This window comes from Bufo bufo, chromosome 9, assembly GCF_905171765.1.
Source record: "Bufo bufo chromosome 9, aBufBuf1.1, whole genome shotgun sequence".
Lineage (NCBI taxonomy): Eukaryota > Metazoa > Chordata > Amphibia > Anura > Bufonidae > Bufo > Bufo bufo.
The window spans coordinates 143,839,586-143,911,674 of record NC_053397.1 but is presented as its reverse complement, the minus strand read 5'-3'; the positions used below and the strand labels follow the sequence as shown (position 1 = coordinate 143,911,674).

The following is a 72,089-nucleotide window of genomic DNA, read 5'->3' as shown; positions in this document are numbered from 1 at the left end:
ATTTTTTCCCAATTCTACCCCATTTGGAATTTTTTTCCTGCTTCCTACTACATGGTATGCAATCGTAAATGGTGCCATTAGAAAGTACAACTTGCCCCGCAAAAATAAGCCCTAAGGCTATGTGAATGGAAAAATAAAAAAGTTAGGACTATGGAAAGGCGGGGAGTGAAAAACGAAAACGCAAAAATGGAAAATTCCAGGGTCCTTAAAGGGTTAAAATCTAGACGTGTCAGGCAAATTCCGAGTTCATATTTGGAATCAGTGCGCTCATTTTAGCATAAATCACATGTTTTTCTCTCAGTAGCAAAATCATTGTTTTGTGGTGATTAGATTTAATGGTGAAGTGAGAAAACTGTAGACTTTTAGGATCTTTTTTTTTTTTAAAGCGTACTTGAGTTTTCAAAGAATTTGCAGAATGCCTGTGCTTCTTTACACAATCATAACTGCGAAGTAACAGTTATGTTTGGGCTTCCCTACAGTCTCTTTCAGTCATAGCTGCACAGCTAGATGCATTTCTCTTGCAAGCAGTAGGTGTCTGCCTTCTGCCAGTACTCTATGCAGTGACCTGACTTGCCACTATGTTTGTTTTCTTCTAGGAAATCAAAAAGCTGATGTTTAGAAGCAACTCTGACACATCCCCACTTTCTTTCAGCCGCTTTCTGAGTCTCTGTTACCAGGGATGGATCTTGCCTGACAACAGGCAGTGGACTGAAACTAAGGGTACTTTCACACTTGCGTTGCTGGATTCCGGCAGGCAGTTCCACCGATCTGTATGCAAACAGAAACCATTTGTAGACGGATCCGGATGCGGTTCTGTCTCACAAATGCATTGCAATACCGGATCCGTCTCTCCGGTCTAATCCGGAAAAATGCATGCGCAGACCTTTTCGGCAAGTGTTCACGATTTTTGGCCGGAGAGAAAAATGCAGCATGCTGCGTTCTTTTCTCCGTCCAAATACCGTAAAAGGACTGAACTGAAGACATCCTGATGCATCCTGAACGGATTGCTTTCCATTCTGAATGAATTAGGATCAAACGGATCATTTTTTCCGGTATTGAGCCCCTAGGACGGAACTCAATACCGGAAAACTTTGACACAAGTGTGAAAGTACCCTTAAGTGTAAGAAAATCCCTAGTGGCCATGACTTTACAACTTGTTTTTTAGGTTGATGCAGGCATATTTTTTAATGAAGTAACATAGTTTATAAGGCTGAAAAAAAACATATGTCCATCCAGTTCAGCGTGTTATCCCCTGGAATTTGATCCAGAGAAAGGCAAAAAAAAAACATGAGGTAGAAGCCAATTTTCCTCATTTTAGGGGAAAAAATCCTCCCCGACTCCAATCTGGCAATCAGAATCACCTCTGGAGTGAAACTCCGGCATGGCTGTTCCAGCAGACCAGTGGAGAATCAGCCGGATATAAATTGCAGCATGCGTACAGATCCTTAATGGGTCAGCGGACATTCCGCCTGCCTCTGGCAGTGCCGGATCCGAAGAATTCCGGCAGGCTGGAAGTGTGGAAGTGGCCTTATTAGCTCTCCCCTCAGTCATCTTTTTACTAAACTGAATAACCCTAATTTTGATAATCTTTCTGGGTACTGAAGTCCACCCATTCCAGTTATTACTTTAATTGCCGTTCTCTGAACCCTCTCCAGCTCTGCTATGTCTGCCTTGTTCACGGGTGGATTGGGAACTTAAAGTGGCCCTGGAAAAAACCTAAACGTGGCCTCATGTTGTAGGAGTGTCTAAATTGACCGGAGGCTTGGCAACATAAGTAGGAGGGGTCAGCAATACCACAGTGCAGCACAATATATTGCATCAAAAACTTTCCCTCTGTGTTGGTCATCAGTAGCTGACATTTTCTGTTTGCCTCCTCCTCCAGTTGTCTTTGATTAAGATATGGAGCAGGGGGCTTAGGAGGTGAGACGCGGGCCATAGTTGAATTCAGGAGGACATGTGTGGTCACTGGCTGGGTACATGCTTGATTCTCACAGTATTAATTACTGCTGAGAGCTCATTAGGTACCTGACCAGCGGCAGAGAGTGGGGCTTGGGTGGCCCCTGGGCATCGGCCCACTGGGAAATTTCCCTGTAAGATCTATGGCCAATCCGCCCTTGGCCTTGTTCACAGAAGCCCAGAATTGTACACAATACTCCATGTGTGGTCTGACTAGAGATTTGTGCCCCTTTTGATGCAACCCATTATCTTATTGGCCTTGGCAGCAACTGCCTGACACTGGTTTCTGCAGCTTGGTTTGCTGTCCACTAAAATTCCTAAGTTCTTTTCCATGTCAGTGTTACCCAGTGTTTTACAACCTCAATCCCCATAAATCGCACTCCTGATTAGTCTCCCCCATGCACAAACTCAATATGTTTTGCCAGGGGGGTATTTCTCTTGTGACGCATGTCACCCAGGTGCTCTCCAATAAGTCTCGGGAGCTCCTGAGTAGTCTTCCCCACATACTCTAAACCGCACGCACAATTTGCCTTATAGATAAGCCCCTTAGAGCGACAGTTAATGAAGCCTCTAATAGGATATCTCTTTTGTGTCACATTGCTCATGAATGTGAAGCCCTGATTAACATACGTACAGGCTAAACAGCCACTACAGCGATAGCACCCACACACTGTGCGGAGCCAACCACCCATCTCCTTGGGAGCCCCACTGTAGTGGCTGTGAACCAACCGGTCTCGTAAGTTTTGTCCCCTACGGTATGTAATCTGTGGGGACACTACTATCTCACTTCTAATGTCTGGTTCTAGTTATAGAATTCCCCAGTGTTTAGAGGTGATATTTCTGATTTCGTCTGCCGCCCCATCATAGGTAGCTACCAGACGAATACAATCCTTTCCCATCTGATCCTTCTTAGGGTGCAAAAGTTTGGTACGATCACTTCTGAGCGCTCTTTGATATGCTCTCCTTAGGATATACTCTGGGTAACCTTTTTCAAGGAAGCGATCACGAAGATCCTCTGCCTGTCGTTTGAAATCTCCAAGGGAAGAGCAATTTCTTCTTATCCTCAGGTATTGACCTACCGGGATCCCACATTTCAAAGGTCTCGGATGATGACTCTCCCAATTCAATAAAGAATTGGTCGCTGTGGGTTTTCTGAAGGTCTTTGTTCGAATCTCCCCCTTGGGGCCCCTTTCAATCTGTATATCTAGAAACGGAAGTGAAGTCTTATTAATTTCAGAGGTAAACCTCAAACCAATGTCGTTCCTGTTAAGGGCTGACAATAGGTCTTTAAACCCATCGGTCGTCCCCCGCCAGATAACAAAGATGTTGTCAATAAATCTTGCCCACATCACAACGTCCGTTGTGTGCAAGTGGGGGGGAATCAGCAAAGACAATACTCTTCTCCAACTAGCCCAGGAACAGATTTGCATACGATGGGGCACATGGACTCCCCATCGCAGTGCCCCTGAGCTGGTGGTAAAAGGTGCCATTAAAAAGAAAATAATTGCAAGTCAAGGTGAATTTCAATAAATTCTAAATCAACAGGTTATGTGCCTGAAATTGACAACCTCTTGTCATCAAAAATGTCTCCAATGCTTTAATCCCAAGATGATGAGGGATCGAAGAATAAAGGGCCTTCACATCAATTGACCCAAGCAGTGAATCTTCATCTAGATAAACACCTTCTAATCACCAGTATCCCTGATGTAGGAGGGTAATGTTTTGACAAACGGCACCAAGATGGTGTCAATGTAGATCCCAATATTCTGATTGAGGCTATTAACTCCTGACACTATAGGATGCTCCTTCAAGGGCGTAACCCCTTTATGGATTTTAGGTAGGCTATAAAATGTAGCCACTGTGGGGTATTTACAGTACAGGAAGTCATATTCCTCATCAGAAATCAAGCTGTTCGATTTGGCTTCCCGCAAAATCTTTACCAAATGGATTTGATATGACTCCGTGGGATCAGATTTAAGTTTTTTTATAGGTTTCTTTATCTTGTAAGAGGTCCAGGCACATTGTTTTATATTGTGTTGTATCCATTATAACAATATTGCCTCCTTTGTCTGAGGGCTTAATTGTTATTTCCCAGTCCTGTTCCAAATTTAACAAGGCCTTATATTCTGCTTTTGTACAGTTAAATCTCTTCTTGGTTAATGTGAGGTTCTCTAATTCATGGGAAACTTGATTTACAAACACATCTATACAAGATGGATCTCCTAAAGGTGGCATTTTAGAACTTTTATTTTTTAATGGTTGTAAAGGGGCCCCTACCTTCCTGGGGGGCACTCTCCTCCAAACTATATAAAAGTCGTACCTCCTGCAGTTTGTCTAATGAAATGCCTAGTTCCCTAGTTTCACGCTTATTTACCAGTTGAAAGTGTTTGTACCATCTCAACTTTCTTGCAAAAAGATTAATATCTTTAACCCAATTGAAGAGGTTAAATGTCTGAGTTGGTACGAAGGAGAGTCCTCTGCTTAAAATTCCCATTTCAGTTGGCTGCAGAGTTTTAGTAGATAAAACTGTGGGGGAAAGTTAATGGTGAAACTGAGACTGAACCCATACACGATGGAATTAAGATTTCAGATTTACTTATAAGCTAAGTCCTCTTTTGAGCTAATACGTTTGCTGCGAATCCCCTGATGAGTTGGCCCCAGGCCAACTAAACGCGTTGGGAGAGTTATTTGGGAAAGTCAATTAGTTAGCATTAGGGTCCCTCTTTTGCCACCCGCCCCTGACCAAGCGGGGCAGTCAATTGGCGCTCTGTAGGGACTAAGAGGGACACCTAGGTAGACAGGAGTGATACAGTGGGGTCGCCCTCTTTAGGGTGAGCATTTTGCCCCATGTTTTGAAATTTAGACCAGGCAGAGTAGTGATTTATAGGGGAAGAGACCCAGCACTTGGATCCCCACCTCCCCCTATGTATATCCTGAGTATCAATTACTCACTGACTATATCGCTCCTTTTTTAAGTTTGAAGTCATATGTGTCTACGCAATGTTGTGCATCACTGTTTGTCAATTTTTTTATTACAATGGGCTACTATTTTAATAGACTAATAAAAGTTAAGTATTATTTAAGGTCACCCATCATTTTCTGTTTATACTTGTCTGAGGAACTGGTTCCCATTTGTGTGAAACAGTACTAACCATTTAACCCATGGTTGTGTGATTATTTTTGTTTCCATAAGTCCCATAACTGGAAGTTTAGTTGCATGTGTATGTAGCCAGTTGATCACAGCCTATTATCGCTTCTCATGAACAGTCTTCCAGTGACACACAATTTTTTATTTTACTGTCCTTCATTTGTAAAGGGGGAGGGTGATTGATATATGCCATCCTAGTGTTACATTTATGAAGAGGGGTGTCTTTTCCACTAGAGGTAAGGCATAAAAAGATGAGTTAACCACCCCTGGATCTAATCAGAACTTAAACAGGTTTTCTGAGATTTTAACACAACCTATACTGAACTGAACCAATAGCCCCCCAAAAATATAGTACGACAAATAAGTATACAATATACAAAGTTTATTAGTACAAAATATCAAAAATAATAATATAAATAATGGTGAAGACATAAGCTGGAACTCCTAACAGAAAGGAGACACCAACAAAAAAAAAACCTGTGTATCAGAGACCAACCAGGTAAGTCACCGGATGACATGCCTAGCATGGAGTTGCATAACCATGAATACCATATAGAGTGTCTGTCCTCAGGGCAGTATACTATCAGCTGTGCAAGTGCGGGTCACGTGGGACCGCGCGGCACGCCATGATGATGCGGCCACTCTCATCATGCGACCATAATAGTCCACAGGTGTTTTCCAAAATATACAGGGAGTGCAGAATTATTAGGCAAGTTGTATTTTTGAGGATTAATTTTATTATTGAACAACAACCATGTTCTCAATGAACCCAAAAAACTCATTAATATCAAAGCTGAATATTTTTGGAAGTAGTTTTTAGTTTGTTTTTAGTTTTAGCTATTTTAGGGGGATATCTGTGTGTGCAGGTGACTATTACTGTGCATAATTATTAGGCAACTTAACAAAAAACAAATATATACCCATTTCAATTATTTATTTTTACCAGTGAAACCAATATAACATCTCAACATTCACAAATATACATTTCTGACATTCAAAAACAAAACAAAAACAAATCAGTGACCAATTTAGCCACCTTTCTTTGCAAGGACACTCAAAAGCCTGCCATCCATGGATTCTGTCAGTGTTTTGATCTGTTCACTATCAACATTGCGTGCAGCAGCAACCACAGCCTCCCAGACACTGTTCAGAGAGGTGTACTGTTTTCCCTCCTTGTAAATCTCACATTTGATGATGGACCACAGGTCCTCAATGGGGTTCAGATCAGGTGAGCAAGGAGGCCATGTCATTAGATTTTCTTCTTTTATACCCTTTCTTGCCAGCCACGCTGTGGAGTACTTGGACGCGTGTGATGGAGCATTGTCCTGCATGAAAATCATGTTTTTCTTGAAGGATGCAGACTTCTTCCTGTACCACTGCTTGAAGAAGGTGTCTTCCAGAAACTGGCAGTAGGACTGGGAGTTGAGCTTGACTCCATCCTCAACCCGAAAAGGCCCCACAAGCTCATCTTTGATGATACCAGCCCAAACCAGTACTCCACCTCCACCTTGCTGGCGTCTGAGTCAGACTGGAGCTCTCTGCCCTTTACCAATCCAGCCACGGGCCCATCCATCTGGCCCATCAAGACTCACTCTCATTTCATCAGTCCATAAAACCTTAGAAAAATCAGTCTTGAGATATTTCTTGGCCCAGTCTTGACGTTTCAGCTTGTGTGTCTTGTTCAGTGGTGGTCGTCTTTCAGCCTTTCTTACCTTGGCCATGTCTCTGAGTATTGCACACCTTGTGCTTTTGGGCACTCCAGTGATGTTGCAGCTCTGAAATATGGCCAAACTGGTGGCAAGTGGCATCTTGGCAGCTGCACGCTTGACTTTTCTCAGTTCATGGGCAGTTATTTTGCGCCTTGGTTTTTCCACACGCTTCTTGCGACCCTGTTGACTATTTTGAATGAAACGCTTGATTGTTCGATGATCACGCTTCAGAAGCTTTGCAATTTTAAGAGTGCTGCATCCCTCTGCAAGATATCTCACTATTTTTGACTTTTCTGAGCCTGTCAAGTTCTTCTTTTGACCCATTTTGCCAAAGGAAAGGAAGTTGCCTAATAATTATGCACACTTGATATAGGGTGTTGATGTCATTAGACCACACCCCTTCTCATTACAGAGATGCACATCACCTAATATGTTTAATTCGTAGTAGGCTTTCGAGCCTATACAGCTTGGAGTAAGACAACATGCATAAAGAGGATGATGTGGTCAAAATACTCATTTGCCTAATAATTCTGCACGCAGTGTATATATGCCCCAGTTACTATGTGATTCAGCCTACTAGCGAAGCCAGTGGGTGTGGCGAAACATGCGTCGATGTAGCGTTCTGCGCCTGTAGCACCGGGTCACTTGCCTACCATGGCTAATTATCACTAGTTTTAATATTGGTCTTGTGTTTTCCTTATGGGCTTCCCTATCGGGGCCTTGGGTATTGTATTTGGCTTTTATTATACCCTGTATTAGTAATGTAACTTGCACAGCTGATAGTATACTGCCCTGAGGACAGACACTCTATATGGTATTCATGGTTATGCAACTCCATGCTAGGCATGTCATCCGGTGACTTACCTGGTTGGTCTCTGATACACAGGTTTTTTTTTTTTGGTGTCTCCTTTCTGTTAGGAATATCAGCTTATGTCTTCACCATTATTTATATTATTATTTTTGATATTTTGTACTAATAAACTTTGTATATTGTATACTTATTTGTCGTACTATATTTTTGGGGGGCTATTGGTTCAGTTCAGTATAAAAGACACCCCGTCTTTTCCACTAGAGGTAAGGCATAAAAAGATGAGTTAACCACCCCTGGATCTAATCAGAACTTAAACAGGTTTTCTGAGATTTTAACACAACCTATACTGAACTGAACCAATAGCCCCCCAAAAATATAGTACGACAAATAAGTATACAATATACAAAGTTTATTAGTACAAATTATCAAAAATAATAATATAAATAATGGTGAAGACATAGGAGACACCAAAAAAAAAAAACTGTGTATCAGAGACCAACCAGGTAAGTCACCGGATGACATGCCTAGCATGGAGTTGCATAACCATGAATACCATATAGAGTGTCTGTCCTCAGGGCAGTATACTTTCAGCTGTGCAAGTTACATTACTAATAGAGGGCATAATAAAAGCCAAATACAATACCCAAGGCCCCGATAGGGAAGCCCATAAGGAAAACACAAAACCAATATTAAAACTAGTGATAATTAGCCGTGACCCGGTGCTACAGGAGCAGAACGCTACCTCGACACATGTTTCGCCACACCCACTGGCTTCGCTAGGAGGCTGAATCACATAGTAACTGGGGCATATATATATTTTGGAAAACACCTGTGGACTATTATAGTCGCATGATGAGAGTGGTCGCATCATCATGGCGTGCCGCCCGGTCCCACGTGACCCGTGCCAGGCGCGTCATTACGCTGTGCGCTAAAGCACAATACGTGAGGAAAGACGCAAAGTATCAGTCTCATAGGTGCTATAAAGAAAATAGGAATAAAAGGAGTATACGTTAGACACAATAAAAACATAAATACCCCCAAAAAAAGAGACAATAAAAGAGTGCCTTCATAAAAAAGGACCCGAAACTAACCGCATCATTTAAACCCTGAGGGATCTCGGTTTTCAAAACAGTGATCCATCTGGTCTCCCTTTGTAGGAGTGATTTTTTTTATTCCAAACCCCAGACTGTAGAATATTGTCAAGCTCTATTTTGAATCGGATGGTAGGATTGCACTCCAATCTCTTGTAGCAATCACTGATTAAGCTGCCTAAATGCTTCCTTTTCAACAGAAAGGAAACACCTACAAAGAAACCTCTGTGTATCAGAGAACAACCAGGTAAGTCACCGGATGACATGCCTAGCATGGAGTTGCATACCCATAAATACCATCTAGAGAGTGTCTGGCCTCAGGGCAGTATACTATCAGCTGTGCAAGTTACATTACTAATAGAGGGCACAATAAAAGCCAAATCCAATATCCAAGGCCCCGATAGGGAAGCCCATAAGGAAAACACAAGATCAATATTAAAACTAGTGATAATTAGCCATGGTAGGCAAGTGATTCGTTGCTACCGGCGCAGCACAGCGCGGCACGCCATGATGATGCGGCCACTCTCATCATGCGAGGTATGCGACCATAATAGTCCACAGGTGTTTTCCAAAATATATATATGCCCCAGTTACTATGTGATTCAGCCTCCTAACAAAGCCAGTGGGTGTGGCGAAACGCGCGTCGAGGTAGCGTTCTGCGCTGGTAGCATCGGGTAACTTGCCTACCATGGGTAATTATCACTAGTTTTAATATTGGTCTTGTGTTTTCCTTATGGGCTTCCCTATCGGGGCCTTGGGTATTGTATTTGGCTTTTATTATACCCTGTATTAGTAATGTAACTTGCACAGCTGATAGTATACTGCCCTGAGGACAGACACTCTATATGGTATTCATGGTTATGCAACTCCATGCTAGGCATGTAATCCGGTGACTTACCTGGTTGGTCTCTGATACACAGGGGTTTCTTTGTTGGTGTCTCCTTTCTATTGGGAGTTCCACCTTATGTCTTCACCATTATTTCTATTATTATTTTTGATATTTTGTACTAATAAACTTTGTATATTTTATACTTATTAGTCGTACTATATTTTTTTGGCTATTGGTTCAGTTCAGTATAGGTTGTGTTTAATGCAGTACTAGGCCCATATGTAATTGTTTGTAATATTCCCGGAGGTACGGGTTGGTTTACATATGTGTTCTGTTTTGTAGAGAAATCCTCGGACTACATGGATTATAAAAAACGAGATGTGACATGGATCTTAAAATTGGGTACTATTTTTGGTGAAAGCACCCCATTTTTTGCAGATGACAGATTTGGATAAGGATTTGATCCAGTTCATCATTGATCTGTTGACCTTTGTATTAACACATAATTTTTTTGTGTTTAAGGACCGCCTCTTCCAACAGCTCTGGGGGAGACTTGTGCACCCTCATACGCCAATCTGTTCCTGGGGCTGTGGGAGAGGGAAATTGTCCATAATCTGCCTGGCTATAGCTCTGTGATCTCGTGATCAAGATATATTGACGATATTTTGTTTATTTGGCAGGGCTCGACATCCAACCTAGATGTCTTTCTCCAGTGGCTTAATACCAATAATCAAAATATTAGATTAACATGGAAATACAGCAGTACACATGTTGAGTTTCTGGACATCCTGTTGATCAGGGATGATGATGGTGGGGTCTTTACAGACCTCTATAGAAAACCCACCTCCACTAATGCTCTCTTACATGCCAGCTCCTCTCATTACCCACAGACCATCAGGGCTATCCCTACTGGACAGTTCCTGAGGCTTCGACGGATCTGCTCCGGTGAGGAGTGCTTTGAGACCCGATCAGAAGATCTTTTAAACAGATTCCGTAGCAGAGGATACAATCGATGTGACATTAGAAGGGGCTACCTGAGAGCGAAATCATCCTCACGTGATTTTCTTTTGGTGAGTAAACCGAAAATCAATGATAATAAACCCCGTTTTACTAGCCTTTTTAACACTCAATGGGGTAAAATTTGTGAGATTATGACGAAATATTGGCCTATCTGATAGTGATTTAAAGGAAGCTCTTTTGGATTAGCCCCTTATCACATGGAAAAAAGGCGAAAAATGTGGGTGACATTCTAACTAGAAGTCACTATATTCCATCGAATACACAGTACATCTTTGGGAACAAAGGCCCAAGTTGGGGTTCTTTTTCGTATGGTAATTGTCAGGCCTGTAGATATGTTATGAGAACCACAACCTTTCAGGACTCAGATGGGGTTAAACAATATCAGATCGTTCATCACATCACTTGCAGATCTACGGCAGTTATCTACATTGCGACATGTCCTTGTGGTTTGTGCTACGTTGGCATGACGACTAGGGAGCTCCGGATACGGATTTTGGAGCATGCCAGTAAAATTAGATTGGCAAGTAAGATGAAGGCTTAAGATCTGGCTAAATTACAACCTATAGCCTTACACTTTAAGGAACATCATGACTGTGACCCAAGAGGCCTGAGAGTGAGGGGCATTGACACGATCATTTTGGGTAACCGATGAGGGGATATAAAAAAAAATCACTCCTACAAAGGGAGACCAGATGGATCACCGTTTTGAAAACCGAGATCCCTCAGGGTTTAAATGATGCGGTTAGTTTCGGGTCCTTTTTATGAAGGCACTCTTTTATGGTCTCTTTTTTGGGGGGTATTTATGTTTTTATTGTGTCTAACATATACTCCTTTTATTCCTATTTTCTTTATAGCACCTATGAGACTGATACTTTGAGTCTTTACTCACGTATTGTGCTTCAGCGCACAGCGTAATGACGCGCCTGACACGGGTCACGTGGGACCAGGCGGCACGCCATGATGATGCGGCCACTCTCATCATGCGACCATAATAGTCCACAGGTGTTTTCCAAAATATATATACACTGCTCAAAAAAATAAAGGGAACACTTAAACAACACAATGTAACTCCAAGTTAATCACACTTCTGTGAAATCAAACTGTCCACTTAGGAAGCAACACTGAGTGACAATCAATTTCACATGCTGTTGTGCAAATGGGATAGACAACAGGTGGAAATTATAGGCAATTAGCAAGACACCCCCAATAAAGGAGTGGTTCTGCAGGTGGTAACCACAGACCACTTCTCAGTTCCTATGCTTCCTGGCTGATGATTTGGTCACTTTTGAATGCTGCCGGTGCTTTCACTCTAGTGGTAGCATGAGACGGAGTCTATAACCCACACAAGTGGCTCAGGTAGTGCAGCTTATCCAGGATGGCACATCAATGCGAGCTGTGGCAAGAAGGTTTGCTGTGTCTGTCAGCGTAGTGTCCAGAGCATGGAGGCGCTACCAGGAGACAGGCCAGTACATCAGGAGACGTGGAGGTGGCCGTAGGAGGGCAACAACCCAGCAGCAGGACCGCTACCTCCGCCTTTGTGCAAGGAGGAACAGGAGGAGCACTGCCAGAGCCCTGCAAAATGACCTCCAGCAGGCCACAAATGTGCATGTGTCTGCTCAAACGGTCAGAAACAGACTCCATGAGGGTGATATGAGGGCCCGACATCCACAGGTGGGGGTTGTGCTTACAGCCCAACACCGTGCAGGACGTTTGGCATTTGCCAGAGAACACAAAGATTGGCAAATTCGCCACTGGCGCCCTGTGCTCTTCACAGATGAAAGCAGGTTCACACTGAGCACATGTGACAGACGTGACAGAGTCTTGAGACGCCGTGGAGAACGTTCTGCTTCCTGCAACATCCTCCAGCATGACCGGTTTGGCATTGGGTCAGTAATGGTGTGGAGTGGCATTTCTTTGGAGGGCCGCACAGCCCTCCATGTGCTCGCCAGAGGTAGCCTGACTGCCATTAGGTACCGAGATGAGATCCTCAGACCCCTTGTGAGACCATATACTGGTGCGGTTGGCCCTGGGTTCCTCCTAATGCAAGACAATGCTAGACCTCATGTGGCTGGAGTGTGTTAGCAGTTCCTGCAAGACGAAGGCATTGATGCTATTGACTGGCCCGCCCGTTCCCCAGACCTAAATCCAATTGAGCACATCTGGGACATCATGTCTCGCTCTATCCACCAACGTCACGTTGCACCACAGACTGTCCAGGAGTTGGCAGATGCTTTAGTCCAGGTCTGGGAGGAGATCCCTCAGGAGACAGTCCGCCACCTCATCAGGAGCATGCACAGGCGTTGTAGGGAGGTCATACAGGCATGTCAAGGCCACACACACTACTGAGCCTCATTTTGACTTGTTTTAAGGACATTACATCAAAGTTGGATTAGCCTGTAGTGTGTTTTTCCACTTTAATTTTGAGTGTGACTCCAAATCCAGACCTCCATGGGTTGAAAAATTTGATTTCCATTTTTTTATTTTTGTGTGTTGTTGTCAGCACATTCAACTATGTAAAGAACAAAGTATTTCAGAAGAATATTTAATTAATTCAGATCGAGGATGAGTTATTTTTGTGTTCCCTTTATTTTTTTGAGCAGTGTATATGCCCCAGTTACTATGTGATTCAGCCTCCTAGCGAAGCCAGTGGGTGTGGCGAAACGTGCGTCGAGGTAGCGTTCTGCGCCTGTAGCATCGGGTAACTTGCCTACCATGGGTAATTATCACTAGTTTTAATATTGGTCTTGTGTTTTCCTTATGGGCTTCCCTATCGGGGCCTTGGGTATTGTATTTGGCTTTTATTATGCCCTCTATTAGTAATGTAACTTGCACAGCTGAAAGTATACTGCCCTGAGGACAGACACTCTATATGGTATTCATGGTTAGGCAACTCCATGCTAGGCATGTCATCCGGTGACTTACCTGGTTGGTCTCTGATACACAGGGGTTTCTTTGTTGGTGTCTCCTTTCTGTTGGGAGTTCCACCTTATGTCTTCACCATTATTTCTAATTATTTTTGATATTTTGTACTAATAAACTTTGTATATTTTATACTTATTAGTCGTACTATATTTTTTGGGGGCTATTGGTTCAGTTCAGTATAGGTTGTGTTTATTGCAGTACTAGGCCCATATGTAATTGTTTGTAATATTCCCAGAGGTACGGGTGAGTTTACATATTTCTGAGATTTTAATACTGATGCTACATCATCAGTATCTGATGGGTGGGGGTCTAACACCCGGCACCCATGCGGATCAGCTGTTTGAGAAGGCAGCAGCACTCCTGTGAGCGCCACGGCCTTCTTGCAGCTTTTCTTAGGCTACACACGTTCGTCGGTAACGTGGCCTAGACACAGCTCAGCCCCATAGAAATGAATGGGGATGAGCTGCGATACCAAGCACAACTGCTATACAATCTACAGCACTGTGCTTGGTGAGCTCAGAGAAAGCGACAGCACTCACAGGAGCGCTGGTACTTTCTTCAACACCAGCGGAAGCCCCCCCCCCACTGACCAGATACTGATGATCTATCCAATGCATAGATCAGTATTAAAATCTCAGCAAACCCTTTTAAATGTTTACTGGCATTTAGATTGCAGACATTTTTGGTCTACTTAGTTCTGGTGAATATATGCAGATCTGTGCATGTAGACATAAGTAAGCTGTCACATCACTGCTTTTATTTGTTAGCCATTAGTGCTAGACTCTAATTTTGTTTCCCTTTAGCAAAGCATTAAAAAAAATTCTCTACTGGTTAATACAATATCAGACTTTTTTTTTTTTCCTGTAGACTTATTCCCACCTACTGTCTCTTTCCTCCTTCACTGTAGACTGTAAATCTTCACAGTCAGGGCTCTCTCATTCTTTGTACCAATCTGTTGCTCCATTAGTTCATGTTTAGTGTGCCCGATTTTTTTAAGGGTTTACCTAAACATGTACAGCACCCTCGATTTAAGGGAGTTTTCAGATACTTTAATATTGATGGCCTATCCTCAGGATAGTTTATCAATATCATATTGATTGGGGGCCAACCAATCAGCTGTTTCAGGCAGCCAAAAGAAACTGCAGGTGCCTCAACAAATTAGATTATCAAAAAGTTTATTTATTTCAGTAATTGAATAAAAAAAAGTTAATCTTATATATTAGATTGATTCACGATTATGGCTTACCGCTCTTACCGCTGAATGAAAACCCAAAAGTCAGTGTCTCAGAAAATTAGAATATTGTTAAATATTGTAGAATCATAGTGTCACATTGTAATTATATAATCACACAACACACTTGCAAAGGTTCCCTAATCCTTTAAATTGTGCCTCAGTCTAGTTCAATAGGCTACATAATCATGGGGAAGACTGCCGACTTGACAGTTGTCATTGACACTCTCCACAAGGAGGGTAAGCCACAAAAAGTCATTGCTAAAGAAACCAGCTGTTCAGAGGGTGCTGTATCCAAGCATCTCAATAGCTCCAAAAATTTGAATATTGTGAAAAAGTTCAGTCTTTCAGACTCATGGCAGCGTTTTGGTGTCCGCCTCCAGAGCGGAATGGTGACTGAACGGAGGAAAACTGATGCATTCTGAGCGGATCCTTTTCCATTCAGAATGCATTAGGGCAAAACTGATCTGTTTTGGACTTCTTGTGAGAGCCCATGACGGAAAGCCAAAACGCTAGTGTGAAAGTAGCCTTACCTGGGCTAAGGAGAAAAAGGACTGCACTGTTGCTCAGTGGCCCAAAGTCCTGTTCTCAGATGAAAGTAAATTTTGTTACCAATGTGTTGGTGAGATGATTATATGGCACTTGCTAATATAGCCTTTGTTGAAATTCTGCACCACTTTATATGGCATGTCTCCTTGTACACAAAATATTTTATGCTATCCACATAGATGTCCTGTCCATAAAATGGCTGCTGATGGAGAGTCAAACGACTAGGCAAATCACATTCATGTGACACCTCCTTCATTCAAACATACTACACCTGCTTTGAAATCCGAACAGAACCACTGCAGGAGGCAGGTGCAGTGTTTTTAAATGGATGAGCAATCGAATGGAGGCCACTTGCCTGATCACATGATAGTCAACAGTGTCGCACTGCGACGACTGGGACTTGACAGAAGCACAAAAATGCATGCTCCAATGCTCATATCAGGAGGCCGGAGGGGTGAAAACGGGGGTATGTCTGGGTTCAGCTCTGAACCCAACAACCCCTTTAAGGGCTCAACATTTGTCACACAAGGATAGTCAATGGAGTCACACTGCAACATGCTATGCCACAACAATTCTCCAAAAAATCCATGCAAGTTGAATTTTTGTGCACCTGTCATGTCACAGTCATTGCAGTACTATCATTACGACATGTCACAGTGTAGCTGTACTCATTTTGAAACTCGACAATTGTTGTGTAGCCAAACCCTTATAGAGATGCTAATTTAATTTTCCAGCAGGACTTGGCACCTTGGTTTAATAACCATGGTATCACTGTGCTGGATTGGCCAGCAAACTCGCCTGACCTAAACCCCAACCTGGGCTTCCATAACATCTCAGCCGTGCCACAGGCTGATCACTTCCGCGCCACAGCACACTGATGCAGTAATTCATGCAGAAGGAGCCCCAACCAGGTATTGAGTGCATATACTGTACAACTTTTCAGGAGGCCAACATTTCTGTATTAAAATTTTTTTTTTTTATTGGTCTTATATAATATTCTAATTTTCTGAGATCCTGACTTGGGTTTTCATTAGCTGTAAGCCATAATCTTCAACATTAAAATAAATGTTTGAAATAGATCACTCGGTGTAATGAATCTATATAATACGAGTTTCACTTTTTGAATTACGGAAATAAATTTACTTTTCGATAATATGAAATGTATTCAGATGCACCTGTACACCACGGACTGAACTAGAGGCAGCAGGTTCTGTGGTGCTGCAGTGCAGCTCCCATTCAAGTGAATGTCAGGTGAGCTGCAAGATGTTAGCGCCCAAAACTACACCGTGGACAGAGACTTCCACTGCACAGTCCCCATGGCTGGTGGCAGCCGGAAACTCCTGTTCATGTGAATAAACGTGGAATTTGTGGTCACCATCTGGAGTGCTGCAATCCTTTCATTCAACTTTGGTGCCAGAGTATATGTCCCAAGGGAAGCAACCAATACAATTCAGAGTAAATTCTAATTTGGAGCAAGTCACAAAAAAAAGCTATTATGTAGATACATAGGAATAGTACAATCACCAAAAACCACTCACAACAGATCATGAAAAAATATATAAAGTAAATTTAAGATGGATATACTTTTTAAAGAGTAAGACCATCCAAATGAGTTTGTGGAGAAAAAGAAGAAGAAAGTTTCAGTATAGACATTTAGGCATGATTCAGACAGGCATATTTTCCGTCTGTGTGTAACAGACTACACATGGACCCATTAAAGTCAATGGTTTGTTTCACACATCAGACTGTTGGTCTGTACAAAAACTCACAATGTGCATTATTCCTCGGTTTTCAGAGACTCATTATTTCAAGCACATAGGTATGCAAAAAAAAAAAAAAGACATATGACGTCCATATGGATTGAACTCGTGTCATGCCAACTTCAATATCAAATCCTCTTGTAGCAATCTAAATAGATAACAATAACTACAAAACATCAACAGATTTCCTTTTAAGAAGTAAAAACAGATTGAAGAATTTCAAACAAGTTATGCAGCTTACTGTACATTTAGTTTCCCATAACAGAAACAGTAGAACCAGAATCGTGCTGTATCAGAATACTAGGACAAAGGGAAAACTGAAATTTTTTATGCAACTGCCCCCACAGACTGTACTACAATACTGGGAAGAGGAATGATTGTCCAATTTCTACCAGAATCCTTCCAACAATAACTACCTGCTGGTGATCAGCGCTAAACAAAACCTCAGGAAGCAAAATAAAGTCTTTGTTCTACAATCTCTGGGCACATCCAAGAACTGGTCAGAGTATTCTCTGAAATGTCTGCCATTACGGTTTCCAATATGCATTGGTTTCAGAGCTTAATCTTGAATGCAGTTGGCTGGACAATTGCTGTTGACCCTGAGGATTTGAAGAGTGCTTTTAGGATAGTATCAGGGTCAACTTCAGCTGAAGGATTAGAAGCAGCACTGGAGGACGATGTGGCATTTCTTCTAGATTCCCCTTCCTTCTTTGTTGTTGAGGGTGTGTCACTTAATCTTCTAAAAAGAAAAGGCAATGTTATTTTTTTCCCATAAGGGGGTGTTTGAGGAAACATTCAATATTCAGTTACAATTACTACAGTAACTATGCCTCAGATTGGAAACAAAACAATGGACAAGACAGCACTTGTATCTTCCCCCTACTTCATTGTACCTCATCCGTACAATGCAATGCATTCATTGAGCTGAACCAGGGATGATGCAGTCACTATACAGTGTCTTGAAAAAGTACCCCTTGAACTTTTCACCTTTTTTTTACCTTACACCGACAAAACTTCAATGTATTTTATTGGGATTTTATGTGGTGGACGAACACAAAGTAGCAAGTATGTGTGAAGAGAAAAGAAAATGATACATGGTTTTCAAATTTTAATAAATAAAAATCTGAAAAGAATGACGTACATTTGTATTCAGCCCCTTGTGTGTAATTTATCATCAGTATAACTTCAGCTGCTCTGTAAAGGCCTCAGAGGTTTGTTAGAGAAAATAAGTGATCAAACAGCATCACGAAAAGGAGATTTTTTGCGAAACTCACCTGTAAAATCTTTTTCTCGTCTTTTCCATTGGGGGACACAGACCATGGGTATAGCTTAGGCCATTACTAGGAGGAGACACTATGCAAATAAAAAACAGGCCGTCCTCCACGCTCCAACAGGAGGACCTCAGTGCGTGCAAAAGCAGTAGGAGAAGGAGATCAGAGACCAAATATTAACAAAGAAAAGCAGAACCAAGGAACACCGCCATTGGGCCGTTAACCATAAGGTCCCACTAGAATAGAACCAACCCCTCCTGCAACAGACAAGAATGGGTGGGAGCTGTGTCCCCCAATGGAAAAGACGAGAAAGATTTTACAGGTGAGTTTCACAAAAAAAATCTCCTTTTCTCGCCCATTCCATTGGGGGACACAGACCATGGGACATCCTAGAGCAGTCCATGGGGTGGGAGACCAGCACCTCCAGAGGTAAAACATCCAACGGTTAAACAGGAACCACAGCCTGCAATACCTTGCGCCCTAGGGCAGCATCAGCCGACGCCAAAGAGTGCAGCTGGTAGAATTTTGTAAAGGTATGTAAGGACGACCAGGTGGCCGCCTTACAAAGTTGTGATGTAGAAGCTCGATTGCGCCTGGCCCAGGAGGCCCCCACCGCCCTGGTGGAGTGCGTAGTAACCCCCGCTGGGGGAACCCTACCCCGGGATCGATAGGCCATGGCAATAGTCGACCGAATCTACCAAGCCACAGAGACTTTGGAGGCCGCCAGACCCTTACGAGGCCCCTCAGGAACCACAAAAAAGGAGTCCGAGTGGCGAAATGGGGCAGTAATCGACAGGTACACTCGTAAAGCACGGACAACATCCAAAGAATGGAGAGCACGCTCCTTGGGGTTCGCCGGAGCGGGGCAAAAGGATGGCAGCACTATGTCCTCATTAAGGTGGAAGGCGGAGACCACCTTGGGCAAAAAGGAAGGGACAGGGCGCATTACCACCTTGTCCTTGTGGAAGGCCAAAAAGGGCTCCTTAGAGGAAAGGGCAGCCAGCTCAGATACCCTCCTGATAGAGGTGATGGCCACCAAAAAGACCACCTTCCAGGTGAGAAAACTCAAGGAAATGTCCCTCAGGGGCTCAAAAGGAGCCGCCTGGAGAGAAGACAGAACCAGGTTCAAATCCCAGGGGGGTAGGGCAGAGGAGGGACATACGGAGGGACCGAATGCGCCACCCCCTGCAGGAAGGTCCTCACCGGACCTAGCAGAGCCAGAGAGCGCTGAAAGAAAATGGCCAGAGCGGAGACCTGACCCTTCAGAGAGCTCAGAGACATTCCCATCTCAAGACCCGACTGGAGAAAGGAGAGGACCACCGAAACGGAGAAATGAAGGTGAAAAAAGCCCATCTTCTCACAAAAGGCAAGAAAGGCCTTCCAGGTACGATAGTATATCCGGGAGGAAGCTGGTTTCCTGGCTTTGATCATGGTCTTCATGATAGAGTCCGAGAAGCCCCTCTTCTTCAAGATGGTGGTCTCAACAGCCACGCCGTTAAATGAAGTGGTTGTAAATTCTGGTGGAAGAGAGGTCCTTGAGACAGTAGGTACTCCCTGAGAGGAAGAGGCCACGGAACGTCCGCCAGCATCCGAGTGACCTCCGAGAACCAGGCGCGGCGAGGCCAATCGGGGGCGATGAGGATGGTCGGGATTCCTCCTGCCACGACCCTGCGAAGAACCTTTGGGAGTAGAGGCAATGGTGGGAAGACAGAGGAGTGCGAAGTCTTGCCACGGAGACACCAGAGCGTCCACCCCGTACGCCTTCGGATCCCGAGCTCGGGCCAGGAACATGGGAACCTTGTTGTTGAGCCAGGACGCCATCAAGTCCACGTCCGGGCGGCCCCAACGAGGACAGAGGTCCTCGAATACGTCCGGATGCAGAGACCACTCACCCGGATCCACCCTGTTGCGGCTGAGAAAATCCGCTGTCCAGTTTTCGACCCCTGGGATGTATACTGCAGACAATATTGGAACGTGAGCCTCCGCCCACTGGAGGATCCTCTTCACCTCCTGCATCACCGGCCGGCTGCGGGTTCCGCCCTGATGATTGATGTAGGCCTCGGCTGTGGCATTGTCCGACTGGATCCTTACCGGGAGACCCGTTAGGAGGGGGGTCCAATGAGACAGAGAGAGGAAAATTGCTCTGAGCTCCAATATGTTGATTGGAAGACGGGCTTCCACTTTTGACCACACCCCCTGAACCGTTCGAGCCTGGAGAACGCCGCCCCAACCCAGGAGACTGGCATCGGTGGTGACTACTGTCCACGAGATTGGGAGGAAGGATTTCCCCGAAGTCAGATTCTGAGGGGACAGCCACCACGGGAGTTCCATGCGAACCCGAGGAGGAAGGCGGATCCCAGAGTCCGAGTGTGAAACTGGGCAAAGGGGACTGCCTCGAAGGAGGCCACCATAAGCCCCAGAACCTGCATGCACTCCCGGATGGAGAGACACTGGGAATGTTGAAGGCGAGACACCGACTCCCGGATCCGTGAGAACTTGCAATGCGGGAGGAATACCCGGGCTGCAGTAGTATCCATAATCATCCCCAGGTAGGTCACCCTCTGGGCAGGTTGGAGAGAGGACTTCGGGAAGATGATCAGCCAGCCGAACTGTTGCAGAGTCTGAACAGTGATCCTGACGCTGTCTTCGGCCTGGGGACGAGAGGGAGCCTTTATCAGAATGTGGTCCAGGTAGGGCAGCAGAGATATGCCCCTGGTACGGAGAAGCCCCATGATCGGCGCCAAGATCTTTGTGAATACCCGCGGGGCTGTCGCCAGCCCAAAGGGAAGGGCAACGAACTGATAATGACGGTCGCCAATGGCGAATCGCAGGAAGCTGTAGTGAGATTCTGCAATAGGGACATGCAGATAGGCGTCCCGGATGTCCACCGACGCGAGGAACTCCCCTGGAAGAAGAGAAGCAATAACGGAGCGGAGGGATTCCATCCGGAACCTCCGCACACGCAGGGACTTTTTTTTTTTAACAGCTTCAGGTCTAGGACCGGATGCACTGATCCCTCCTTCTTTGGCACTACAAAAAGAGATTTGAATAGAAACCTGCCCCCTGTTCCCCCAGCGGAACTGGGACAACTACTCCCCTGACCAGAAGGGAAGAAACTGCTTGTAAAAGGGCCGAGACTCGAGCCGGATCCCCCGGAACACGAGACTGAAAGAAACGTTCTGGAGGTCTGGAAACGAATTCTATCTTGTAACCGGAAGTTACAATTTCCAGGGCCCAGGCATCTTGAACGTGAGCTCTCCAGACATGCTTAAAGGAGAGCAGACGGCCCCCCCACCGCAAGCGATGGGGCGCCCCTTCAGGCGGAGGACTGCTTGGGAACCGCGGGGCGGTCAGAACTCCCTTGGAACTGTGCCCGCGGGCGCCAGGAAGGTGGAGGCTCAAAGGAAGGCTTCTTGCGGGAGTCTTGAGAGCCGCCGGAGGAGGGGGCTGTCGCAAACCTGGAGGATGAGAAGCGCCGAAAGGACTGGTTTCTAGAGCCAGAGGGGCGAGCTCTGAAGGCTCGCTTGGATCTAGATTGGGGCAGGGGTGTACTCTTGACCCCCGTAGCGTCAGAGATAATCTCATCCAGTTTAGCACCGAAGAGCCTGGAGCCCCCAAAGGGGAGGTTAGTGAGGGAGCGCTTGAAGGAAGCGTCGGCGTCCCAGACCTTCAACCAGACCTCCCTGCGCTGCGTGACCGAGAGGGCCGAAATCCACGCAAAGAGAGTGCTGACGTCCAATGAGGCCTCACAGAGGAATGTTGTCACCTGGGACATCTGGAGGATGAAGTTTAGGGTGTCCGCAGACATCCTACTCCGCGATGTCCTGATGATGGCGCTGCAACTACACCGAAAGCGCCCTGGCTACCCAGGCCGAGGCGAATGCGGGCCGCAGACCTGTGCCCACCAAAGAGAAGATGGCTTTGGAAAGAGTCCAAACGCCTGTCAACGGTGTACTGTAGGGAGGACCCGTCCAGGACTGGTATTGCCGTATTCTTAGCCAATCTGGCCACCGGCAGGTCGACCTTAGGAGGAGAAGACCACTGCTGCACGTTATCTGCCGGGAAAGGATAAAGAGTATCCATGCGCCTTGTAGCAGAAAAACGGTGATTAGGGCGTTCCCAAGCCTTAGAAATGACCTTGCCGAATTCGCCCATGAATGGGAAATGTGACAGCCTTCGGTTTTCTGGAGTGGAAGAGGGGGAATTCATGGCTACTAGTAGAAGGAGGTTCCCCCTGGATGTCAAAGGTGTCACATACCGCCGTGACCAAGTCTGCCACCATGGTGGAGAGCTTAGGTGAGGGTTACGGCTCCGTGTCCTCGTCCGAGCCGGACCTTTCCCCTTCAGACCTGTAATCCCTGCGAGAGGGAGAGGCTGAACACACCTCCAGGCGAGGGGGGGGGAAGCAGAGTCATCCGAGGAGGGATGCTGCTGCGTACGCTGCCCCTTAGCGGTCGAGCGTCCTCTGTGGGGGGCACCAGGAGGTGGAGCGGTGCTAACCACAGGCACCGCAGGTGGAGGATCAGTGGCCGCCATGCGTTCCATAAAGGCCACGGCCGCACGCGAGACTTGGGCCAAGTCCGCGGTCGCCCTATCTATGGCAGAGGCCCAGGAGGGCTCCGCTGGCTCCAAAGGGGCAGAGGAGGGACTGGGCTGGTTTGGTGGAGGGGGAGGAGGCGGTGGATGATCCTGTCCCGAGGTAAGGCAAGAGTCACAGGAGCCTGTAACCGATAGTGGCAAGCAGCAGACCTTACAGGATCCCAGTGGGACCTGAAGTGTCGCCTTAGATTTTTCAGTCCTACCGTGACCTGTGAGGAGCTGGAGTAGCAGTCAAGCGTGGATAGGCGCTGATGCAAAGTGGAAGCGTCGGAGCTGACGTGATAGGCTCCGCTCCCAAGCCGAGTCACAGAAATCGTGGGGAAAAAATAGCGGAAAAAATTTGCGGGGAAAAATAGCAAAAAAAAAAATTAAAAAAAAAAAAAAAAAAAAAAAAAAAAAAAAAAAAAATCGCTCAAAAAATTTGCGTGTGCAAAAAAAAAATGTGCGCGGGAATATGAAAAAAGACAGACCTCGGCTCTGAAAATGGCGCCCACCGCCAGGATACAGGGGACAAGAAGGAATCCCTCCTCCCTCTCAAAGGTAAGCCCTAAACAACCATGTCACAGTGTGAACATGGGGGGAGGGGGAGCTGCAAGAGAGCCGATGTACTTATCCGAGTCCTGCAGTCTTCACCCTCTGAAGAGGTGACCCCATGCTGGTCCGGAACAGTCATCTGGCACAAGGAGTGGCAGTGCACTGGATAGAGGGCAGGACTAGGTGACCCCGGATCTGGTAGGCCACCGGAGCTGCAGGTCGAGCCCGGTTCCACTCCATCTTCTGGGGGGGAAAGGGAGGTAGCCGGGGATGGCCATTCGACCCCGGCGCTCGCTCCACTGAGACCAGGGATGCACCATGCGACCCTGCGTCCTCTGTTTAGAAAAAAATAAACAGGAGAAGAAAAAAACTACAGGGACAACCCTGCAGCAGCAGGACTGTCACCTCCTTATCCGACACTAAGCTAAAACTGAGGTCCTCCTTTTGGAGCATGGGGGTATAGCCAGTGGAGGAGGAGCTGTTTTTTATTATTTGCATAGTGTCTCCTCCTAGTAATGGCCTAAGCTATACCCATGGTCTGTGTCCCCCAATGGAATGGGCGAGAAAACCAAGTAACACACCATGCAGGTCAGGGATCAAGTTGTGGAGAAGTGTAAAACAGGGTTAGGTTATAAAAAATATTCAAAGCTCTGAACATCTCCCATAGCACTGTTCAATCCATCATCCAAAAATGGAAGGAGTATGGCACAACTGCAAACCTACCAAGACATGGCTGTCCACCTAAACTGACAGCCCAGGTAAGGAGAACACTAATTAGTGAAGCAGCCAAGAAGCCCAATGTCACTCTAGAGGCGCTGCAGAGATCCACAGATCGGTTACCATGGCAGCCAGGACGCTACTGAAGTCCTGGCTGCCATGGTCAGCTCCCTGCGGCTGTGTGCACTATGCACAGGGCAGCAGGGAGAGTGTGAAGTCCTATTTACCCTAATTGAGCTCTATTAGGATGAATAGGACAAGTGTTCTAGCCCCTAAGGAGGCTAATAGTTATTAAATAAAAAGTAAAAAAAAGAGTTTAGGTGATTGACTTGGCCATTGCATAACATTCCACTTCTTTCCCTTAAAAAACTCTTTGGTTGCTTTTGTAGTATGCTTTGGGTCATTGTCCATCTGCACTGTGAAGCTCCGTCCAATGACGTCTGATGCATTTGGCCGAATATGAGCAGATAATATTGCCTGAAACACTTCAGAATTCATCCTGCTGCTTTTGTCAGCAGTCGCATCATCAATAAATACTTGGGTCATCCACCACAGTTGTTTTCTGTGGTCTTCCGGGTCTTTTGGTGTTTCTGAGCTCACCGGTGCGTTCCTTCTTTTTAAGAATGTTCCAAACAGTTGTTTTGGCCACGCCTAATGTTTTTGCTATCTCTCATGGGGTTGTTTTGTTTTTTCAGCCTAATGATGGCTTGCTTCACTGATAGTGACAGCTCTTTGGATCTCATCTTGAGAGTTGACAGCAGCAGATTCCAAATGCAAATAGCACACTTGAAATGAACTCTGGACCTTTTATCTGCTCATTGTAATTGGGATAATGAGGGAATAACACACACCTTGCCATGGAACAGCTGAGAAGCCAATTGTCCCATTACTTTTGGTCCCTTAACAAGTGGGAAGCACATATGCAAACTGTTGTAATTCCTACACCGTTTACCTGATTTGGATAAATACCCTTAAATTAAAGCTGACAGTCTGCAGTTAAAGCACATCTTGTTTCATTTCAAATCCATTGTGGTAGTGTATAGAGCCAAAAATGTTAGAATTGTGTCAATGTCCCAATATTTATGGACCTGACTGTATATAGCAATAATAGTTGATTTGAAATGCCCTATTTATTGTATAATGGTTTTTCTTTTAAAGGGGGTTATCCCACTCAAAGTATCTTACCCATAGCAAGCAATCACAGTGCAGCTTACTTCGTGACATTGAGGAATGAAGGCTGTGCTGTGGTTGGTTGCTACAGGATAGCCATTTGGAGATTTTAAAATTGCATTCATCCACAATGCTCACCTGGTCTTTGTGATAACAAAAGATACTATGTGTCATATTAAGGCTTACAAACTTAAAGGCACTCTACCATATGAGATACATAAGGGTTTTCATAAACAAAATGAATAATAAAAACGAGCTAGTACAATAAACACGAGGTGATTCAGTGACAGATGGTGACGGTAGTGCAGTGAAGCAGACTACCCACTTTCTTGAAGAGGTGGGTTTTCAGGATCAGATAAAAATTGTACATAAGGGCTCATGTACACAACCGTAAATGGCCCGGAAAACACGGTCCATGTGTCTGCCAGATCTCGTGGGCCAACAGCAGCTCCCCTGAACTGACTATCTTAGGGTTTTATAACACAGTAACTTCTCATTGTGGATCTCTTGTACTGAACTCACATGTACTATGTGTGATGACAAATTTCCTCTATTACACAAGAAACATTTAATTGAAGATTTTCTCCTTTGCAACCATAAGAAAGTCAACACTTACAAAAGGATGGGCTGGTCTGATGTAATCACATTGCCATTCAAATGAAGATTGCATTTCATTGGTTGTCCTGAAATTTCAAGTATATAGAATTGGTTAGATGTCAATAAAAATGAATGTCAGAAAAATGTAACAATAGTTTAGCCGCATGTACCTATAGTAGGCAACTTTCACATCTGCGCTTTGTATTCCCGGCAGAGGAACTCAAAACCGGAGCAAAACGCTTCAGTTTTTTCCCCATGGGGACAAAACAGATCAGACTGCATTCCGTTCTGGTTTGTTCTGTATTGTGACCGGACACAAAACCACTGCAAGCTACGGTTTTGTGACCAGTCTGTGAAACGGAACTGAATAGATTAGCAGTATCTAATCAGTGGCGGTCCTACACCCGGGACCCTTGCCAATCAGCTGTTGGAGGATAGGTAATCAGTATTAAAATCTTGGAAAAACCCTTTAAAGTTGGTTGCTAATTTCACAACAAAATTCAAGTCATTTCAATATATGTAGTTTTGAGCCCCCCCCCCCCACCCCACCCCTGGAGCACCTCCATTAGCCAGACAGCGAATGACCGACCAGCGCTCAGGACCCTCTCTCTCCTGGCAGTCCTGTGAGGATTTACTCTGCTTTTTACTCCGAAATCCTGCATCACATCATAAACTACCGGGAAAAAAAAAAATTTAACTGGAAAACTTAAAGGGGTTGACTCATCATAGACAATGGGGGCATATCGCTAGGATATGCCCCCATTGTCTTACAGGTGTGGGTCCCAACGCCGAGACCTGCACCTTTATCGGGAACGGAGCCCCGCAAGGTGGTGACTGGAGGACTCCGGTCCGGCCACCAGCAAGCCATGCGGACCCGTGCATGACCGGCCACCGCTCCCATTCACTTCTATGGGCTCTACGGAAAAAGCCAAGCCAGCGCTCAGCTATTTTCGCTGGCCCCACAGAAAATGAATGGCCGGCGGCTTCGCATGCGCCCTCCTTCACTTTCGGGGCTACGTTCTCTATATAGGTTGGAACACCTATAAGACAATGGGGGCATATCCTAGCAATATGCCCCCATTGTCTATGATGAGACAACCCCTTTAATGCAATTGAGTTGCAAAGTATAAACTACTAATGTCCTCTGGGTAGGTCATCAATATTAGATTGGTGAGGCCCAAGATCTGACACCCCCACAGATCAGCTGTTTGATGAGGCCACAGCACTCCGGAGAGCACCACACATCTGTGCAGCTTACCAAGCGTAACACCATCCACTGGATACTGGTTGTGCTTGCTGTTGCAGCTCAGCCCCACTCTTTTGGCTTAGACCAGGGATGCTCAACCTGTGGCACTCCAGCTGTTGCAAGACTACAACTCCCAGCATGCCCTAATAGCTGTAGGCTGTCCAGGCATGGTGGGAGTTGTAGTTTTGCAAAAGCTGGAGGGCTGTATGTTTGGAATCCCTAGGCCATGGGACCGATGATGACGTCACTGACCTAGGAAGGGGGTGTGGTGCTCACCCCCGATCTGATATTGATAGGGTATCACTATGAAAATCTTGGAAAACCCCTTTAAAGGTACGCCAGCTGAGGAATATGTAATTGTTACTTATTTTTGAATAAAAGGGGCAGCATGATGGCTTAGTCGTTAGCATTGGTGTCTTGCAGCACCGGGGTTCTATATCTGCATGGAATTTGTATGTTATCACCATGTTTGCATGAGTTTCCTTGAGGTACTCCGGTTTTCTCCCTCACTCCAAACACATACTGATAAGGAATGTAGATTTTGAGCCCCACTGGGGACAGCAAGTGATAATGTCTGAAAAGCACTGCAGAATGTTTGCTCTATGTAAGCAAAGTCACATAAAATAAGTGATTATGTCCCTAGGGTAGGAATCAGCAACCTCCGGCACTTTCAGAACAGCTGGAGTTCCAGAGGTTGCCAATTCCTGTCCTACACCGATCCAGTATATCAGTCACAAGGGCCATGTGAAAGCAGAATTGTGTTCACAAATAAAGTAAAAAATAAAAATCTAGTGCTCATTCCTGGATAAAGTCGTCAAAAAGTATGCTGCTTTATCTCAAAATGAAAATCTACAGAAGTAACAAAAGAATCACTGGTGCCCTCTGCACACTCAACGTACCATCTAGGTATCGGTTGTTATATTTTTTGTAGGCACCGACTGCATCTTCCTTTCTCACAAACACAACTTCTGCAACTCCTGGGCTCAGCAAGCGGGCACGTTTCAAGGCTCCACATACACAGAAAAGCTCCTGGAAAAAAAAAAAAAAGTTATTTTGTCTACATTATAATGGCTGCGGCAGACACCTTTAGAGGCATGTTTTTTTATTAATGCATTGTACTTATTTTGACCCAAAAATAATTTTTTCAATTAGTCTTTATAAAAAAAATGTCAGCCCCTTTCCCTGTACAGCGTTGAGTTTCTGTATTAGCAGGCTCTATGTTCACAGTGTGTGCCATCAGGGAGCTCATGTGAAATATCTGAACTGACAGTTCACACACACATTGTAGCATGGCCGAGCCCAAAAAAGGCCTGACTGTCCAGGCAACTTTGTGTGATGTTGTGCACATGGTGGTTTAGACCTTAGCTTTTTTTTATTTGTTTGACTACCAAAATAATGTTTGCGATTTTTTTTACTTGACACTTAGGACTTTTTATTACAATTATTTTTGCTTTTTTTTTTTGTTTAATTTGAAGGAAAACCGCTAATTATTATTATAAAGTACTTTTTTTTTTTAATTATAGCTTTTTATTTCTTAAATACTAAAACTGACAAATACTAATAATGCAATGGGTTCGCTATTTTGTGACGTCGTTTTCATATATAACATGTATATGTTTGAAAGAATGGGGCGACTATGGTGACGGTTTCTGTTAGCGACTGAATTTGAAAAATATTTTTTTTTGCCACATATGTCCCCCAGGACATCCACAGGAAAACAGTCCCCTGTGGGGGTATTACACACAGGCAGAGCCGGATCAGAGTGTCCTTAGACCCTGCAGCTCTGCTCCCGGACCCAGACACTTCCAGCAGTCACATGACCGCCAGGACTAACAGAGGAAGCGGCTCTGCCTTTTCTTGCTCTTCCCCCTGCACTTGTGCAGCGCTATCCTCCCGACACAGGAAAAGGCAGAAGCAGTAATAAACCGCTCCTGTCTTCTCCTCAAGGTCCCCGCTGTGTCCGTCAGTCAGGACCCGACCTGCTCCTGCTAGATTGCAGGAGCTTTAATCCCAGCACTGATCAGAGTAATCTCATTAGAAGAGGGGCGACATTCACAGGAAAATTGTACTTTACTAAAAACATGCCTTTCAGGAAGCTGGAGCGTTCAGACGATACTTACCACAATATCTTCCTCTGAGACTCTTGGGTGCAAATTATTAACGGTCATTTTGGTGCCTTCTAAAGGGCTGAAAACAGACTGAAAAGACGACGAATTGTTAAATGCAATAAAAAAGGAATAAACTGAATTGCTCAGAACAGTTAGCTCATTCGGAGTGTAGCACTCCAACATTATAAAGTACAATTCGGAGAGTGTTTATCTGCTAGGTAACACAAGGGTAGAGGATGCATGTAATTCTCACCTCTGTTGAAGTTGGCTGTACTGAAGAATTAGCCTCCTTTGTGACAAGTATACGAGACACATTGGTTAGCGTCTTAGTGTGCAGTAAAGGTGCTGCAGAGGCGGACTGTGCAGCCATCGGAGCTGTGTATGCATCATTCTGTACCACTTTAGTGAGAGGTAATGTTTGCCCAAGTGAGAATGAGTTTCCAGATATTCCTGGCTACAACAGAAATAAAAACCAAATGCATAATAAAATAACACCTTACTATTCGTATTTCACAGTTTTCAGACTACAAAGCACTAAGGAGGGTCATTTATCAAACTGGTGTAAAGTAGAACTGGCTTAGTTGCCCATAGCAACCAGATTCCCTCTTTTATTTTTCAAAGGAGCTGTCCAAAATGAAAGGTGGAATCCGATTGGCTGCTATGGGTAACTAAGTCAGTTCTACCTTAAACCAGTTTGATAAAAGAACCCCTAATTTTTTTAGCCATATGTATACTGGTGATCGTAGAGTAGAATAACCAGCCATATTACAAATTCTAAACATGGCACCCACAGAATACTACTGGCAGGACTCGGAGCTGCCATAGACTTCTGTCTTCATTTGCACCTGGAAACTGGCGCAAATAAAAATAAATGTGTTGGATCCGCTGGTCCGGCTCCTTCCCCCGATGGCGAGGGTGGTGTTTAAAAAGTCACAAACACAGTGCTTGCGACTTATCACCAAAAAACTGACGCAGGGAGATTTAAATCTCTCCATAAATCTTTCAAAAATTATACTAATCTAAATGCAGTGATTGCATAAACTACCTACTGAAGCCACACAACTGAGCAGAACTTACCTGGTAGGCAATAGTTGGCACATGCATTATTACATTATCATTACAGGCTTTAGCAACAGCCTTGTAAAGCATAGTGGAGGACATATGGACTGATGGTATTATAGTAAAGAAAACCGCTTGCGAAACATACAGTGCAAGGATTTTGTGTAAATTTGTCATTTTGTCCTGGATTTCTACTTAAAGCAACAGAATGTAAAAATATGCAATAAATAAATAAAAATCCAAGCAATTCTTTTGTTAATGTATTTTCTTTTAATCCTGTCTAGTCTCTTATTACAATCAAAACTGCACAAAATCCATAGAGAAATATGTACGTGCCAGCCGTTCACCCCTGCTCTCAAATCCATCTCTGGTGTCAGGCAACAGTATACAGCACCGCTCTGTCTCCAACAGGCACATCATCTGTCAACCACACAGGTTCAGCAGAAAAACTAAACCCTTACATTTTCTGTAACATTTCAACAAGACTATCAGGAGATGCAGAAAATCCTACAGACTGATCATTCTGGGCAAGTGGAGTTATTACCCTTTTCTGCACAGGGCTGGCAGCTGTGATCTTCATCTGTTTTGTGGGGACGTGGGAAAGTTCCAGCTCATCATCCATACCATCATCATCTACATCTTGTGGAGAGGAGACCTGTCGATAAACAGAAAGGTGACCTGGGTGACAATGGGCCATCAATATGAGCTGATTTCTAAGGCCTCTTGAACATGACCATACTTTAGGTCTGCGTCCAATCCACATTTTTTGCAGATCGCACATGCACCCATTCATTCCTATGGGCAGCTATAATGCACTGACTGCTTCCGTGTGGCCGATCTGCAAATTACAGAACATGTTCTAGTCTGATCAGTTCTGCGGACAATAGATATTTCTACCAAGATGATGCTGCATGCACACAATGACCAAAAACAGCAATTTTGCAATTTTTTACATTGTTCGCAGTACAAGGAAAAAATTAATAAAAAATAAATAAATATCGGATCAATTTATTGTACGTGTAATTACAGACATGAATATTATCCAATTATAGATTTATATATTAACGTATATATTTGAATATATAAATAGTAATAGTCAGGCACTCACCAACTGGCAAGACACATATGTAAAAACGTGTTTATTCATATCAATATAGGCAGTATAAAAAGGGGGGGGGGTATAAAAAGGGATACATTGGTAAAAAGAATATATATTGATAATTCACAGTGGTGTTAAAACGTAGTATATCAATAATGCTGTCTGCTAGCAAGAATATATATATATATATATATATATATATATATATATATAATAAATGTCAGTGTGCAGCCAGTATCCTGGTCAATGGCACGGCCTCTTCCTCTTTTAATCTGCAGAGAGGTACGAGGCAGGGTTGCCCTCTCTCCCCCCTATTGTTTGCAATTGCCATTGAACACCTGGCTTTACGAATCCGCCAAGACTTGACATTTAGAGGGGTGGTGCTAGGGGAGAGAGAGGACAGAGTAGGCCTATATGCAGACGACCTCATATTGTATATGAGTGAGATGGACATTTCTCTGCCACAAGCGATCACTATCATAGAACAATTTGGGCACTTCTCGAGGCTGCATATTAATTGGGCTAAGTCGGCCTTGATGCCGCTGTGGCGCTCCGATTGGCCCGAGGTCTATCATAACCTCAGAGTAGTGGACCACTTTAAATATCTAGGGATTTTCATCACCAGAGAGCCGAAAGACTCATACTCTAAAAACGTCGCCCCTTTAGAATCCATCTTCACTGACAAATTTAAGGTGTGGAAAACCCTTCCTCTGTCCATTATGGGCAGGATCAATTTAATAAAAATGATCCTATTACCCAAAGGGCTGTATATACTGGAACACGCTTGCACCCCAATATCCCGGAGTTTCTTTGACCGCCTCCACTCTCTAATGGTTCAATTTATCTGGGGAAAGGCCAGGCACAAGTTCGCTCTGAACACGCTGCAGAGATCCAAGGTGCAGGGTGGAGCGTTGTTGCCAAACTTTCATTTGTATTTTCTTGAAGGACAACTGAGGTTCCTAGCTAATTGGGTCAATGGGGAACCCCTACAGAATATGGAGTATTATTTACAGCAGTACCTGGGTCTATCCAACCTATGGCCTGTACTAGAGAAGGCCGGATCCCTATCGGTACAATTGTTGCAAGTACACAGGTTAGCGCAGCAGGTCTGGAGAGATGCCAAACTACGACAATATCAGGATTGGGCCGACACCATACCTCTGAGGATAACCCGTTATTCCCCCACTTACAAGGAATAGAGGGAACACATACCTGGAAAGCATCCGGGACTGCTGTACTGCGAGATCTATATAATGATGGAATCTTACGCTTCTTCTCACAAATTCAAGAGCAATTTGGGATAGTACGCACCCAGTTTTTTTTAGATACCTACAGATCAGACATGCCCTTCAGGAACAATTTAGGGATGGAAACAGGGCCCTTTCCTCTTACCCTTTAATTGGGGGTCATCAAATCACAGGGGCCTAGAGGCATAATATCTGTACTCTACACTTACCTTCTAGAGAATCCTATGTCAGCACAACCCATACTAGCCGAAACCAGGTGGAAAGGGAACATTCCACATCTCTCAGAGGATTGGACAGAGGCGTTGGAGGCTGTCACTAACGTGTCTCCCTCGATTAATAACAGATTAATCCAGTTATTTATGCTGCACCGCAGTTACCTAACCCCCACTAGGTTACACAAGATGGGGAGAATGCCCCAACCCAGCTGCTTAAGATGCTCTCATAATAGTGCTGATTTCTGGCACATGATGTGGGAATGTATACACATTAAATCATATTGGCAGGCAGTGTTTGGGATACTTTCATCATTGGGTTTAGGTCCAATACAGTTATGCCCCAAGATATGCTTATTGGGTATTCTGGATAATGACGGTTGGTCCCACTACAATAAGATATTTCTAAGCGAAACTCTGTTCCTAGCCCGCAAGGTAATCGCTCTTAAGTGGATGGCGGAAGATCTACCAACATTAGGGATCTGGAAAAGGCTAGTGAACCAGGTAATTCCTTCTGAAAATGTGATATATATGAATAGAAAATGTCTTGATAAATTCCAGAAAGTATGGGGTCTATGGTGCGAATCACATTTAACAACTTCAGCTGGATCCGCGGTCACCACTGGTCCTTAAGCAGGTCAGAACACTCAAAATCTCACACGATATTTTTGTTTGACTCAATCAATTGTATTTTCACTGTATATGCAAAGAAACTGTTATGCCCTTGTATCGAATTGCCTAAGCACAGATGATATTCTTGTACTGTATGATTCGGTATGATGTATAATACTGTATCATATTTATATGAATGTACCACAAACATGCCTTGTTACTCTTTTTCAATAAAACGAGTTAAAAAAAAATATGTCAGTGTGCAAGTAAGGAAAGAAAAAATGCAATCCTGAGTTTGGTAACTGTCTCTTTATGCCGAGAAAATGTGATATCTTTAGATAAAAGATAGTAAATAGTCTCCCGCTACACAATGGTTGAGTGGTGGCAGATGGTGTATGCCACAAATGTTCTGGCTCGTAAAAAGTAAATTCACTTGTAGCAAAAGTTAGTGATAAGACAGCGACAAGTAAAAGCGGTGGTTGTTGCCGTGAATATTCTGGCTTGCAATGAATAAATTTGTTTATTTGTGCCAAGAGTTGCTTGCAGTTTTTCCACTAGATAATGGAGAGTAGTTGTGCCGTGGATGTTCTGACACAAATATGTGCGTTTATAAATTAAGTCTCTAGGATTACTTACAGTTTTTAGGTTAAGGGAGATTCCGGTGGCGTCCCACCCGGTAATCGCGCTCCACTCACTTTTTTGTCCTTGGCCTCCAGTTAATGTTACGGGGGGTTGAAGTTGATAGGTGATTCTGGCTGCGGTGTATTAGCCTGTAAGTCAGCGTCTCACGTGGGGTAGTGCCGGTCACGTGATGTAAATCCAATTGGTTGGCCTGTATGTTGGCTTCTCACGTGATGTTGTCCCAGTTGCGTGTTTTAGATCCTCTACTTTGCCATTTACTTCTGTAAGATGATCATAACTTGGTTTAAACCTCCGACAACTTATTTCCACAAAATGGATTGAACTGGGTTTTTTGTGGGTAGTCGCTGGATACTTGTTGCCAGATGCGTTTCGAGGTAGAAACCTCTTCATCAGTGGCTGTAGTATATACTGTCTGACTCTCCACTTTTATACCCACTCCTAGATTAATCCACTAAAAACCCGGAGAGGTGAGAGGAATCCCAAAATTTCAAGTGGTCCAATATAAATACCGGGATGGAGTAATGTTGAATATCTGAAGGCAGTCTTAGGGAGAATAATGTTTCTAATCTACACCTCCGTTTTTTTTTTTTTCTTTTATGTTGCTTCATTGAATAGCTTTTATTTTATGTGAAAAACGCAGATGCGTTTTTATCATATTTCTTTGCTTTTAGGTTAGAGATGTCTTTTCTATGACTAAAAAGTGTTGAGTCTTTATATGATATAATAAAAGATGATAAAAAATATATAAAAACTGTAAAATGATGGTGGAAAGGTGATAGTCTTATAGAGTGAGGTATCTTCTTTCCTTATGATCACATATTTATATAATATTTAATCTTAAATTTATGGAGATAATCCCTGAGGGAGGAGTCTCCCATCGGAGCAATCACAATGCTGGTGGACAGCTTGGCAGAGGAATAGTAAGACTACCTCCAGATCTGCAATGCTGGGAACCTGATTAACATCTTCTAACAAATTTTGTCTAGATGATCTAAGGTAGTGTGTGGGGCAGAGGTCACCCGCCGAGGCGCGATCACAGTGCTGGTAGACAGCCGGACTGCGATTGCACATCAGCAGGGGACATCCACCCAAATTCGGGATTGTGTTTATAGGAAGCCGAATAGTTCAAAATCAGAATTTAGACCGTCTGGTAGTAAAGTCTCAAAATCGTATATGCGTCTGGATTCTTGTCTTGACATATTGGACACGTGATCTCCTCCTCTCCAATTGATTTCAAAAGCTATATAAATTAGCTGACTTGGGTCTTTGGTATGTTTTGAAGTGTTTTGATAGAGTGTTTTTCGTATCCATTTTTGATATTGTTGATGTGTTCGGATATCCTCTTTTCAGGGTTCTCTTCGTGGATAGTTTTTTGCTAGAAATTGTTTTTCCATTTGAAGGGCCTCTTTTCTAAGTCTCAGTCATTGGTGCAGTTTCTCTTTCTCTAGGTGGCAGCTAGAATAGAATATGTTATTTAATATGTTTCATGATAAACCAGCAAAAAAAAAAAAAAAAAAAAATCAGCTACATATTATATTCTAGCTGCCACCTACCAAGGTGGCTAATGAATATCCCCACCTGACAGTTCAGACGTATAAAGAGAAACTGCACCAATGACGGAGACTTAGAAAAAATTAGATTTTTTTGTACTCACCGTAAAATCCTTTTCTCGTAGTAGGCATTGGGGGACACAGCACCATGGGTATACACTCACCTAAAGAATTATTAGGAACACCATACTAATACGGTGTTGGACCCCCTTTTGCCTTCAGAACGGCCTTAATTCTACGTGGCATTGATTCAACAAGGTGCTGATAGCATTCTTTAGAAATGTTGGCCCATATTGATAGGATAGCATCTTGCAGTTGATGGAGATTCGAGGGATGCACATCCAGGGCACGAAGCTCCCGTTCCACCACATCCCAAAGATGCTCTATTGGGTTGAGATCTGGTGACTGTGGGGGCCATTTTAGTACAGTGAACTCATTGTCATGTTCAAGAAACCAATTTGAAATGATTCGAGCTTTGTGACATGGTGCATTATCCTGCTGGAAGTAGCCATCAGAGGATGGATACATGTTCTCATTCGGTTTACGCCAAATTTGGACTCTACCATTTGAATGTCTCAACAGAAATCGAGACTCATCAGACCAGGCAACATTTTTCCAGTCTTCAACAGTCCAATTTTGGTGAGCTCGTGCAAATTGTAGCCTCTTTTTCCTATTTGTAGTGGAGATGAGTGGTACCCGGTGGGGTCTTCTGCTGTTGTAGCCCATCCGCCTCAAGGTTGTGCGTGTTGTGGCTTCACAAATGCTTTGCTGCATACCTCGGTTGTAACGAGTGGTTATTTCAGTCAACGTTGCTCTTCTATCAGCTTGAATCAGTCGGCCCATTCTCCTCTTACCTCTAGCATCCACAAGGCATTTTTGCCCACAGGACTGCCGCATACTGGATGTTTTTCCCTTTTCACACCAATCTTTATAAACCCTAGAAATGGTTGTGCGTGAAAATCCCAGTAACTGAGCAGATTGTGAAATACTCAGACCGGCCCGTCTGGCACCAACCACCATGCCACGCTCAAAATTGCTTAAATCACCTTTCTTTCCCATTCTGACATTCAGTTTGGAGTTCAGGAGATTGTCTTGACCAGGACCACACCCCTAAATGCATTGAAGTAACTGCCATGTGATTGGTTGCCTAGATAATTGCATTAATGAGAAATAGAACAGGTGTTCCTAATAATTCTTTAGGTGAGTATGTCCAACTACCACTAGGAGGCGACACTAGACATAAAAAGTGTTGGCTCCTCCCCGTTGGGCTATACCCTCTTCACAGGCACTAGGCTAATCAGTTTGTACCAAAAGCAGTAGGAGAGAAGGCAGGCAAGGAACTAACAACTCCCGTATCGGGAAAGATCAAGAGACCAGCCCGGAGAAGCGGAAGTAAAGAAAAAATAGGGTGGGATCTGTGTCCCCCAATGCCTACTACGAGAAAAGGATTTTACGGTGAGTACAAAAAATCAAATTTTCTCGTGCATGGCATTGGGGGACACAGCACCATGGGACGTCCCAAAGCAGTCCCCGAGGGTGGGAAAAAGACAAGCCATGCCACCGGTTGGGCATACAGGTGCAGGAGAACCATGTGACCCAACGGGAGAAATGCACGGAACAGGCAAGAAGCCTCATAACAAGCGAGAAACCCCAAGGAAGCAACAGCGAAGACTGCCAGCACCCCAGGACAAAAGCCTGGGAGAAGGTCCCAAATGCAAGGCGGCGGCAAAAGGGAAACACCCAGCTCATCCAAAGGCTGGAGAGAAAGTAGGACAGCATCGCGTATTGGAGCTACCCAACATTATAATTGTCTCAGGCAAAAGCACAAACACCCTGTGGCCAACCCCTGACAGGCCAGGGGAACAAGGAAACATGGAATCACTGAAGGCCAAACGAGTGAGGGAAGCCATAGCGAGGTTCCCATGAGAAGGGAGCAGGTCTCCCCTCAGCGCAAAAAAGGTGATGAAGATAAGCGCCCTATTGAAAGGGGAAACCCCAAAGACGCTAAGGGAAACCGCTAACCCTTGGAAAGGGAGGGGGTTTTAAGTAAATGCCAGGAAAAGAGAAAAAATAAGACCGGCATCACAAAATCAGGAGACGAGGGAAAACAAAATATCGATGAGAAGCGCAAGACCGGAGAAAGTCTGGCCAAACGAAGTATCAGGGAAAAAAGGGGACCAAATGCAGGCCCCGGGAATCTCAGCAGGGACACACTGGAGTGAGGGAAGCCATAGCAAGGCTCACAATGAAGTGAGCAGGTCTCCCCCCACCGCAAAGCAGGTGATGAAGTTAAGCGCCCTATTGAAAGGTGAAAACCCCAAAAGGCGCTAAGGGAAGCCGCCAACCCTTGGAAAGGGAGGGGGTTGCAAGTAAAGGCCAGGAAAAAAGAAAAAGATAAGATAAGACCTGCATCCCAAAACCCAAATGAAGTATCAGGGAGATGCAGGCCCAGGAAATCTCAGCAAGGACACACTGGACTGAGAGACATGGGAGGAGAAGGGGAGTACTCCCAACAATCTAAGGAGGAAGGTTCCAAAAACAGGAGGAAGTCCCTCCCGAAGGAGACCATAAGGTGGAAATGCAAACCGTAGCACTAAACCACTCAATACCAGGTACTTGACGTGGGAGGATGGGAAGATAGACACAAATCCCAAGAGGTCCACAAGGCTATTGGAACCCACAAGGGGAACAATCAACCCAGGTCCCCCCCCAAACAACAATTATCATACAGAATCTGCGTGGTCACATGAACGGGGACAGGGACTCCAGAAAGGAGTACCCGGTATGGGCTCACAAGGAACCAGGAACTGAACCACCAGAGGACAACAAAAGCCAAAATATCCAAGAAGAAATGAAAAGAACCACCATATGGGAAGGGATTGGTCATGGACAACTAGCCATTCTAATAGTGGCTAGCAATCCGCATACATTGTCCTGGGGAGGGAAAGTACAACGGTTTGGGTTGTACCACTAAATCGACAGACACCCAGATGCATAAGGAATGGCGAAGTCGCTATGAAGAAACTGGGTGTGACTACATGAAATGTAGAAACCAGCTGCGACCAACACACAGAAGACTCCCAGGGGGAGAAAGTACCTGACAGGCACAGACAATAGCAAGGTCCAAGGGAACTGCCCGCTGACATATAGTACAACTATGCAGAGAATATAAGGGAACACCAGGACCCAGAAGGAACTACGGAACCCTGTCCGATGCCAGAGCAATCAGCGTGGTTGAATGTGGACCACCCACCAGATCAGAACAGGTCAGCCATATACTGGGTACACCAGAAGTAGTAGTAGACCGACAAGGTGGAGGTGGGGGTTGGGCTGGCCCACCCCTGCCAGCTATGTTTACCGTGCACATGCTGAACCAGGATGGCCTGTTGTGGACAGTGCCTTGAGAAAGTACAAGAAGACCATAGAGCACGACCGTAACGGATTGGCAGATGTATGGAAGAACCAAAAAAGAGCAGTAACCACGTCCGCAGCTAGAATAGAGTCCGGGGAAGGAAGCACCCAGTAATACAGAAACTGTATGAGCCACAGATTGAACCATAGGGCCCAGCACGTGGGAACTAAAAATACACGCCTAAAACAGAGGTAAAGTGGCAGCATGTTGCACACTAAGGAGAGTGGAAACAAAGCCACAGCATCCGGGAATGCAACCGCATTTGGAGGGTACAGGTCCACAACCTGTTAAAGTAGAAATACGGCTGTGTAGTGTAGAGATACCACCGGACCGGTGCAATGGGTACAGCATCTGGAGATGGTAGAGGTACTAGATTTAAGATTAGAGCGATGTGGCCGCATGGTGCACCCTAGGACCAGAGAAGTGCAGCGGCTACCGCGTTAGCAATGGTATCTATATTCCGCTCGGTAGGGGGGAAATAGGGCTGCACGGTACCACCAAGAACAACAGGTGCACACCACAATTAAGTAAGTGCAATGGCAACTGAAGGAGGCCCTCAATTTCACCAGAGGGAAACAGGGCCGCATAGTACACCATAGAGCCAGACAGGTGTAACGGCTGCAGCATAGAGACGGTGCAGGAATCTACCTAAGGGAGTAAGATGGCTGTTTGGTGCACACTAAGATGAGGTAGGTGCAGTGGCCACGGGAATACAAGGTGGCCCCAATATATTGTCCGGTAAGGGAGAAATAGTGCCGCAAGGTACACCATAAGGCCAGATAGGAGGTAGTGAAGGTACTCTACCTACTAAGGGAGCAAGGTGTCAGCTTGGTGCCCACTAGAACCAAACAGAGGCAATTGCAACAGCAATTGAGAGACCTCTATATCTCGCCCGGAAGGGAGAAATAGTGCCGCACGGAACACAATAGAGCCCGCCATACAGTATCAGGAGATGGTGTAGGTACTCTACCTATGAGGGGAGCAAGGTGGCTGGAAACAGACAGGTGCAATTGCCTCGGCAATTGAAGGCGGCCTGTATATCTCACCCGGTAGGGGGAAATAGTGCCACATGTAACACCATAGAGCCAGTCAGGAGTAATGGCTACAGCATCTGGAGTAGGTGTAGGAACTCTACCCAAGAAGGTAACAAGGCGGCTGGAAACAGACAGATGTAATCGCCACGGCAATAAAAGCCGGCCTGTATTCACTGATACAGGCTACTAGAAAAGAATCTTCAGAGGCCGAGAAGGGTTACCAACCCTACAAGAGGCGTTTGCCTGAATTATCAGCTTGCCTGGAACATAGCCCCTGGATAGGGGAACCAGGAAGGTCTGTCGTGTACAGCCTACGAGGGCGTACGTACCAGAGACACCGCGTAGGTGTCCCAGTTGCTAAGCACGGAGATGGCTGCCCTACCTGTGCGGGAATTACCTGTGCAGGCAGGAGAGCGCCATCCGAAAGTCCACTAGGAGGGGCACCAAACCTGGGTAGGGTAGGTACCACCGTGCACGTTTGTCTTGACCTCACAGAGAGATCCTGCATGGTGGAAGACCGCCTGATGCTCTGTTCCGAGGGAATCGGTGCAGAGATGCCCCCAGAGGCAACTGACAGAGAAGGCTTCGTCACCAGCCTCAGGCCTGTCCTGGGGCGACCCAGGGATGCAGAGGAGGGGTGGAAGCTAGTTAAGACCACCCGAGGTTGGTCCGTGGGCTACTCCTTGCGTGACCTCGTATCTGAGCATGAGCCTGGGGGGGGGGGGGAAGACCGCAACTTTTAGGTAGCGCTCCAGCGACTCCGCCGGGGATTGGACGAGTCAGGCAAGGTTCCCACAGGGAGGGAGCCCATTCAGGGGGAACCTACACAAAAGGGTGGAAAGGGGAGGGACAAGCCGACCACATGGAAACCTCTGTAGACAACGGACGCACGTGAAATACGTGGCGATCCGATAGCGAGGCTGGGAGAGGAAGCCCTCATAGAGCAGCAGGGCTGACCTAACTGTCCCCGGAGCCACTGTTCACAAGAGGTGCTGCAGCAGCTATAGATCAGGTGGCAGGACTGAAGGAAAATGCGGCAATTGAGAGGAGGGAGAGGGGGGGAAGAAAGGAGCCTGCAGAGCAATTCAGCCAGAGGCTGCCTACCAGACCCCAGGAGCTGTGCAGCGCGCCCCATGCAGGAGAAGATGGCGACCCGGTGTAGAAAAAAGAAGCCGACAGCCGGAGAAAGAACCGCCCCTCTGAAAGAGCAGTGAACCTGGATTGGGCAAACAGGAGAGGCCCCTCCCAGGCTCCCCCCACGGAGGGAGGGTGAATGAGAAAGCCCGGGAAGCCAGGAGTGGGCGGAGAGAAGGCTCCGCCCCACGTGACCTGCGGCCTAGTCGGCCGAAAAGCCGGGGCCTAGATTAGGAACGTGCAGCCGGAAACGGACGCCCGCGGAGGAACACAGCGCCGAGGGAAATTGCAGGAAAAACACCCGAAAATGACCCCCATTAATGCGGGAACGTTGCGACTTCCAGGTAGAAGTGCCGGACCCAGAGGAGACATGGGCCTCCCTGCAGGTACCCTGGCCCCAAAATAACCCCCTTCAAGGGGATTGGGGAGATAAAGTGGGTGGACCACCCAGCAAAGTGCCTCAGACCCTAAGAGGCCATGGGAGAGGATGGGGGGGGGGGGGGGAAGGAGGGAGGGAGAAGGGGACTACAGGGCCCCCGCAATGGATCCGAATCCCTACTTACCGTTCCGATGTCTTCAGGCGCAGCAATGACCACCCCCTCGGCGGACACAACACGGGAGCCGTGGGTCTACCGGAATGCCGCTGCGGAAGCAGTTTCAAGTGGGGACTGGGTGGCTGCCAGGTACCTGAGTACGCACCCGCAGGGGGCAAATAAAGTGGAACACGATGGAGCCACCCCTGCAGCAGGCCGAAACCTGCAGAGAAAGAAAAAATGATTGAAGAAAAAAATTAAATAAAAAAGTAGCAGGATGACCTGCACAAAAAAGCAGGTCAGGTCTGCCTCCTATGGACACTAGAACAAGACTGGTTAGCCTAGTGCCTGTGGAGAGGGTATAGCCCAACGGGGAGGAGCCAACACTTTTTATGTCTAGTGTCGCCTCCTAGTGGTAGTTGGACATATACCCATGGTGCTGTGTCCCCCAATGCCATGCACCAGAAAGAGGCCCTTCAAATGGAAAAACAATTTCTAGCAAAAAACTATCCACGAAGAGAACCCTGAAAAAGAGGATATCCGAACACATCAACAATATCAAAAATGGATACGAAAAACACTCTATCAAAACACTTCAAAACATACCAAAGACCCAAGTCAGCTAATTTATATAGCTTTTGAAATCAATTGGAGAGGAGGAGATCAAGTGTCCAATATGTCAAGACAAGAATCCAGACGCATATACGATTTTGAGACTTTACTACCAGACGGTCTAAATTCTGATTTTGAACTATTCGGCTTCCTATAAACACAATCCCGAATTTGGGTGGATGTCCCCTGCTGATGTGCAATCGCAGTCCGGCTGTCTACCAGCACTGTGATCGCGCCTCGGCGGGTGACCTCTGCCCCACACACTACCTTAGATCATCTAGACAAAATTTGTTAGAAGATGTTAATCAGGTTCCCAGCATTGCAGATCTGGAGGTAGTCTTACTATTCCTCTGCCAAGCTGTCCACCAGCATTGTGATTGCTCCGATGGGAGACTCCTCCCTCAGGGATTATCTCCATAAATTTAAGATTAAATATTATATAAATATGTGATCATAAGGAAAGAAGATACCTCACTCTATAAGACTATCACCTTTCCACCATCATTTTACAGTTTTTATATATTTTTTATCATCTTTTATTATATCATATAAAGACTCAACACTTTTTAGTCATAGAAAAGACATCTCTAACCTAAAAGCAAAGAAATATGATAAAAACGCATCTGCGTTTTTCACATAAAATGAAAGCTATTCAATGAAGCAACATAAAAGAAAAAAAAAAAAACGGAGGTGTAGATTAGAAACATTATTCTCCCTAAGACTGCCTCCAGATATTCAACATTACTCCATCCCGGTATTTATATTGGACCACTTGAAATTTTGGGATTCCTCTCACCTCTCCGGGTTTTTAGTGGATTAATCTAGGAGTGGGTATAAAAGTGGAGAGTCAGACAGTATATACTACAGCCACTGATGAAGAGGTTTCTACCTCGAAACGCATCTGGCAACAAGTATCCAGCGACTACCCACAAAAAACCCAGTTCAATCCATTTTGTGGAAATAAGTTGTCGGAGGTTTAAACCAAGTTATGATCATCTTACAGAAGTAAGGCCTCTTTCACACTTGCGTTGTCCGGATCCGGCGTGTACTCCACTTGCCGGAATTACACGCCGGATCCGGAAAAACGCAAGTGTACTGAAAGCATTTGAAGACGGAACCGTCTTCCAAATGCGTTCAGTGTTACTATGGCACCCAGGACGCTATTAAAGTCCTGGTTGCCATAGTAGGAGCGGGGAGCGGTATACTTACAGTCCGTGCGGCTCCCGGGGCGCTCCAGAATGACGTCAGAGCGCCCCATGCGCATGGATGACGTGATCCATGTGATCACATGATCCATGCGCTTGGGGCGCCCTGACGTCACTCTGGAGCGCCCGGGTAGCCGCACGGACGGTAAGTACACTGCTCCCCCGCTCCCCGCTACACTTTACCATGGCTGCCAGGACTTTAGCGTCCCGGCAGCCATGGTAACCACTCTGAAAAAGCTAAATGTCGGCTCCGGCAATGCGCCGAAACGACGTTTAGCTTAAGGCCGGATCCGGATCAATGCCTTTCAATGGGCATTAATTCCGGATCCGGCCTTGCGGCAAGTGTTCCGGATTTTTGGCCGGAGCAAAAAGCGCAGCATGCTGCGGTATTTTCTCCGGCCAAAAAACGTTCCGTTCCGGAACTGAAGACATCCTGATGCATCCTGAACGGATTTCTCTCCATTCAGAATGCATTAGGATAATCCTGATCAGGATTCTTCCGGCATAGAGCCCCGACGACGGAACTCTATGCCGGAAGACAAGAACGCAAGTGTGAAAGAGCCCTAAATGGCAAAGTAGAGGATCTAAAACACGCGACTGGGACAACATCACGTGAGAAGCCAACATACAGGCCAACCAATTGGATTTACATCACGTGACCGGCACTACCCCACGTGAGACGCTGACTTACAGGCTAATACACCGCAGCCAGAATCACCTATCAACTTCAACCCCCCAGTAACATTAACTGGAGGCCAAGGACAAAGGGTGAGTGGAGCGCGATTACCGGGTGGGACGCCACCGGAATCTCCCTTAACCTAAAAACTGTAAGTAATCCTAGAGACTTAATTTATAAACGCACATATTTGTGTCAGAACATCCACGGCACAACTACTCTCCATTATCTAGTGGAAAAACTGCAAGCAACTCTTGGCACAAATAAACAAATTTATTCATTGCAAGCCAGAATATTCACGGCAACAACCACCGCTTTTACTTGTCGCTGTCTTATCACTAACTTTTGCTACAAGTGAATTTACTTATTACGAGCCAGAACATTTGTGGCATACACCATCTGCCACCACTCAACCATTGTGTAGTGGGAGACTATTTACTATCTTTTATCTAAAAATATCACATTTTCTCTGCATGAAGAGACAGTTACCAAACTCAGGATTGCATTTTTTCTTTCCTTACTTGCACACTGACATTTATTATATATATATATATATATATATATATATATATATATATATTCTTGCTAGCAGACAGCATTATTGATATACTACGTCTTAACACCACTGAATTATCAATATATATCAATCTATATTTTTATTCTTTTTACCAATATATCCCTTTTTATACCCCCCCTTTTTTATACTTGCCCCCCCTTTTTTATACTGCCTATATTGATACGAATAAACGCGTTTTTACATATCTGTGTCGTGCCAGTTGGTGAGTGCCTGACTAATACTATTCATATATTCATTTTCTACTTATATGACCGGGTGAGCCATACCAGTCTAAGAACCAACCTGTAGCGATAGGGGAGGTGAGCCGCCAAATACTATTTACCCTAACGTATAGATTTATTACCACGTGTGGGAGCATTTTCAGGCCCAGAAGTGCAGCGCCTCAGATGCCATGGTAAATGATACGGATCTGAAGTTGGCTGTATTGGTTGGCTTCCCCAGTTTGGGCAAAGTAACTACTGTTGCCATTAAGGGTGCATTCATTCAACCGGATGTATTTTGCGGTCTGCAAAAAATACAGATGACATCCATGTTGCATCCATTTTTTTTTTTGCAACAACGCCTATTCTTGTCTGCAAAATAGATAAGAATAGGACATGTTCTATCTTTTTTTGCGGGGCTACAGAACGGACATACAGATGCGGACAGCACAATGTGTGCTGTCCACATTTTTGCGGACCCATTGAAAAGAATAGGTCCTCATCCAATCCGCAAAAAATGCGTCCCAAAAATATGGGTGAATGGGGCCTAACATACCTTTGGGAACCAGATAATAAAAAGTGATTCCAAACCCCTCTCATATATGGCAATAATATACTGTTGAACGTCTTGTAATACTCTGCTTCATAACCATCTGGCCAGAAGTATTCAAAATAGAAAGACCATCAGCAGGCAAGTTCAGGCAGAGAAAGTGGTTAAAAAACGGAGGCGATATCGGACACATCAGGCTGAGGAGTGTGCCTACTAAGATTTAAGAAAACTTTGCTAACTTTTAATCAGCTGGGGATAAGTTACTACTGAGCCATTCAGTAGGCAAAGGGACCCAATTCTAGCAGTCGCTGCTCGCCGGTTTAAAATTTTAGCCAGCGATGCCCCCAATCTATCTCCTATGTGGTAAAAGGTTGCTTTCATGTGACGAACGGTGTGTCCCCGTATCTATAAAGCAGTAAAGATCTGAGCCTAAAGTGAAGGGAAGTTACCTGTTATTGAAGGGGATAAGATGAGATTCAGCAGCATATATGGAGGAAACGCCCACTCTCATTTACACGCTCCCCCTTAGGACAGCAGTATTCTGGGACCTGTAGACAGACTGCAGCATTCTCACACAGCAGCAGCCATTTGTAATCAACATAGTAGAGTGAAAAGACAGATAAAGATGGCAGAGCAGCACAGGAAGGAGAAAGGAGACTTGTAGCAGGGATGAAGCCACCGGAAGAACTGTTTTCACATACTTTAGGAGATGGGAGTGCTTCTTTAAATGTAAAAGCCACTCTTCGTTGTAAAAGAGCTATTTATTGTGACTGTTTAAGCACAGCAAGAAATACAAGTTCCATCACAACCCATTTATGATGTTTTGGACCAAGTACAGGGACTGATTTATTGCTTTATGGCAATATGTTACATTTAGGCTAATCGTGTAATGAGGTGATATTCCCTGAAGTAATGTTTTATACAGTGGACACTGGGGACAATCATATCTGGTGTGTCCTGGAATCCCATGCTTTGTACAAACCCTGCACCTCGTCTGTTAGGGTAGTTTTGCTTCCGGTATGAGGAATGGAGTCAGGGAAATGTCTACTGACAGACTAGGACCCAGAGCTCACAGGAATATCACCTGTTGGGTACAGCAGCGATATTATAACTTCCTCTTGAAAATTGAGAAAAGAACCCCAATTTCTAGATTCTATGTATCCTGCTAACTGCAGCAGACACAGAGACACCTTTTTATACCAGTGCTTGGATTTTCGTAGTGGCAGGTATGGCTTTATCATTTGGTCGTTGAAATCTACTGCCTCCATGTACTTCTTATATCCAATGACAGTGACTTTTCAGTATGCCGTCAATGCGTTTTCAGGGTAGGACCGTGCTGCTGTTTTAGCAATGTCGGATTCTTCACTCTAGCACAGAACCGCCAGCATATTCGGACATAGAGAACCAAATCGCCCTCCACAAATGTACTCCTCTCCTCCAACACACTCCTGTGAGATATCTAGAGATCGCACCAATAGTGAAGCACTGATAGTCCCAGTCAGATAAAAAGGTTTATTATACTCATAAAGCCAATCTTGGTTAAAAGCTCATCACAAACATAAAACACCATCTCCTACTCCTGCCCGACCCAGGTTTTGCTTTCGCACTTCATCAGGGGCAGCTAGTCAAACTACTTTCGGGGCTGTCTTAAATTCCCAAAAATTTCCACCCATATTTCGTGTTCAGCCAACCACAAAGGTCATGGTCCAAACACAAAAACGGTTAGTAGGGATACATAAAATGTGTATAATACATTATAAATCATAAAACAAAGTGCACACTGAGTAATACACCATATTATTGTAACAATCCGATAAAATAAAAAGGCACTATTTTTTATTTCTTATTGTCACCTATCATTTCTATACCCTGTCTCTTGTCTAGATAAAATCTCTCCTACCTATATTCAACCTGATGACACTTAATCCATAAAGATATCTATTTCTACACACCATTGGTAACTTCCCACAACTGCAATCTTCAATTTCTTTCCTATTGAACAACAATCACAATCCCCCCAGTCACAGCCTCCTCCATCATCATTCCTCATTCATAAAAGATCTTTCTCCGCTAGAAGCGCTCACGTGAAAGATGTCACATGGTGAAAGACTGAGAAAGATCTGGAGGAGGCTGTGAGGCGCCCTGATTGAGTAACTACTTATGATGGATAGGATTCTGTTGATTATCGGATGATAAGTGTGATGAGGTGTGATACTTTTGTTACAAATGGCGGACCATCTCTTCGCTAGGGGTGGAGGCTTACCTAATGGCTCTGTATATCATTTTTATATCTTGTTACAATATTACTTTTTAATGAAGAAGTCCCTATTGTTTAGACAATTTTGCAAACTGTGCTTAATAAAAAATAATATTTTAATAGTTTGACATTTTGAGGGCTTGTTTTTATGTTTTCAATGGTACCATCTTGGGGTACATTACTTTTGATTGCTCAATACTATGCTTTTTCTGAGGCGAGGTGATCCAAAAAAATGGCTGTTCTGGTATTTTTAATTTTTTTTATGTCGTTCACCTGATGTGGTATATCATGAGATTTTTTGTTAAGGACGTGGAAACCCCAAATATGTATTTTTTGGGACTCAAACCTGCAACTGAGTTTGCTTGTACTATACACTGCAATACTTCCAAAATGTCGTGCTTAGTGATTTTACCAACATCCTATTACGACCTGCCTGAGACAGAGTGTAATAGGACAAGTAAGATGGCAGCCCTGGAGACTTTCCGTAGGCCCTTGGATGCCATAATACCTAATCACCACCCTGCAATTGAAGTTAAGAGGTTAACGTGACAAACACCAAAAAACTGATTAAAAAAATTACCTGTTTCCCAAGTTGGTGGTTGACAACATTTATTCGCATTCCTTTAACTGTGTCCGTTAGACCTGAGGACATTAACTTTGGCTGTGAAACCTGCAAAAACACAAAAACATTCCACATAGGCAAATTCACACATAGATTTACTGGTTGTTACAGGCGGGTATTCAAGTCAATACAACATATCAATAAGAAAGTATGTCCCCTTCCCTCTATGCATCAGTGGGGCGTTCAGATCATTGCTAAAAGCCATCAATGGACCTACAAGGTACTAACGTTTTATAAAGTAATTCTGATTATTGCCCAGTTCCATCGTGTGACTGATACAACTAGGAAAAACTGCAGGTTTACTGAAGTAGTCATGCAGCAGCACTTGCCTGGATGGTCTTGGTAATGTTCATGGCTGAGGAACCCTGTGCCAGAGGCGAGTTCATAGTAATGGCCGGCGCACGCCTCTTCAGACTTAGCTTTTCCCGAGCATCCATCACTTTGGTAGAGTTTCCTCCAACAACTTGCTGCTTTCTAGAATTCAGCATCTCACGAGCATCTTGCACTTTACCCTTTATACGGAAACGGGCATCTTTTGCAACCAATTTCTCCCGGGCATCTTTTATCCCTAGCTTTAATCGGGCATCTGTAACGCCTATTTTCTGACGAGCATCAAACGTTCTCTGGAAATTGGGGGTCGGTACACGACTGACTGTTGTAGGTTGGATCCTGGATCTCATACCTCCCATAGCCCCTCTATTATTCACCCTAGACAGGAAGAAAAGACCAGTAGTGTTTAGTAAACCTTGCAGTATAGAACATATAAATCAACCCAAACATAAAATACACATATGAGGCAGTAAATATATGCAATGAAGTCCTTCATATGATAATGTTTAGAGGACAGAAAAGTCATACAAAGTCATTCTACTAAGTTACAAGTTATATACAACCATTATTTTAAAGGGGTCGTTCAGGTTTGTGGAGAAATGAATACTCACCTGCTCCCTGCATCTCTTCACTGGTCTTCGGGAGGTGACTGCTAGGCTGCAATGTGCACATGAACCTTCCGACCAGAGGTTGACAGATGGGAACCAGAACAGAGCAGGCAAGTATGCTTTCTACACAGGTATTCAAAGCTGGGGTGCAAATTTTAAAAACGAATCTCAGAAACCCTTTTAATGGCTTTCACATATGGCCATTATATAGTATATAGCTCTGTGACACTGAACCATAACATGGCCCTACATCTACCAGCAAATAGTATGCATCAGAATGCTTCCAATGCCAGGAGCAGGGATCCCATCTGAAGGATACGTGCAGTTACCCTTCAATAGTCTACACGACTGCCTCTCCCATAGTGGGGGCCTAACAGCTTCTGTGGGTGGCTAGTGGGAGGCCCAGAGACTGGTTGAATCAATCATACAAAGATCAGTTGCTGCCATTCAGCAAAGCTGTTAGAGGGGTTGTCTGGGCTACAGTTACTGATGATGGGTCAGGGAAGACATTGGTGAGGGTCCTTCACTGGGTATCCCTACTGATCAACTGTCTCAGGAAACTATAGTGTACGGAGAGGCATATACTGTGTAGTTTCCAGTGCCAGCATACAACAGCTCCGCTCCCTTTCACTTCAACTGGCTCCGTACACTGTATACTTCCCAGCGCTTCGGCTGCCTGATGTCGGAGGTCATCAATATCCGCAGTCCAGACAACCCTATTAATGGGGTTTTCCCCGAGATATTTTTATAGATGACCCATCATCAATACCAGGCTGGCGGGGAAGCCGTCCCATTGATGGCTTCTTGTAATTACACCTGCTCACCGCTGCAAACTGGATGGTGAGCAGGTAAACAACGAAGAGAAGGCTGCGATGGCATGGCGCTCAGCATTCTATTCAACCAGCTGATTGGTGCATGGGGGAGGGGGGCTAGGTGTCGGACCCCCAAACTATAGGTCATCAATAAAAAATATCCCAGAAAACCTTGTTAACTAGTGCAGATTGACTTGCTATCAGCAGAACCACAGCGATACGTCACAATGCGATGTCTACGAGCACTGATTTTCACGACTTTCTGTCAAAGCAGGTTTCATCTTCTCCCAGTTTTCTGCAGGACTGGTCTATTCAAGTCAATGAAGAAATGGGGAAAGCACTGATGGAAGCTAGGAAATGCTCTCCTTCCTCCTCTTCTGTTTACTATGGATGACGGATGTAATGTGGTCAGAAGAGATGGGAAAAGCACTGATGGAAGCTAGGAAATGCTCTCCTTCCTCTGCTTGTTTACTATGGATGACGGATGTAATGTGGTCAGAAGAGATGGGAAAAGCACTGATGGAAGCTAGGAAATGCTCTCCTTCCTCCTCTTCTGTTTACTATGGATGACGGATGTAATGTGATCAGAAGAGATGGGAAAAGCACTGATGGAAGCTAGGAAATGCTCTCCTTCCTCCTCTTCTGTTTACTATGGATGACGGATGTAATGTGGTCAGAAGAGATGGGAAAAGCACTGATGGAAGCTAGGAAATGCTCTCCTTCCTCCTCTTCTGTTTACTATGGATGACGGATGTAATGTGGTCAGAAGAGATGGGGAAAGCACTGATGGAAGCTAGGAAATGCTCTCCTTCCTCTGCTTGTTTACTATGGATGACGGATGTAATGTGGTCAGAAGAGATGGGGAAAGCACTGATGGAAGCTAGGAAATGCTCTCCTTCCTCCTCTTCTGTTTACTATGGATAACGGATGTAATGCGGTCAGAAGAGATGGGGAAAGCACTGATGGAAGCTAGGAAATGTTCTCCTTCCTCTGCTTGTTTACTATGGATGACGGATGTAATGTGGTCAGAAGAGATGGGGAAAGCACTGATGGAAGCTAGGAAATGCTCTCCTTCCTCCTCTTCTGTTTACTATGGATAACGGATGTAATGCGGTCAGAAGAGATGGGGAAAGCACTGATGGAAGCTAGGAAATGTTCTCCTTCCTCTGCTTGTTTACTATGGATGACGGATGTAATGTGGTCAGAAGAGAAGGGAAAAGCACTGATGGAAGCTAGGAAATGCTCTCCTTCCTCTGCTTGATTACTATGGATGACGGATGTAATGTGGTCAGAAGAGATGGGAAAAGCACTGATGGAAGCTAGGAAATGCTCTCATTCCGCTTCTGTTTACTATGGATGACGGATGTAATGCGGTCAGAAGAGATGGGGAAAGCACTGATGGAAGCTAGGAAATGCTCTCATTCCGCTTCTGTTTACTATGGATGACGGATGTAACGCGGTCAGAAGAGATGGGGAAAGCACTGATGGAAGCTAGGAAATGCTCTCATTCCGCTTCTGTTTACTATGGATGACGGATGTAACGCGGTCAGAAGAGATGGGGAAAGCACTGATGGAAGCTAGGAAATGCTCTCATTCCGCTTCTGTTTACTATGGATGACGGATGTAATGCGGTCAGAAGAGAAGGGAAAGCACTGATGGAAGCTAGGAAATGCTCTCCTTCCTCTGCTTCCGTTTACTATGGATGACGGATGTAATGCGGTCAGAAGAGATGGGGAAAGCACTGATGGAAGCTAGTAAATGCTCTCCTTCCTCTGCTTCTGTGTACTAAGGATGACGGATGTAATGCGGTCAGAAGAGAAGGGAAAAGCACTGATGGAAGCTAGGAAATGTTCTCCTTCCTCTGCTTGTTTACTATGGATGACGGATGTAATGTGGTCAGAAGAGATGGGAAAAGCACTGATGGAAGCTAGGAAATGCTCTCCTTCCTCCGCTTGTTTACTATGGATGACGGATGTAATGTGGTCAGAAGAGATGGGTAAAGCACTGATGGAAGCTAGGAAATGTTCTCCTTCCTCCTCTGCTTGTTTACTATGGATGACGGATGTAATGTGGTCAGAAGAGATGGGGAAAGCACTGATGGAAGCTAGGAAATGCTCTCCTTCCTCCTCTTCTGTATACTATGGATGACGGATGTAATGCGGTCAGAAGAGATGGGGAAAGCACTGATGGAAGCTAGGAAATGCTCTCCTTCCTCCGCTTGTTTACTATGGATGACAGATGTAATGTGGTCAGAAGAGAAGGGAAAGCACTAATGGAAGCTAGGAAATGCTCTCCTTCCTCCGCGTCTGTTTACTATGGATGACGGATGTAATGCGGTCAGAAGAGATGGGGAAAGCACTGATGGAAGCTAGGAAATGCTCTCCTTCCTCCGCTTGTTTACTATGGATGACAGATGTAATGTGGTCAGAAGAGAAGGGAAAGCACTAATGGAAGCTAGGAAATGCTCTCCTTCCTCCGCGTCTGTTTACTATGGATGACGGATGTAATGCGGTCAGAAGAGATGGGGAAAGCACTGATGGAAGCTAGGAAATGCTCTCATTCCGCTTCTGTTTACTATGGATGACGGATGTAACGCGGTCAGAAGAGATGGGGAAAGCACTGATGGAAGCTAGGAAATGCTCTCCTTCCTCTGCTTCTGTTTACTATGGATGACGGATGTAATGCGGTCAGAAGAGATGGGGAAAGCACTGATGGAAGCTAGGAAATGCTCTCATTCCGCTTCTGTTTACTATGGATGACGGATGTAACGCGGTCAGAAGAGATGGGGAAAGCACTGATGGAAGCTAGGAAATGCTCTCCTTCCTCTGCTTCTGTTTACTATGGATGACGGATGTAATGTGGTCAGAAGAGATGGGAAAAGCACTGATGGAAGCTAGGAAATGTTCTCCTTCCTCTGCTTCTGTTTACTATGGATGACGGATGTAATGCGGTCAGAAAGAATTGAACGAGATAGCAACTTCCATGCAGACCTTCCATCTTCCAAGTTCTGTATGGGGTGAAGGAGGCGGCCACAAGCCAAATGTGCCCAAGATCTAGATCAGGGGTGCACAACCTGCGCTGGTTGGGAATCCCAAGGGCCGAAAGTAAAAGTGAAAGGATTATTACCAACTGAAATGCTGTATTTATGGCATATTGTACATATGGTATATGCTATGAAGGTCTGGTTACACCTCCATCTAATGGGAGATAGAAGTAAAATGCATGCGAGCAGCCACAAGCCGTAGACATACGTCTGTCACCGGAGGGTTGGGGGCCGCAGGCTGTGCACCCCTGGGCCAGAAGAGCAGGGTCACTACAAGGGCCAAGGGTTTATTCACTTGGATCTTCTTCCTTCAACCTTCTGGGGGAGATCAGTACATTTGTGGTCAAAATACTAGAATGGACGTCAATAATTAGTAGGGCTGAGTTCACACTGAGTTTTAATGGCAGGGATTCTGCACAGAAAACGTGCCCTCCGCCTCCCATTGACTTCAATGTGAACACCTCACAGTCGCGTCACTCTCTGCGCCCGGTTCTAATCTGGAGTCCTCAGTGCAGCATAGAGAAGTGACACGTCCCTTCCCAGGGGCCAAACACATCCACAGATCCCAATGAAAGGGGCAGAATCAGAAACCGCAGGCAATTGTGAACCTAGCCGCACAGACGCCGGGTGATCGCACGAGGCCATTCGTGTGCCGTGTGAACAAGCTGGAGTCAATTACTGGCCCACACACCAGGCCTCGTCCAGTCACTAGGCTGCACTACTGAGCGCCGCGAGCAGCACCTAACACAGCGGCGCCCACCTACCGGCTGAACGTGCCCATTCCCACCGCCATCCCTCTTTTCCTGATCAGTTCATCCAACGACACGTCGGCCATGTTCCTGAAGAAACCCCGCACCTTCGCAGAAGCAACCGTAAGAAAGGGGGCGGGGAAACGCTATGGAGTGACGTCACGACGCTAGGTAGCCGTCGCGCTTGTTTACTACCATCATGCACTTCGGCCGTGCTGGTAATTTGCATATATCGCTTCGCGTTTTAATAAAAGAAATAATGAAAAGAATGATTTGATAACGCGCAGATCACACAGGCAGGCTGACGAGTAGAGTGCAGAGCTATCGGCAGCCTGATGGAGCGGCACCACTGCCCCTCTCCCTGATGTAGATGAGGGGGCTGCTGACAGCGACATGGCGGGGCTGGCGGCAGCACGGTATGCCTTAAACTAATGAGTAAGGAAAATAACGAGCTGGGGTAACGCCTGGTTCCTCACTGCTCATGTGAGAAGAATTTTTGAGCGGGTACAGGTCGCCCCGTGGAGGACCCGTCTACTTTGCGGGACCTTCGGGTGCAGCGATCTGCCCGACCTTTTGGTGAAGAAGATTAGATAACGTCTCTATGATGCTGTTGTGTCAGGACTGGTGGAAGAGATTTCACAGCCAAGTGGTTTCGTCCTTGCTCAGGAGCTGTGTGGTGTGCATTGTTTCCCAGTGACAGCAGTACTACGGAATACTCCATGTGCTCCGTTGATAACAGTATTAGGGCTCATTCAGACGGCCGTATGCTGTCCGCTAAAATACTGAATGCTATCCGTTTTTTTGCGGATCCGCAAAAAAACGGATAGCATTCAGTATTTTTGCGGACCCATAGACCTCAATGGGGCCATGTCCTGATTTTCACGGACAAGTATAGGACATGTTTCATTTTTTTTGCGGATCCGCAAAAAAACGGATAGCATTCAGTATTTTTGCGGACAGCATACGGCCGTCTGAATGAGCCCTTACAGTAACACTGGCTGATAATATTTGTGCACGACTTTCTAATAATCCTGAAGAGAGATTGTCACCCTGTCGGATCTGTCCCTGGACCCCATTGACTATATTATGGGGGTGGAGCTCCAGCGCAGCACAGCAGTTTTTAGTCCGGCGGCCTTTCGCCATGCACTGCCGTGCTGCGCCGGAGCTCTGCCCCGTCCCCATTATAGTCAATGGGGGGCGGTGCAGCGAAATAACAGCAGGACGGATCCGACAGGGTAATTTGATTCAACCTGTAATCTAAACTCTGTCATCTGTCACTTCTCTTATCTCTCTGCTCCTGTCCCTTAATCTCATCACTGCTGCAACAAAAGCATCAGCCTCAGTGTAACCTGTTCTAGAGTCTGACTCTAGAATGGAATGAGTCTCTAACTAAGGCTACTTTCACACTAGCGTTCGGGGCTCCGCTTGTGAGTTCCGTTTGAAGAGTCTCACAAGCGGCCCCGAACGCATCCGTCCAGCTACCAATGCATTCTGAGTGGATGCGGATCCGCTCAGAATGCATCAGTCTGGCAGCGTTCAGCCTCCACTCAGCAAGCGGACATCTGAACGCTGCTTGCAGCGTTCGGGTGTCCGCCTGGCCGTGCCGAGGCAAACGGATCCGTCCAGACTTACAATGTAAGTCAATGGGGACGGATCCGTTTGAATTTGACACTATATGGCTCAATTTTCAAACGGATCCGTCCCCCATTGACTTTCAATGTAAAGTCTGGACGGAGCCGTCTGAAGCTACTTTCACACTTAGAATTTTTTCTACAATATAATGCAGACGGATCCGCTCTGAACGGATCCCAAGTCTGCATTATATGAGCGGATCCGTCTGGGCAGACTCCCCGATACCCCTGATGAAGCCAGATTAGCTGGCGAAACATGTTGGGGGGCGGATTTTAGGTTTTTTAACTTGCTGACCCTATTGTGATCTTACAGTGTTTTTGTGTGCCTGATACCACAATATATGATACTTCCAAGTTCATCCAACCTTGGTGTGTTATTCCCCAGACATGGGGGCCAAGCAGTTATCAGGCAGTTTTTGAACCTGTTTATATAACTGGGAATATGATGTATGACTGAGCGGTGTTAGTGCACTCCCGCCAACTCATACACCCAGTGATTCTTTATATACAGTAAGCCACATGGGGTACAGTGTTTTTAACCCTATAGGTAGATCACAATATATATTTTTTTGTTTTTTAAACATGAATAAGTAAAAGTTACGTTTTATTAGTCTGGGACAAGAGTGGTTAGATAGCCGAGTAGGCAATAGTGTTTAAGTAATAAATAAACCCTTCCCAGATAGGGTCCTTGTTAGTAAGTATTAAAGCAGAGGCTCAGTACATTCAAGAACCGAGTCATCGGCTGGCAAGGGGGGGGGGGACTCAGGAGAGAGGGGTAAAAAGGGGTTCTCCAGGCCTAAACCTTTTTGTGGCTCATAACTTGTAACCTGAGGAGTAAAGATTATACCTCAGCCTTGTTAGCCCCATCCCCCCCCCCATATCAAAATTTTTGAACAAAAGATATGCAGTTGGTTAGATCTTTGTTAGATCAGGTTAGATCAATTGTTTGCGTTAGATCTCACACAGAAGTAGAGATATTAACAGTTATTTGCAGGGAGGGCTAACCCGTCATCAGCCCCCCCTTATCAAAAAATTTACCAAACAATTAGCTATTTTGGAAGATATTTGTTAGATCCAGTATGATCAACTAGTTTTTTTGTTAGATCTCACATAATAACAGACTTATTAAGTGATTAATGAGGGGGGGGCTAGCCCCACCACATGCAATTTTCTGGTACAATTTGATGCAGACTAATAGGCCTTCGTTAGATTCGGTAAGATCAAGTGGTTTCAACGTTAGATCTCATATAATTACAGAGATATTTCACATGAAAACACAGATATTAGGTGAAGGGTTAAAAAGAATTAGCTGTATAATCTGTATGAAGGACAGGAGGTTGGGTGACATCATATTGAAGGGTGACTATATATACATTTACCTCCTGTCTGTATAAGGAAAAGTTTCTAGTCAGCATTATTATAACAAGAGCTGCCTGTCTGTAGAAGGAACTGCTACTATTGTAATGAGAGCTGCAGCTATTCTTGTATGTATGCATGGATGTATATAAGGCCCAGTATAACAAGCAATAAATAGAACTGTTACTGACATCATACTGCATGTGTCACTGATAAGTTCTCCAGGCCTGTCTTCGGGGACAAAGGAAGGAATCAAGGTGCATTGAGATGGAATATACACTTTCAGTTGGGAGCTCGTCCGTGGAATAGAAAATACAGGAATTCGGTAAGTAACGGAACATTCCTGTCTAACGACTGGGGACATTCCGATGCTTTCCGTAAAATTTTCTGTTGCTTCTATTTTGAATCTGCTTTAGACACTCTGAAAGGATTGGAAACTATTTTTAGGCAAGATAGAATGAAAAAAAATGGTGTCTGTCTTTAGGGAAGATAGACTGTAAATAGACTCCTGGCCAGGTCACACAGATAAATTCTTTGGGGAAGTATTTAATAGATATATCTTTTGGGGAAGGATTTACCAGAGGAATTCTTTTGGGAAGAATTCATATAGAGTCTGCACCTTGATTTCTCTTGTCACCCCCTGTCTGTTGCTTCTTTTCTGTCGCTTTCTTATGCTTTCTGTTATGTTATAATGTTATGAAGCATTAAGTAATTTTTATGCTGAAGGTAAGCAGCAACTGATACTGTGAAAAATGTACTAACTTTATTGTGTGTGTCCTGGATGACCTTCTAACCCAGCAGCTGGTGAACGCAAGTAACTATTTTAAGGGATTATACTAACTGACAGTTGAGAAGGAAGTTGTGCATAGACATAAGTCCTTCACGGTTCAGTCAGTTCTGGGGAAGTTTTGCTTTGCCTCCATCTCAATTAAGTTTTAAGTAATGGGTGCAAAGCAAGGTAAGGTCTCTCCACCCCCTCCGAATGTAGGAGAAACATGTAGGGATTATGTAGCCCTGGTCTGTGGGACTGATTATTATTTAGTTACTCCCTGGGTGGATAATATGGCAGGATGGACAGAGGGGATGAAGAGTATAAATTCGTTCCCTCGGGAAGGGGCTAATGACACCTTCCATATGGACATGGTAAAAGGGTTATGTTTGGGTGACACTGAAGCTTACCCATATTATGGTCCAGACCCCCAGTGGGATATGCAGTATATGCAGTCGGGAGGGGAAAATTGGCTCACTTATGCACCATACTGGTATGATAGACCAAATAAGACGATTCACAGACAGAAGGCAGAGAACCAGGAGGGATATAAAAAGAAATATGAGTTAGAAAAAGAATTGACAAGGGGTTCACTCCAGAAGCCCCCTCCTCCCTATTTAGGTAATATCCCACAGATATATCCTTCCCTTTCAAAAGATGACTTAGCTTTAGTGGCTGCATATACTGCTACCCATATCCAACCACCGACAGCTCCCCAGCTCCCGCAGCCACCTCCGCAGTTGCCACAACCTATGCCTGATCAGAGTGGTCAGGACCCAGCGGCTGGTGCTGTTGGTGCTGGGGATGTCATAGCTCACATGCGCCTTAGATCACAAAAGTCTTTTCCCACACCTGCTCATATACCTCATCGTGATGTGGACAGTGACCTTGCGGAACAGTTCCCTTTTATGACTGTAGGGGACACCTTGTTAAGGAAAGCTATTGACATAGATGATATTAATAAGATTGTTAAACACTGCCCTGAACCCTCTTCATCTGGGACGTTTCATTATTTGAGGAGAGCTTGTAAAGGGAGATGTCTGACACAGGAGGATATGCGCCTTATAATAGATGGGATAGTTGGACATAATTCCCCCTGGGATTGGAGTAAGGTCCCCTCTATAAGCACTATAGAGCCTCCAAATACGCCGGCTGGTAATTATAAATTAAATACTGAGGCAGGCATAGACACAATGTGGGAAGAAATTAAGTGTGAAATGGAGAGGTGTTTTCAGACTAGGTCTTCATTGCCAACTGCTGTAGCCTGTAGACAAAAATCAGGAGAGTCTGTTATAGCCTTTTGGAAGAGGTTCAATGAGGTTTGGACCCTGGAGGCAGGAATGAGTATTCAGGATAATATGCATTCTATGCTCATTCAGACTTTCCTTACCAATCTACAGCCGCATCTCCAGCTTACTGTTAAACAAATGGTCTCCGAATGGCCTAGTCTCAATAAAGATCAATTCCACAATAAATTACTGGAGAAGGATATGGCGGGTTGTTTTGAAATAATAAGACCTAAAGAGGCCCATTACCAAACTCAGGGATAGGAATTGTCCCTCAAATCAGCACAATAGGGGTAGGGGCAGAAGACGGAGTAGAGGGCCATGCTCTGTGAGAGGAGGGAATAATAGAAATCGTCCTGCAGGTTGCTTTAATTGTGGTCAGACTGATCACTGGATCAGTCAATGCCCTTACCCACTCAGGCAACCTGCCCCAAATGATACCCAAGCTCGAGGCACCCAACCTTACCCACAAGCTCAGATCCGAGATCTTCCCCCACCACTGCCACGGCCCCAGAATAGTACCCCTCGTTTTCCCGTAGCCTGGGGGCAGCAGACATCACAATGAGGATGCCCGGGGGACTGTGTCCCAGTATTCACTCTCATCACAAACCTCTCTAAGGAATCTCCACCAGGGCCGGTACAAGGCAGGGGCCGAAGGAGCGGGTGCCCTGGGCGCTACCATTTGCGGACAGGAGGGGGGCGCAGGTGAAGTGCCAGCAGTGTACAGCTTCACTGTACCACATTAGCCAAGCGCCACTTGCTGTGCTTGCTGTGCTGAGTGCGCTCCTGCACCCGCCTACACCGTCCACACCAGCCATGTCAGCGCTGCTCCTTCTCTCCCCCTATGAATTTTGTGCCGACTGCGCTCCTGGCTCGGGCTCCCTTTCCTCCTCTGCGTTTCCCCCCCCCCCCCCCATGGAGGATTCATTTGGTTGATACCACCGGCGTGCGCCGTGTGACGTCACGCGGCTCACGCCGGAGGCGAGGTGTGAGGTGAGAGAGGGAGGACTCGCGCAGCCTACAGGGAGCTGTGTCGGCGCGTGAAGAACAAGCCACGAGGAGCCTGCCTTCACTAGCTGCTACTCACACACAGACTGTAAAAAGTAAGAAAATAATGTAATACAAATAACAAACTAATTTTTTTCTTAAAAACGGGGGGAGGGCGCAGTTTGCCATCTTCGCCCTGGGCACCAAATGGCCTTGTCCCAGCCCTGATCTCCACTGATTGTGTTAACCATACAGGGACGACCTCTCCCTTTTCTTGTGGATTCTGGTGCTACTAGTAGTACTATATGTGAGGATTATTATAGTGGTCCAAGAGAGAATGCTGAGCCCTCTGTGGGAATTAATGGGATACTGACCAGATCTTTTAAAACTCCTCCCCTCTCGATCCAACATCCATACCAGCACCAGTCAATGTTCACACACAGTTTTAGGATCATTCCAAATTGTCCTGTGAATTTATTAGGGAGAGATTTGTTTGTTCTGTTGCAGTTGCAGCTGGGTATTAGCAGGACGGGACACCTACATGTCACATCCTCAGTTATGCCCATTCATGTTCCAAAGGATAATTGTTTTTTATATTTGGAATGCCAACCTCAGGATCCGCTACTTGATCCAGTACCTCCTGAGGTTTGGGCAAATACTGACCAAGATGTTGGCCTTATCTCTTGTACACTATATAAGTCGAGGTAGGGGGAGGAAAAAAAGAGGGTTAATCCAGTACTCCTAAGGTAGGAGATATAGGATAAACGCACAGGGCGCCAGAGGTAAAGACCACAGTGGAATGGAAAAAGTATATAGTAGAGTCCAGATGGTACTGGACAGGGAGGTTCTAGAACCAACAAGCAGGGCAGCCTAGGTGATAAACTATATGCAGAAAAGCAATATAGTGAAGCAAGAAAGGAATAAAAGGGAAAGAATCACCAAGTGGCGCCTAACCACTAATAAAAAATATATAGTAGGTGCTAGAGTAAGATATACCCCAAAGTTAGAGTTTGGAGATAAATAAATGTATGTATGTATATATATATATATATATATATATATATACAGGCTCGGACTGGCTCACCGGGAAGCCGGTGAAATGCCTGGTGGGCCCCTTGCCTGTCTGCTTATACTACAGCCAGAGCCACCAGCCACGCAATTACTATACTTTCAGGCACCTGGCTGTTATCAGGGGCTGGACTGCAGCACTGGCACACATATCATTTACTTTGGTGAAAGGGACAGCACAATACTTTGCAGCGCTTGTTCCTTTCTCCAACCCGACATGAGCGGACAGCTCCCCCCCTCCTCTCTGCAGTGTGATATTCCATCATGTGTGAGGAGGGGGCGGAGCCGGAGGAGCCGAGGAGACAGCAGCAGGAGATGGAGACGCTGCTCTCTCTGAGTCACTGTGCCTCCAGTGTAAAGTCCAGTCCTCTTCTCTGGTCCCACTACTCCACACAGCAGAACTGGGGTAAGTTACTGTGGGAGGGAACTGGGAAGTTAGGAGAGTCCTAAAGCTGCTGCCCCTGCACATCTTGTGTCCCTGTTCCAGCCCCTCACAGACCTTTCCCACCAACTATCTCACCTATACTTTATACAGGGCAAGAAGTTATGTCTCCCAGTGTCCCCCTCTTCCCTCTCATCAGTGGCATTTCACACTTTCCCAGCCCCTCACCCCCACATAATATGTAATGTCTCTGGAGCAGTGGCGTACACACAATCCATGGGGCCCCGGTGCAAAACTGAACCATGGGGCCCCCCCCCCCCACCTCCCTCCACCAGCAGCAGAGTTAGGCTACTTTCACACCTGCGTTTAGGTGCTGATCCGTCTGGTATCTGCACAGACGGATCCGCACCTATAATGCAAACCTTAGTATCTGTTCAGAACGAATCCGTTTGCATTACCACAAACAAAAAAAACAAGATAATGCAAACGGATCCGTTTTGACTTACACTAAACGTCAATGGGAGACGGATCCGTTTTCAATTGCACCATATTGTGTCAGTAAAAACGGATCCGTCCTCATTGACTTACATTGTAAGACAGAACGGATCCGTTTGGCTCCGCATCGCCAGGCGGACACCAAAACAAATCTGCACAGACGGATCCGCACCTATAATGCAAATGCTTGTATCCGTCCAGAACTGATCCGTTTTGGGCCGCTTGTGAGAGCCCTGAAACAGATCTCACAAGCGGATCCAGAAACGCAGGTGTGAAAGTAGCCTAACTCTGCTATATTTCTGTAGCCTACAACCTCTGACTGCCCAGTTGGGCTGAAACTACTACACCCAGCATGTTCTGGCAGTAATAGTAAATGGATATTGGTGCAATTCTGAGCTACTATATAATACAATATAATATTATATAGACTAGTAGCTCAGAATTGCACCAATATCCATTTACTATTACTGCCAGAACATGCTGGGTGTAGTAGTTTCAGCCCAACTTGGCAGTCAGAGGTTGCAGGCTACAGAAATATAGCAGAGCTAGTTATAAAGCCAGCCCCCATCAGACCCTACTCTGAGTCTACTCTGAACTCACTGACCATAAATGTGCTGAGCAATTATGAAGACTTTTTTTTTTTTTTTTTTTACAAATCTTATCTTCACTTCCGGACCGGCACCGGCTTCTTCACGCTCTCCCGAAAGCTTTTCCGGCGCCTTCTCCCTGCTGCGTCTCGGCGTTGTTGTGCGCCTGCGCAGCCTAGGGAAACGTCATGTCCGGTGCGGCCACCCAACAGGAAATGACTAGCCACGCCGCACGGGGAGGAGAATCAGGGGGAGGAGACTCACTCAAGGAGGGTAGGGCTGGCCTGGCCTGGCACTGCAGCGCAGAAACGCAACACTGGGCGGCAGGCCCCAGGTCGGCCGCCCGGGTTAAGGCTGTTTCACACGAGCGAGTCCATTGCGGGAATCACGCTCCGTGTGTGAGTGTGATCCTCCGCTCTGGACTTGCAGGAGCACACGGCATCATCATGATTTATAATGCGGTGTGTCTCTGCTTGACCTTATTTCTACAGAATCATACTGACAGCTTTATGTCGCTATGTCCAGAGCGGAGGTTCACACTCAGACACACGTGTGAAACACTCACTCGCTCGTGTTAAACAGCCCTTATACAGCCAGGCACAGCACTACTGCAGGGCGGGGCCAGGGGTCCACAGGCAGCTGGGCCCCCTGGAGTGCCGGGCCCGGTCGCAACTGCGGCCCCTGCATGTGCGCCCCTGCTCTGGAGGTTATATCAGTACTGGAGCGATATAAGAGGAGTGGCTGATATCAGTCACATAGGATGTAATGTCCCTGAAGGTTATATCAGCGTTGGAGCGTTATAAGAGGAGCGGCTGATATCAGTCACATATGATGTAATGTCTCTGGAGGTTACCGTATTTTTTCGCCCCATAAGACGCACCCCCCCCCCCCAAAATGCCCCTGTGTCTTATGGGGCGAATGCTGACATTTTTACATCGCAGGCTGCGATGTATGAGCGAGCGGGGAGGGACTGGGAGGAGGAGCTGGGGGCCGGCAATTGCGGCAGGGCTGGTGCAGTCACTGTACTCCGGCCCCGCCGCTCCAGTGCTGCAATATTCAAATATAAAATGTCTCATTCAATTAAAAGTGATTAAACATGCCCCCCCCCCCACTTTTAATATTACCGTACACCCTAACAGCTTCTGATTCAACTTGATCAACACAGCCTGCTTTTAACAGGAATGTACCACTTAAATATATATATCTACTGAGAGAGAATTGGTACTATATGATATCCATTAAAATAGTTTATTATTATTTATTAAATGACATAAAAGACATATACATAAAAGACATTTACATAAAAGACATTTACAAAAACATGAATGCAGAGACCATACAGAGTGCCATAAAAGACAGCCCACATTAACATCACTTGAAATCGGTACACATTTGCTAAATAGTTAATTATCTTGCTGTAGGAAAGCTGTGTAAGAACGCCCAGGTCAGCTTACAATATGGAGGCTGGCTCTGGCTGTGCTCACAGCTGTCTAAGCCTAAAGTGCATCTAGCATAGATATAATCAGGGTGTGGATAACATTTTGATACTATGGCCGACACTTAATAACCTATAAGGTGCATCATCTAGTGCTACCATGTGTATACAGGCAGGCCGGTCAAAGTCTCTGTTTCTTACCCTGTGTTCAGTGGTGTATAGATGTGGATTGGCTCTGTTTGGCGTGCTCCTCGACGCACGTTTCGCTTTATTGCTTCATCAGGAGGGATGCGTCACGTGACGTCAGTGAGTGACGCGCTGGCCGCCCGGCCTGCCTGCCTGCGTAGTACAGAAGCTGTTAGGGTGTACGGTAATATTAGGAGTGAGGGGGCATGTTTAATCACTTTTAATTGAATGAGACATTTTATATTTGTATACTGCAGCACTGGAGCGGTGGGGGGGGGGATCTGTGGATGACAGTTTTATGGGGGACATCTGTTAAGGGGTGGGGGGTCTGTGGATGGCACTGTTATGGGGTGGGGGGGTCTGTGATGGCACATCCATAACAGTGCCATCCACAGATCCCCCATAACAGTGCCATCCACAGATCCCCCATAACAGTGCCATCCACAGATCCCCCATAACAGTGCGTCATCCACAGATCCCCCCATAAGGCCTCATGCACACGACCGTTGTTGTATTCCGTTCCGCAAAATGGGGTTCCGTTGTTCCGTTTCCGTTTTTGTTTCCGTGTGTCTTCCTTTATTTTTGGAGGATCACCAGACATGAAGGAAAGTAAAAAAAAATCTAAGTCAAGTTTGCCATGCAAATGATAGGAAAAAAACAGATGCGGACACGTGGACGTGGATTACAATCTTGTGTGCCTTCGCGTTTTTTCACGGTCCTATTGACTTGAATGGGTCCGCAAACCGTTTTCCGTGGAAAAAATAGGACAGGTTATATTTTTTTGACGGACTGGAACCACGGATCACGGACGCGGATGACAAACGGTGCATTAACCGAGTTTTCAACAAACCCATTGAAAGTCAATGGGTCCGCAGAAAATCACGAAAAACTGAACAACGGACACGGAATAAAACAACGGTCGTGTGCATGAGGCCTAACAGTGCGTCATCCACAGATCCCCCATAACAGTGCCATCCCCAGATCCCCCCATAAGTGTCCTTCACAGATCCCCCCCCCATAACAGTCTCCTTCACAGATCCCCAGTAACAGTGCCATCCACAGACCACCATTAGTTCCAAACCCAGCAAAAGCACACCTTTTGGTTAAAAATATTTTTTTTCTTATTTTCCTCCCCAAAAACCTAGGTGCGTCTTATGGGCCGGTGCGTCTTATAGGCCGAAAAATACGGTATATCAGTACTAGAGCGTTATAAGAGGAGCGGCTGATATCAGTCACATATGACTGTGGATAGGTTATCAGTATCTGATTGGTGGGGGTCTGGGGATCAACTGATATAGATTTTTTTTAGAGCCGATAACCTGTGAACTTTCAGGCCGATAGCCGACAATTTATACCAATATTTTGTGCATTTTCACAAATTCCTACACAAATCTGTTGTTAAATGAAGAGATGCCATTATATATCTAAGATTAAATATTTATACTTAATATTTTGGTGTTTTTTTTTATTTAAAGAGGACCTTTCACCTATTCTTACTCTATGAACTAAGTATACAGCCATGTGGAGCTGCGCCCGGGGATCTCACTGCACTTACTATTATCCCCAGGCGCCGCTCCGTTCTCCTGCTATGCCCTCCGGTATCTCCGTTCCCTAAGTTATGGTAGGCGGAGTCTGCCCTAGCGCTGGCCAATCGCATTGCAGAGCTCACAGCCTGGGAGAAAATAACCTCACAGGCTGTGAGCTCTGCGCTGCGATTGGCCAGCGCTAGGGCAGACTCCGCCTACCATAACTTAGGGACTGGTATCTCCGCCTACTATAACTTAGGGAACGGAGATACCGGAGGGCATAGCGGCAGAACGGAGCGGCGCCCGGGGATAATAGTAAGTGCAGTGAGATCCCCGGGCGCCGCTCCACATGGCTGTATACTTAGTTCATAGGGTAAGAATAGGTGAAAGGTCCTCTTTAATAACTATCTCCCCCTTAGGGGCTAGAACCTGGATCCCTTGTCCTATTCCCCCTAATAGAGCTCTATCAGGGTGAATAGGACTTCACACTCTCCCTGCTGCCCTGTGCATAGTACACATGTCAGCAGGGAGCTGACGATGGCAGCCAGGGCGTCAGTAGCGTCCTGGCTGCCATGGTAACCGATCAGAGCCCCGCAATTACACTGCTGGGGCTCAGATTAGAATCTGCCACTGCCACCAATGAAGATAACTTGCCCATTAATTCAAATATAGCGACACCTGACCTCTATGAGAGGTAGCTGCGATCCGCGACAGTTAACCCCTCAGGTGCAGCTATATGATTCACCCGCCTCCTATATTTGAATTAATAACTGAGTTAACATCATTGGTGGCGCAATGGCCACAGCCCCTCCCCTCCTCCTCCCCTCTTGCCTCTCACTGGTGGCAGCAGCGGCACAGCGGGGAGGGACTGCTTCCTTCTCCCCTGTGCTGCTGAGGGAACATTGATCGCGTTGATAGCAGCGCGATCCATGTTCGCGATTCGTTATCGGCAAGGTTAGATGTTGATACCGATAACTTTGAAAATCCTGAATATCGGCTGATAATATTGGTAAATCCGATAATCGGTCAATCCCTACCTGGGACCACTGCCGATCAGCTGTTTGAGAAGGCACCGGGGCTCCTGTGAGCGCTGTGCCCTTCTCTGTGATTGTTCTGGGCCATGTGATGTCACGTTCATTGATCAAGTGGCCTAGGAGCAGCTCAGCCCCATAGAGGTGAAAGGGGCTGAACATGATACCAAGCACAGCCGCTATACAATGTACGGCGCTGAGCTTGGTGAGCTGTGAGGAGGCCGGGGCACTACTGCCAGCACTTCAATAAACTTATCCTTTTGAATATGCAGGAAACATTTCCTTCACTTTGGATATTGTTTAGGCTGGGGGACTGGGTGGTTCATCTAGGACATGGAATGTGTGACTGCTGTCTAAACTACTGACTGTAAATAACAGATACAGTTATCAACTAAATGAGTTGCTTAAAGGGAGTCTGTCATCACAGTTTCACCTTTTTAACCCTTCCCATAGCTTTCGAGCAGCATTACAGTTGATAACAACGTTACCTTTATTAGCAATCGTGGACTTATAAAACTGGCAAATCATCTTAGTAGGATATGCAAATGAGGGCTCACAAGTGCCCAGGGGCGGCGTCAACCTCGTAGGTGCCGAGATCCCGCGCCTGCGCACTGAGTCCATCGGCCGGCGCATGCGCACTGCGATGTCCATTCCTGGTACGGCATCACAGTAATTACACTGCGTGCAGAATTATTAGGCAAATGAGTATTTTGACCACATCATCCTCTTTATGCATGTTGTCTTACTCCAAGCTGTATAGGCTCGAAAGCCTACTACCAATTAAGCATATTAGGTGATGTGCATCTCTGTAATGAGAAGGGGTGTGGTCTAATGACATCAACACCCTATATTAGGTGTGCATAATTATTAGGCAACTTCCTTTCCTTTGGCAAAATGGGTCAAAAGAAGGACTTGACAGGCTCAGAAAAGTCAAAAATAGTGAGATATCTTGCAGAGGGATGCAGCACTCTTAAAATTGCAAAGCTTCTGAAGCGTGATCGAACAATCAAGCGTTTCATTCAAAATAGTCAACAGGGTCGCAAGAAGCGTGTGGAAAAACCAAGGCGCAAAATAACTGCCCATGAACTGAGAAAAGTCAAGCGTGCAGCTGCCAAGATGCCACTTGCCACCAGTTTGGCCATATTTCAGAGCTGCAACATCACTGGAGTGCCCAAAAGCACAAGGTGTGCAATACTCAGAGACATGGCCAAGGTAAGAAAGGCTGAAAGACGACCACCACTGAACAAGACACACAAGCTGAAACGTCAAGACTGGGCCAAGAAATATCTCAAGACTGATTTTCTAAGGTTTTATGGACTGATGAAATGAGAGTGAGTCTTGATGGGCCAGATGGATGGGCCCGTGGCTGGATTGGTAAAGGGCAGAGAGCTCCAGTCCGACTCAGACGCCAGCAAGTACTGGTTTGGGCTGGTATCATCAAAGATGAGCTTGTGGGGCCTTTTCGGGTTGAGGATGGAGTCAAGCTCAACTCCCAGTCCTACTGCCAGTTTCTGGAAGACACCTTCTTCAAGCAGTGGTACAGGAAGAAGTCTGCATCCTTCAAGAAAAACATGATTTTCATGCAGGACAATGCTCCATCACACGCGTCCAAGTACTCCACAGCGTGGCTGGCAAGAAAGGGTATAAAAGAAGAAAATCTAATGACATGGCCTCCTTGTTCACCTGATCTGAACCCCATTGAGAACCTGTGGTCCATCATCAAATGTGAGATTTACAAGGAGGGAAAACAGTACACCTCTCTGAACAGTGTCTGGGAGGCTGTGGTTGCTGCTGCACGCAATGTTGATGGTGAACAGATCAAAACACTGACAGAATCCATGGATGGCAGGCTTTTGAATGTCCTTGCAAAGAAAGGTGGCTATATTGGTCACTGATTTGTTTTTGTTTTTTTTTTGAATGTCAGAAATGTATATTTGTGAATGTTGAGATGTTATATTGGTTTCACTGGTAAAAATAAATAATTGAAATGGGTATATATTTGTTTTTTGTTAAGTTGCCTAATAATTATGCACAGTAATAGTCACCTGCACACACAGATATCCCCCTAAAATAGCTAAAACTAAAAACAAACTAAAGACTACTTCCAAAAATATTCAGCTTTGATATTAATGAGTTTTTTGGGTTCATTGAGAACATGGTTGTTGTTCAATAATAAAATTAAGCCTCAAAAATACAATTTGCCTAATAATTCTGCACTCCCTGTAATGCGCATGTGCCGGCTACTGGACTCAGTGCGCAGGCGCGGGATCTCGGCAAAAGAAGAAGTAAGAAGATGGGCGGGCAGAGGGAAAGGATGGGCGGGGGGAAGCGGCGATAAGGCAGAGCTGCCTGGGCACCTACGAGGTTGACGCCGCCCCTGGGCACTTGCGAGCCCTCATTTGCACAGCCTACTAAGATGATTTTTGCCAGTTTTATAAGTCCACGATTGCTTATAAAGGTAACGTTTTTATCAACTGTAATGCTGCTCGAAAGCTATGGAAAGGGTTAAAAAGGTGAAACTGTGATGACAGACTCCCTTTAAAGAGAAACTATTTGATATAGTGCAGTGCACAATACTGTTCTGTTTAGCATACTGTTACTGTATTGTGTGTTAAAATGCATACATTCATGTGTGCGAGACTGAAAAATGAACAAGTTATATCTCCAGCTGTAGGGTGGGCCCTCAAAATCAATTCCACTGGTGAGCCCTAGGCACCCCAGTCCGACACTGTGTATATATATATATATATATATATATATATATATATATATATAAAATATATTTTAAAAGATAAATAAAAACTGGTATATAGTGAATATGAACCCCTTATTGGGATATGGGGACGAGACACAACAATGCTACGTGCTAGTATAATAAAGCCGCAGAAGCAGCTAGTGTGTTATTCAGTGAAGCACATAAAAGCAAAAATAAAATAAAATAAAGAAATATTGAAATATTAAAAGGTGAAATAACACCGAAACTCACATCACCAGGGAGGGGTGTAAAGGGATAAAGCTCAAGACACCCAATACAACCACCTCCCTCGCCTGGTTCGTTTGTAGAATGGTAGGAAAATACTGTAGTCCACACCAGGGGTCTTCTGGTATAATCCTTTAATACAGTAGGTAGATAAATCAGGTGGGCTCAACGCGTTTCGGGGATATATAAACCCCTTCCTCAGGAGCAGAGCAAGTAATAGGCTTATACCTTATAGGTATTTCTTTATTTTATTTTATTTTATTTTTGCTTTTATGTGCTTCACTGAATAACACACTAGCTGCTTCTGCGGCTTTATTATACTAGCACGTAGCATTCTTGTCTCGTCCCCATATCCCAATAAGGGGTTCATATTCACTATATACCAGTTTTTATTTATCTTTTAAAATATATTATAATTATATATATATATATATATATATATATATATACATTTATTTATCTCCAAACTCTATCTTTGGGGTATATCTTACTCTAGCACCTACTATATATTTTTTATTAGCGGTTAGGCGCCACTTGGTGATTTTTTCCCTTTTATTCCTTTCTTGCTACACCATATAAGGCAATGCTTAAGCCCGGCGCTGCACCTGTTTACATTAAACAATACCCCCTTTCCCCAGAAAAAGAAAAGGGGATTGAGTCTATGTTGATGGAATTCCTAGAGGCAGGGGTAATTGAGGAAATTATCTCCCCCTATAATACACCTATTAATCTAGTGAGAAAGGCAGATAATACCTTTAGGTTTGTCCAGGATCTTAGAGCTGTAAGTGCACAGATCATACCCATAGCCCCTGTGGTCCCAGACGTACCATCTCTGCTATTCCTGCCCATGCAGAGTTTTTCTCTGTTATTGATTTAAAGAATGCATTTTTTTCTGTCCCAGTTGACAAGGAGACACGGACACTTTTTGCTTTCACATTTAAATTTCGCCAGTATACTTGGTGTAGAATGCCTCAGGGTTATGTAGACTCCCCAATAGTCTACTCCATTGTCCTCCAAGCTACACTGCGCCCTTGGACTGCCCCTCATGGTTCTGTCCTTCTACAATATGTGGACGATCTCCTCATATGTAGTTCTACTCGGGAGGCCTGCCAGGCAGATTGTGTTAGTTTACTACTGTGGCTATGTGAAAGCGGTCACAATGTTTCTAGGAAGAAATTACAATGGTGTATGGAAAGTGTTGAGTATTTGGGCTTTGTTCTCAGTAAAGGTGAGAGGACAATCAGCCATCACAGAATTACCTCCGTTCTGGGTCTGCCCTGCCCACAAACCAAGAAAGACATGTTGACCTTTCTTGGCATGATTGGTTACTGCCGCCAATGGATTGCTGATTGTTCCTACTATGATAATATTCTGAGACAAGCCACTAATACTGAGATGCCTGACTCCATTAAATGGTCTGATGACATGTTACAAGCTTTTAGTCATTTGAAATGTGCAATGGTTTCAAGTCCTGGTTTGGACCTACCTGACTATGGCGTGATGTTTCACTTATTTGCCAGGGACAATTGTAAAACCATGGCAGGAGTCCTGGCGCAAGATCATGGAGGTAAATTCCGCCCTGTTGCTTTTTTCTCAGAAGTGGTTCCAGTACAGGTTCAGGGCATGCCTGCGTGTCTCAGGAGTTTGTCAGCTTGTGCTATGGTCGCTGAGATGGCCACGTCTATCACCCTAGGTCATCCCACCACTCTGCATACCTAACACAATGTTCAGGCCCTATTGAGGAACATACATACACAACATATGTCAGCACAAAGACTGAGTGGATATGAAGTTTTGTTGCTATCTAATCCTCAACTTCATTTCAAATACTCAGCAGACACATTCGGTCCAATGGCTATACTGAATGCTCTACTGGGCTACAAGGGAGAGCAGGATGATTTGCCTCCTTCCCATGCATGTACTGAACTTATACATGAACATACCTCACCTAGGCCTGACTTACAGTCCACACCCATTGAAGGAGCACCTGATGTTTTTGTGGATGGATCCTGTTCCCGCCCTAATGATAACACTTATCATGCAGGATACGCTGTGGTTCAGCTCCCTGATGTTATACTCGAATCGAATCCTATACCTTTTCAGTCGGCCCAAGCTGCTGAATTGATTGCCCTCACTAGAGCTTGTTGTCTTTTTGAGGGGACAGATGTAAATGTATACACCGATTCCAAGTATGCCTTTGGGGTTGTACACGATCATGGGGTAATCTGGCAGAGGAGAGGCTTCATAGCTGCATATGGGAGACAAACCTCACATTCCACCCTAGTACATGATCTCCTGGCCGCCATCCAATTACCAAGCAAAGTTGC

At 45.3% G+C, this 72,089-nt stretch overlaps 1 protein-coding gene and 1 non-coding gene across 2 annotated transcripts; one reads left to right on the top strand and one right to left on the bottom strand.

Annotated features, from left to right (window-relative positions):
• Nucleotides 1-17,204: 17,204 nt before the first annotated feature.
• On the bottom strand, nucleotides 17,205-54,198 carry POLDIP3 (DNA polymerase delta interacting protein 3). Its single transcript, XM_040407578.1, has 9 exons — nucleotides 54,059-54,198; nucleotides 48,831-49,209; nucleotides 48,460-48,549; nucleotides 30,872-30,982; nucleotides 29,522-29,722; nucleotides 29,281-29,358; nucleotides 28,060-28,189; nucleotides 25,934-26,000; nucleotides 17,205-17,765 (listed from the first exon to the last, which is right to left on the bottom strand). Exons 1-9 carry the CDS (start codon nucleotides 54,127-54,129, stop codon nucleotides 17,579-17,581), a joined length of 1,314 nt encoding a protein of 437 aa, XP_040263512.1. The 5' UTR covers nucleotides 54,130-54,198; the 3' UTR covers nucleotides 17,205-17,578.
• A 263-nt stretch (nucleotides 54,199-54,461) lies between these two features.
• Nucleotides 54,462-54,611, top strand: LOC120979970. Its single transcript, XR_005774451.1, has one exon. It is a non-coding gene; the product is annotated as a U12 minor spliceosomal RNA (small nuclear RNA).
• The last annotated feature ends 17,478 nt before the right edge of the window (nucleotides 54,612-72,089 follow it).

What these genes read in the sequence shown, in the direction of transcription:
- POLDIP3 (XM_040407578.1), bottom strand. Translation starts at nt 54,129, where the DNA reads ATGGCCGACGTGTCGTTGGATGAACTGATCAGGAAAAGAGGGATGGCG. An exon ending in CCAGCCCTGTGCAGAAAAGG is followed by an intron (nt 29,723 to 30,871) that starts GTAATAACTCCA and finishes TTTCTGTTGTAG; the next exon opens with CCAGGAATATCTGGAAACTC. An exon ending in TAACAACCGATACCTAGATG is followed by an intron (nt 26,001 to 28,059) that starts GTACGTTGAGTG and finishes TTGAAATTTCAG; the next exon opens with GACAACCAATGAAATGCAAT.